Genomic DNA, 60,948 nt, shown 5'->3' with positions numbered 1-60,948 from the left:
TTGTTGTTGTCGTACTGAATATTTCAGTGTTAAACAAGGCTATTATGACTAAGGACCTTAGTACATATAAGTTACTTTCCATTGAACCATAACCAATCTCCATTCCATTCTTGAAAATAAACACTTTATTCTCAGAAAAAGAGACGATATACCCTTGTTCAATGAGACAATAAACCGAGATTAAGTTCCTCTTAATATGAGGAACTACAAAAACATTATCCAGTAACATATAATGTTTCTTGTCAATAAATAACTTAAGCTTGCCTATAGCAATAGCTGAAACAATCTCACCAGTGCCGACTTGAAGAGTCATCTCTCCCTGTGGCAACGTTTGCCAGGAACTGAATCCTTCGTAAGAGGAACTGACATGATTGGTAGCACTCGAATCCAGGCAGAATCATCATTCTCTACCAAACATGTCTCTAAGACCAATAAATCAGATTTACTGTCTTGTCTCCTCTTTTGGAGAGTAGTGGGATCAGTGTAAGAACAACTGACACTACTAATTTTGTCATCCATCCCTTTATGCTCAAAAAGTAAGAACTGACATTCAAACAAATCTTGGAGTGATTCCATGATCTCGCATGCAATGATCATGTTCTTAATCCTTTTGGCCAAAACATCAGGTATGTTAGCCAAAATATGCAGTCGGGCCAATGAATTAGCCTTCATCCACACCTCATATGCATTACAAACACTTTGTGGTGCATCAAGGGTCGGGACTTGAGGACACTCCTCAGCCATGAAAAATACAAGGTCATTTGCCACGAAATATGTTTCACACGATTCTTTCCACTATATGTAGTCGGTCATACTAAAAGCGCTAAACGAAAATACTAACGAGTTGCTGAAAAGAAAAACACATTGACCTACACTAGGATTTTAAGCAAATACTCATTGTAAAACAAAACAACATCCAATAAGGTTTTAGCAAACTAATATGAACCCCGTGTGACATCTAGTTTCGCAATGATGCTTCAAAGGTTTAGGACAAAAGCCGCCGAAGGGAGGTCAATTATCCCTCATCTGAATTGAAAAGTTCTCAACTAGTCATTAATACCATAACAACTTTTGCTACTATAACGACTAGTCATCATTGATTTGGCTAAGAGATCAATAACTTACTTAACAATCTCCCATAAGTGTGACCCGCTATTTTAGGCCCTAGAGATCCGCCCAAAAAGCCAATCCGAAGGGGAAAAATCCGACTGGGGAAAAACCTAAAGCGACCCTATCCATTTCAGGAGTTCACCTTGATTTTGACCAATGATGCGTGTAATTTTGATGTGTTATGGTGTGAGTTTGCGATGATGTGTGTTATGCGGTGATCATGCAATTTTTCCCAATAAGACCCAAAGTATAAGCCTTATTAGGTTTTCTGGTAAGTCCAGGGTCGAACACAGGGACTATTAAGTAAATATGCGACAGTCACTTTGATTCTCTTACGGTAGTAAAAATAAATGAAGTGGATGGTGTTTTGATTAAGGTTTTTCCTATGCAATGGAGTTTGAATGCAGAGTTGATGAACACGTAAAGTTACAATGAGTATGCGATGAAGGGGTTGAGAAGGGGTTTAGCTAACATTTCCTAAGATTGTGCACAAGTTATGCGATCATGCTACACACAAATAACAACACGTCATTTCTCAATGCAGAATGCCATAGTTCCTATTTCTAGGACGCATACAATGTGTATACAAAATAGTCGATAGGACTTATGTCTAAGCCTCTACTCTTGTCTATGCGATGAATGATGCACACATAAAACAAGGTGACCGTATACAACCTTTCATATTTCTAGGGCACATGCGATGTGGAAATAGCAATAGAACTTATGTCTAAGTTTCTATTTCTTACTTATGCGATACTAATCCGACTTTCTCAAGCCTAGATTCTAATATGATCCTCTCAAGTCTAGATTCTATCTTTAGACAACTCTCTCAGGTATATCTAAAGAGTGGATGATGCATGCATAAGACAAGATGATCACATAAAATGTAAATCTTAAGTCATGCTAGCTAAGTACTTCTTAACCCATTCAGAAATTTAGCTACTCATGCGAAGTATGGAAAGATTGAACATAGATTGAAATGATATTTCCATTTTCTGTAAATAAAATACTGAATATAAAATAATAAATGGATTTGAGAGATAAGAAGCCCGATAAATAATGTCTTGCTTCCCGTGGCCTTTTACATTGTTCTTTTTCACACCATCTCTGTTCTAGATGTGTATTCTTGCTCTCGCAAGTGTTGGCCCTCTCTTCTTTTTAATGCTTTCCGGCAGTCTCTCGATCTGTCCGAGAATGATCTCTCGGTTTCCTCGTCTCCTTGTTCTTCTCCGTCCTCTAAATATGTGAACAGACTATCTTTTTAACTCACAAGCTCTGTAACTCGTTAACCCTTTTACACTGGTGGCCTTTAGTATTTATAGAGCTCAAAGTGAAGCAGCCTTTCATGCTAATGATTGCAATGATAAGCGGCATTAATTCCCGTGCTCTGATGCGTCGATCAATGGTCATCAAAAGTTGAGTGTACTTGCTACAGTGTGGCTTTAATGGCTTGTCAACTAAATTTGGATTCAACCGTTATCAGCTTTCCGTCCAATCGTGATTTATTATGTTGTCACCTTGATGCGCAATCTTTATGCGGCCACCTTCTTTTAAGAAACTTCTCACGATCGTATACGGTTACATGATTTGCGATTACAATCTTCAAGCGCGCTGACGCCTTGTTCTTTTGGATCGCAATTTCACTTTGCCATCACATTTTTCCTGCACAAAATAAGTAAATTAACTATTTTTATGCAATGGGCGCTTGCGATCGCACTTCCTTTCAGTTTAACGCTTTTGGACATGATATTTCTTATTTTACCATTGCATTCTCTCACTGCTTTACTTATTTGAGATGTAATAACTTGTATGTCTACTAGTTATCAACCAACTACACAAAACCCATCCGATAGGGGACGCTCCTAAGGTGCCACGAGGGAGTATAGAATGATCTCACGGTGTGAACCAATGACAGAGACCATAGGACGTGTTGACACACACCCTTCACCCATTTACTATAAACACTCTCTCCGTTCACCTTGATATTGACTCATACAAACACCATCGGAAGGGGAATGCTCCTAGGGCACCACGAGGCCAAACATGAATCTCACGGTGTGAACATACAGGGAGAAACGTGAGTGGAATCATAGACATATCAGATGCATCTCTTCCTCCCACTGAGTATTTTATAACCTAGGGTTTAACTTACTTAGGAAAAACACAGCCAAGGATGACAAAGAAACCAGTAGTGTCAGTTCTCAAGATAACCTCCAGTTAGAGAAAGCAAGTGTTTCTGACTTTGATGAAGTTCATCGACGAGAAGTGTTCTCTGAAACAGAACTTGGAGCTTATTTAGGTTCTAATACTGATCCCACTGCTCTCCCGAAGTTAAAGAAGTCTAAAGACAGTAAATATGATTTATTTGTCTTAGAGATGTGTTTGGTAGAGAATGATGATTTTCCTGGATACTTGATTCAGGTACTACTAATCATGTCAGTTTTTTCTATTAAGGATTTAGTTCCTAGCAAATGTTGCTACAAGAAGAGTTGACTATTCGAGTCGGTACTGGTGAGGTTGTTTCAGCTTTGTTGTAGGCAGGCTGAAGTTATTTTTGGACAAGAATCATTATCTATTACTGGATAATGGTTTTGTAGTTCCTCATATCAAGAGGAACTTAATCTCGGTTTCTTATCTCATTGAACAAGATTATACTGTCTCCTTTACTGAGAGTAAAGTGTTTATTTTCAAGAATGGTATGGACGTTGGTTTTGGTTCAATGGAAAATAACTTGTATGTACTAAGGTCGTTAGTCATAAAAGCCTTGCTTAATGCTGAAATGTTCAGTACGGCGACAACTGTAAAAAGACCAAAGGTTTTTCCTAAGTAAAACGCCAATCTTTGGCATCTAAGGTTTGGTCACATTAACCTCAATAGGATTGAGAGTTTGGTGAGATGTGGACTTCTAAAGAGTTTAGAAGAAAACTCCTTGCCGGTATGTGAATCATGACTTGAAGGCAAGATGACCAAACAACCTTTTACTAGAAAAGGTTATAGAGCCAAGGAAGTCTTGGAGCTTATACGTTCAGACCTCTGTGGTCCGATGAGTGTTCGAGCTTGAAGTGGGTATGAATATTTCATCTCTTTCATAGATGATTATTCAAGGTACGGGTAGATATACCTAATGCAATGTAAGTCTGAAGCCTTTGACAAGTTTAAGGAGTATAAAGCTGAAGTTGAAAACTTGTTAGGTAAGAAGATAAAAACACTATCTAATCGTGGTGGAGAGTATATGGGCCGGGCCTCAAATTCAAAAACTATATGATAGAATATGGAATCACGTCCCAACTCTCGACCTTAGGTACACCTGAGTAGAATGACGTATCTGAAAGAAGAAACAGAACCCTGTTAGACATGGTTCGGCCTATGATGAGTTATGCTCATCTTCAAGACTCGTTTTGGGGATTTGCAGTGGAGACTGCATGTTATATTTTGAACAACGTTCCCTCAAAAAGTGTTTCTAAAACACTTTTTGAGCTGTGGAGATGCCATAAAGGTAGTTTACGCCACTTTAGGATATAGAGATGTCTGACCCACGTGCTTATAGCTAACCCAAAGAAGTTGGAACTGCGTTCGAAAGTTTGCCTTTTTGTAGGCTAACCCAAAGAAACGAGGGGTGGATACTTCTATGATTCGAGTGAGAACAAAGTGTTTTTGTCGACAAATGCTATCTTCTTGGAAGAAGATCACATCCGAGATCATAAGCCACGAAGCAAGATTTTTTTACATGAGATTTCTAGTGAGACTATTGAGAGTTCGCAAGAGTTGTTGAACAAACTGATAGATCAACAAGAGTTTTTGATGTCGATTTATATAGTCAACCATCTCAAGAGTTGAGACTGCCTCGATGTATTGGGAGGGTTATGAACCCATCGAATTGCTACATGTGTTTGACTGAGGCTCAAAACATCATGTTTGATGATGGGGTCGAGAATCCATTATCTTTTAAGCAAGCAATGGAGAATGTTGACAAAAATGAGTGGATTAAAGCCATAAACCAGGAAATGGATTCTATGTACTTCAATAATGTATGTGAGATTGTGGATCTTCCTGATGGGGTAAAACCTATAGGGTGTAATTGGATCTACAAGAGAAAATGTGGTGTAGATGGAAAGGTGCAGACCTTTAAGGCTAGACTCGTGGCAAAGGGTTATACCCAGGTCAAGGGAGTGGACTATGAGGAAACTTTCTCACCTGTTGTCATGTTGAAGTCTATTAGGATACCCCTGTCTATAGCCACATTTTATGATTATGAGATATGGCAAATGGACGTCAAAACTGCCTTTCTGAATGGTAATTTTGAGGAGACCATCTACATGGCTAAATTAGAGGGGTTCAATGTTCCAGATCAAGAGCAAAGAGTTTGTAAGCTTGATAGGTCCATTTATGGGCTAAAATAGGCATCTAGATCGTGGAACATTAGATTTGACAGTGCGATCAAATTGTTTGGCTTTGATCAGAACGTTGATGAGCCTTGTGTTTACAAGAAGATCATCAATAACTCGGTAGCTTTCCTGGTATTGTATGTGGATGATATCCTACTAATTGGAAATGATGTATATTATCTGACAGACATTAAAAAGTGGCTAGCCACCTAATTCCAAATGAAAGATTTAGGTGAGGCATAGTATGTTCTAGAGATCCAGATCATTCGGGATCGTAAGAATGAGAGGTTGGCCTTGTCTCAGGCATCGAACATTGATCAAATGTTGATAAGGTAAAAGATGCAGGATTCTAGGAGGGGTTTATTACCCTTCAGGCGTGGAATTGTTAAGAGGTTGAGAAGATGAGATAAATGTATGCAATATTATGTACTAGACCTGATATTTGCTATGCAGTAGGGATTGTCAGTCGTTATCAGTCCAATCCAGGATTAGATCACTGGACGACAGTCAAAATGATCCTCAAGTATCTTAGAAGAATGAGGGACTACATGTTCGTTATAGAGATAAGGATTTGATTCTTATAGGATACACAAACTCTGACTTTCAGACTAATAGAAATTCTTGTAAATCGACATCAGGGTCGGTGTTCACTCTGAATGAAGGGGCAGTAGTTTGGCCAAACATCAAGTAAGGATGCATCGGGGACTCTACTATGGAAGTCGAATACATAGTCGCTTATGAAGGTGCTAAAGAGGCTATTTGGTTGAGGAAATTTCTTACAGATTTCGAAGTTGTTCCAAATATGTATTTGCCGATCACCCTCTATTGTGATAACAATGGGGCTGTGGCAAATTCTAAGAAACCTCGAAGTCATCGTAAAGGCAAGCATATCGAACGAAAATATAATTTGATCAGGGAGATTGTGCATCGCGGTGATGTGATAGTCACGAAGATCGCGTCGGAGCACAATGTTGTTGATCCGTTTACAAAGTCTCTCACGACTAAAGTGCACGAGGGTCATCTGGAGAGTCTGGGTCTATGGAACATGCGGCATCTTGTCTAGGGCAAGTGGGAGATGATATTGGGGTATAGAGTATGTCCTAGTTTATTGTATATTGTACTTGTTTTTTTATGTATTGTATATTAGTCTCCTGAGGTATTAGGACAAGTGGGAGATTGTTGGGACTAGTGTCCTAATTCTCCTGGAGTCTCGTAGATTATAAACTTTGTACACATTGTTATTGATAAAATAAGAGTTATTTTATTTGCATTTAATCATATCCAATAAACAAAGATCCGTGGTTATTGTATATAAACTTAAGCATGTATATAAGATATACAAGTGGATCATGCCTTAAGTAATAACCTAAATGGTCTTTTACTTAGAATTATGAAGGTTGTTAAGCAGAATATGCGGCAATCATGCGATGAATTCACGAGAAAGTGAGCTTGCGACGATTAGCATGTTGAATCTCAACTAACTCGTTATTTTGTGTTATTATGCATTCAATGTTCTATTTTTGTAGCTAATGCAGGAAATGAACACAAATGCGGACACCGGACCACCGCATAGACGACCACATGCGGAGAAACACTCCATCGCAAAGGCAAACACATCGATCAACATATGGATGTTGCGGTAATCAGCCGTATGTGTCCATCGCACGGGAGTTGCGTTCGTCAAGTGATTACGGTCATCATGTAGAGTTGCGGTATTAAGCGAATGCGGCCATTGACTGATCATGGCTACGCGACAACGCATTCTAATCGGATCAATGCAAGGTAGGTGGAATGAATGCATTAATGCATCTACCTCGAGGAAATCCAAAAGATGATTTTGACATTTCACCTACCACGCCGTTGGTGGCAGAGGTTCAGAAAGGACGAACGCACCGAACGTCAAACTCAGAGCAGTCCAATTAATGCTACCGACGACCCAAGCTCTATAAATAGAAGCTGATGAGCAGAAATTCAAGTGATCCGGAGATTATCCCTCCATCCGGGGATTTTCCCCGTAATCCAGACAACTGCGTGAGAGGATGGCTGAGAGTTCTTCACCTCCTTCATCCCTTCCGAGTGATGACCGGAGCCTTCGACCAGAGTTAGATCTTGAGAGAGTTAGCTCCTCCGCCCATCTATGGTACCACCGGCAGCCTTGACGCACATCCGCTGAAAGCAAGTCCTTGCTTCCAGCCGGTCATTCCATTCCCCTTTTCTTTTCTTATATTGTATTGTATGACATTTTGTGATTAAGGAATTAATACAAATTGTTTTCAATACATTTCTTTGTTTCCTTCAACTCCATCTCCATCTTTTTTTCTTAGCATCTTTACTTTCATTGCAACATTTAGTGGGATTGCTTGGGAATTGCATACTTAGTCATGTGGATTAGGGATATGAAGCATGTAGCAAACTACCGAGAGGTGTGCATTGCGTTAGTATGTGAGTAACCTTATTTTCTTAGTGTGAAGCTGCTGCAATGCTTATCTACAGGCTCACGCATTGCTTGTCTATGAGTAAAGTCAACAATAATCAACTGCCCAGTAGGGTAAGTGGTTGGACGCATTAAGCAATGTATGCGTTGTTCACTAGGGATAGTAACAATCTTGCGTCAACCAAGTTCATGCGATTGTCTTGTAGTATGTATGCTTCATTCGTCCATTAGGGATACTCGAGAGGGTAGTCTAAGGATAGAATCTAGGCTTAAGAAGGTCAGGTCAGAATCTAGGCTCGGGAGAGTCAGATCAGAACACATAATACAAGAGATAGGAGTTTAAGAATAAGCATTGTTTGCTATTAACCCATCGCATGCATCCTAGAGATAGGATATGATTGAGTGCGATCACCACAGCGTTGTGTGCATTTTGCATCATATCATAGGAAAAGAATAGAGACTTAGGAATAAGCTCTATGGACATTTTGCATTCAACACATGCGCCCTAGACTTAAGAGCACTGCATATGCATTGGAAAATGATTTGCCGTGCATAAGTGTAACATGATCGTATAGCTTGCGTTGACTAAGGTTGCCCTTGCGGTCACTCTTAAGGGTTGCAATGAAATCATCTTCGCATTTTATCTATTTTCCCATAACATTTATATCATGTCAAGTGTTGTCGTATCTCTACCTTTCATGCATATTCTCATTGCGTTGTTTGTTAGATAGGAGTAGGAGTAGGATTAACTTATCAACATCCCTTCCATTCTTTTATTTAAACTGCCGCATGCACATCACCGCAATCATATAGCTACAAGTCTTTGAGTTCGACCTCGGATCACCTGAGAAACTTGCGTTCGCGTTATACTTGGCGTGAGCGCAAGAAAATTTGTGACAGGACGCATGGTCATCGCATACATTTGTTAACGCATTATCATTCCAATGCATGACCATCAATGCATGACTATCAATGCATATCTCAAGACATGCATCGCATACCGCGTCCACGGGATTTTAGTTGTCGAATATTTTGACTTCTAATTTCCCGTCATCAAGTTTTTGGACTCGCTTTGTAGAGGTTTACAAGTGTTGTGAACTATTATAGATGGTCTGATCCTTACCATTCATGTGGAGACATGCGAGCGAGGTTGTCTTATACAAAGAGTTTGTATAAGACCGGACCACGAGATGATTAGTCTCTTTATATAATGTTGTTGATAATTGAGACTTACATCTCACTAAAACGACCATAGGTGACATGACCTTAATCCTGAGTGTTTTGGGAACTCCTTCCTATAAGGGTGGTCCTTTGATTAGTATGGTTGAGAGTGGCCAGATTGCCAACTCAACGAGCCTATCTTTTTGGGGATTTTTCTGATTGGGGAGCTGGAAACTCAGTTACACAAGACGGAATTCACTCATTCTCCAAAGCAAGGGTATGTTGATAGATTGCTCCCTTAAGAGCTGATTCCGGTTCTTGAACATAGTGACCACATCCTCTCTTTGGAAGAGAGGACCTAGTTATAGTAGGACTATGACACATTAGAGGAATCGGTGGTACTTAAGGAGTTAGATATAACTATAGAAGCAAAATGGTAAATTGGCCCAGCTGTACTTACGGGCGATCTGTGAAGGGTTATCGCACTGTTGATTGGTTAATATGGACACAAAAATGTATCTGTAGCGAGAAGAGTGCAGTTGTCAGTCTTTAGTAGAGTGCCCGACAGTTAACAAATGGTGGATCCTGTGACTAAAGAGTTTAGTTAGTTATTCATGTACCGTTGGAATTTCGAGCTATAGGTCCATAAGGTCCCCTTGGTAGCTCAATGGATTCAAGTTGAGAATCAGTTCTTGGGGTTGATTTGAAGTGTTCAAATTAACAAGAAGAAATTCAATTATATATGATATAATTGGTGTGATGTATGAGATACATCAAGTGGAGGAATTAACGTAAATGTGATTTACATTAAGTGTCATAAAATAGAAAAAGAACTATTGTTTATATATTTCATGAGATGAAATATTAAAACTATAGGTAATAAATATAATATGGTAAGTTGGTTATCATATTTATTTATAATATATTAATTATATGATAATTAATTTCTTCTTCTCTAATAACCGATTGAGTGGGAGGTTATTGGTGGTTTTATGGTAATTGTGAGATAAAAGGAAAATTGTTTTCCAAAATTAGAAAGTCACTTCATTCGGAAAGTTACTCATGAATTAAGCTATCAAGTGAAAAAAATTTCACTAAGAGATAGTTGTGCATAGACTAACCGATCGCTTACTTTTGACTATGCGATAGTCATTCAACTGATCATAGTTAAACGATCGAGTGGCATAGTCTATACGATAGGCTATCGTTTACTAAATGACCGAGCACATCATCTATACGATAGACGATTCTTATCTCCCACTTGCTCGATCGTCTACTCAATCATAGACCTCCAGTCTCTTCCTCAAGCCAAGATCATACAAAGCTCACAACTCCTGGATTTTCACACCGAGAATACCAAGGTAACCATTGTGGTGGTTTCCTGACTCTGTTCATTGAGTTCATAGAGGTTGCGTTCGTTTTTCGTGTTGTTCATTGGTTGCATTGGTTGTTGCGTTCGAGTGTGTTGTTCTTGGATACTTGTAGATTGATCGAGAGATTTGAAAAGAATGATTCTTCAAAGTACACATACTCTATCCCTTGATACTCTTGTAGCATGCTGTAATTTCATGTTGTGCATGACCTATTAGTTTCCTTTTTAAGACTGTGATTGTTTATGTTCAATCTGAATTGAATTTGGAACGATCCCTTCTGCTGCTCATGGAAATCATCATGTTTGATTTCCTTCAATTGGTATCAGAGCTAGGTTATTCTGATATTCCAGATTTCACTTCTGCTTTGAACTTCTTTTACAATCGTGGTGGGTTTAAGGTTTCTGCATTGCGTTTAAGTGTTAAATGCGTTTTTGGATGTGTTGATGAATGTTTATAGGATAGTTGCCTCTATTTAAAGCTTTCTTTATGATTACAAAGTGTTAATTTGTAAGGGCCTCTGCGTTTTTGGGCATAATTTACAAGCAATCGAGTATGTAATTCAAAGTGTTTGATGTTTGTTAAGTCATTCGTGATGAAGTTTCGAAGCATGGAGATACGATTCTCATCGAGGAAGAAGACCAAAGGTTGGTCGTATTGTGTAGCCTAAGGTAAACGATCGTTGAATTTTGGGTAAACGGTCGTGTAGAAAAGTTCTGCGTGATCGTGTAGTATTTATTAAACGATCGTTTGATTAGCTAAACGATTGGGTAAAATGTTTATTCTATCGCGTAGCATTGGTTGCTTGATCGCGTGGACGCTGGAGGTAAACGATTGCATAGAGCATTTGATGCTCATTATTTAATAAAGGGTGCGCTCACTAAACGATCGTGTAGTTAGCATGCTTCATCGCATAGTCATTGACTACACGATCACGTGGTATACGATACCTTACACTTGCTCAGTGATCGGTTAGACGATTTTGCTTCACCGTATCGTTGTCGTTTAGTTGTTCGTTTAAGGGTTGCGTTGCAAGATGCGCACTGCACGATCGCGTGCCTTCATGTTTCATCGTATAGTCAAAGGTACACGATCGTTTATGCTCAGGAAGCGGTGCTAAATGATTGAGTAAAGAGTTTACTCTCTCGTGTAGGCGATCACAAGGATATGGTACACGATCAAAGGAGACGCATTTTTTCGCCAGACGGTTCAATACCCGGTTCGCCTATTTGAACTGAAGACTCATTGTGCTTTATAATAGTTAGCTTTGTTTTTGTTTTGTTTTGTTTGTTTGTTTTTTTTTTGTTTTGTTTTGTTTTGTTTTTTTTTTTTGCAGATTTAAGGCTAATTATCCCGGTTCATCAACTTTTATTTAATGTACATGAGATGTATGTTGGTTTATATGTCATAGTGTATGACATATAGATTTAAAACCCACCTTAGGTTATGCATTTTATTCATGCATCATATATTATAAGTGTTATTATATAGTCATTGGCATGATGAAATTACAAGAAAGCATGTGCATGCATCATGAAATATAAGAGTTATATTTATGCAAGCAGTAAGCATATTCATGCATCATCTTTATATTATAAGCGTTATAGTATAAGGGTATATGAAAACATGTGTGCTTAGTTCATTGCTTGATAAGTATTATATAAAAGTAGCAATGAATGAACAATGCATGGAATTAGGAAGTTGAGAAGTTTGGAACACGGCTACACAAGATGGAATTCACTCATTCCCCGAGGTCGAGATAAGTAAATAAATTGCTCTCTTAAGGGTTGTTTCTGGGGCTTGAACAATGTGGTGCTACACCCTCTCCTGTCCCGATATGGGTTTGATCATAGTTAGACTATGACTTATTGTTCATTTGAGGGATTAGTGGTACTTGAGGAGTTAGATGTAACTATAGGAGCAAAACGGTAATTTTGGCCTAGTTGTACTTACGAGCAATTTGTGAAGGATTATCGCACTATTGACTGGTTATATCCAATGGACATAAAAATATCTTTGTAATGTGAAGAGTGCAACTTCCGGTCTTTAATGAAGTGATCGACAGTTAATGGATGTTGAGTAATTTAATTAAAGAGTTTAATTAATTATCTAAGTACCATTGGAATTTCAATTTACAGGTCCATAAGGTCTTCTATGTCGCTCAACAAGAATTATTGAGAATTAATTTAATTAATTGAGGGAATTAACTATATATAATATAATTAATATAATGTAAAAACTATAGGTTATATGTTATATTTAATATGACATATTGTTTTATATATATGTGTCATATAAAATAAGTTAGTTATTATATATATATATATATTATTTATATTTGTGTTAATTTAAATTTCAAATTAAAAGGAGGGAGTTACAATTCTCTCCCCTTAATTCTCTCAATTAACGTGGAAGTGAGAGGTTTTTTTTTTTACGTAGAATGAGTTTTTTTTTCTTTTTTTTTTTTTCCAGTTTATCGATCTTCCTTTTCACGAACGTCTCCCAACAAAAAGAAAAACACTTTATAGAATTTTCCCAGAATCCTCTCTTCCTCTCTCAAATTATTTCTTTCCTCCCTCTTTCAAAATCCCAGGGCCTACACGCTCTTGAGAGATCCTTATCCCAAAATAAAATATAGAGGTCTCACTTGTGGTGGTGCTCATTGGAATTTTGTTCGTTGGATCGTGACTGTTTGAGGGAGTCTATGAAGAAATTGTTTTGATCTTCAAGGGTATGATTTCTTCTTCACTTTATATCTATTTTATACATGTTGTAAATTTGTCCAATTAATGCATTATTTTCTATTTTGGTTCTGTAAATTTCATTGTTTTGTGAAACATTGAAAATTTGGTCGTTCTTCATGTCTATTTGAGATTCTATATCTGTCTAACTGAGATAGACAATGATTGGTAGACAGTGATATAACTTTATTATTGTCTATCTCAGATAGACAAAGATAGTGCTCTACTCTATCTATCTCAATTCAAAGTTATTAATAATAGATCCACTCAGATAATCAAATATAGAAATATAAAATGCAAACGATATAGGAACTATAGAAACAAATATTAGCTCTTATCATTGAAGTCTGATAGATAGTGATAGAACTCTATCACTGTCTATCTGAGATAGACATAGATATTGCTCAATCTCTGTGAAGGAGTAATATAACATGCAACGGAAGAATTCAGAATCAATAAGCACTTAAACTACACTTAATTTGAGTTTTAAACATGTTATCATTGTCTATCTAAGATAGACATAGATATTGCTCTATCTTTGTGAATAAGTAATATAACATGTAACAAAAGAATTCAGAATCAATAAGCACTTAAACTACACTTGATTTGAGTTTAAAACATGTTACTCATGAGGTTTTCATAAGAGGGTTTATACAAGACAATACCTTTGTAGTTCTCTCCATGAATTCAGCAGAATTTCCACAAATTTGAGCTTGATTCTTCAAATAGACCACCAACAAGATCTTTTCCATTATGCTCAAGAAGGAATGTGTGGTGGAAACACTTTAATTAAGCTGCATTGAGGATGAACTTGAGAAGGTGTAGTAGGGTTTTCAGTTTTGCAACAACTTAGATAAAGTTTTCAGATTTTTAATTTTTTTTTTTTTTTTTTAATTCCATGCATGAAGCTTCATTTTATAGATTGATTCCATGCATTAGAACATGGTTGCATGTAGGGCAGCTCATACTTATAATTTATTGAAGATCTAATGGTGGATTTGGGTGATTAACCACCCAAAAGATGTTAGTGGATTTTTTCAATTTTTGGGAAAAATCCATCAACTCTAATTAATTTCCATGAAATTGATTTTTCTTTTAAATAAAACTATTTTATTTAAAATTTAGTTTTATAAAATTATCTAAAAATAATTAATTTAAATAAAACTAATTTTAATTTTTTAATTAATTTAATATCTTAATATTAAATTAATAAATCATCAATTCCACCAATATGATTCAATTTCTTATAATCAATATTTAAATCATAATTTTAATATTAATTGATTCTCTAATCTCATTGTAATTTCAACTAAATTAAACGTTTTAATTGCATCGTATATAATCAATTGAAAACCCTAAAACCAAATTTGAACATTTCAAATTCATAACCCTAAATTGAAAATTCATCTAATCAATACTCAATTTATTATTCCAATTTATGAGCTAGTGGAGGGACCTATTGGACCTACAGATCACGAGCTCCAACGATTTGTAATCAATTGATTAAACTCTTTAGCCCGATTTAATTACTTTTCGTTAACCATCAAAGAACACCACTATAACTTGGTAGTTGCACTCTACTCACTGTAGATGTATTTTTGTTCATGTTATCTATAATCAGTAAGTCGATCCTTCACATGTCGTTCGTATTTATAGTTGGGTCAAAATTACCGTTTTACCCCTGAAAAGAACAACCTATCTACTAACCCTAAGACGGGTAGGAGTGAATTCCATCTCGCAAGGCTATGTCCTCAGCTATCTATCTGGTCTTATCCCCAAAATAAAAGGTTTATTGAGCAGTGCTGTTGAACTACTCTCACCCATGCAGATCAAAGGACAATCCCAAATAAACAGGAGTTCATAGCTAGCCAAGATTAAGATCGAGTTATCCTATGTTACTTTAGTATAAAATAGTCAGTTTTGACAGTAAACAATCGTTATAAAGAAAAAGTGACTATTTCGAGGTCCAGTTTTTATGTAAACTCCTTGCATGGGATGCCCCTACATGAATGATATGTGGATCACATCATTTGTATTACCTATACAAAATGGGCCACATCCAATAGTGTTAGCAGGATGAGATACCCAATTTCATCCATATACTTATAGATCATTTAGGCTATATACTATTAACTTGATCCTATTTATGTCACCACATCGAGTTAAAGTATTCATACTATAATCATGGATATGTTTATTGGATTTTCATAACAGAATGCAATATCAACAATTTTATCGAATAAGATAATCAATAATATTTTATAGATAAATAGAATGTTTAACATGAAATTTATGAACTGCGAGTTCTAGGATATTTCCAACACTCTATGTGTCTTAATTCAAATTTATCAATAATAGTTGGATTGATGTTAAAGTTTTTGCTAAAGTTCCTAAGATAGATAGTTGACATACAAGTACATTATTAAATGAGCATTATTAAGTAAGCATGATGAACAACTAGTATGTATTGATGTTAAAGTTCTATTAATACATGGAGAATTTGAAGTTATCAACTACTTTAGTTTTACCTTCTTCTTTTTAGATTTGTTTCCTTTTGCTTTGCTTATTAATGATTCAACTTTCAATAATTTGTTTCCTTTTCCTTTGCTTCCTTTGCTGGTTGATTATTCAACTTTGACCATTTTTTGTTTACCATCTAGTTAAACAAAATTAGGTTCAATAATGTTTGATAAGTATGATTAAATAGAAGAATTAATGAAATGGAAAAAAAAGAATGATTATAACCTTGAAGGATTTGATGATAGATTGTAACCTTGAATAATCGAAAGCAGCAACGGGAGAAGAAGATGAAGCAGTAGGACAGAGGAAGAAGAAGAAGAAGAAGAGAGACAAAAAATGAAGCAACAGTGATCGGAGAAGAAAATGAAGTAGTGGGAGAAGATGAAGCAAAGGAAGAAGAGAACCCGACGAGATAGATGGCGATAGATGGTTATTGTGTAGTTATTAAGGATTCATTGCCGTTGGAATAAGAAGACGTGGGAAGACGTAGGTATTGGGCGTGAGCGTGGATTTTGGATAATCCGATTAATCGTTGGGCAGGTTGTGATTTTTGTGTGGACTGAGATATTTTTGATGTTTGACATGTTGGGTTCGACTTTCTTCCATATGTTTTAGTTTGTTTTTTTTTTTTCAATTTTGTGATTGATTGTAAATAATTGAAAGACCCCTTTTGATGTAAAAATCATTTTGTAAAAACAATTTGAGCATAATCCGCGAAAAGTAACGAAAGGGCTAGGCCATTTGAAGATACGTAGCCACATTTCATATCCCCCTCCGGCCTCGGGCTCGGACTGTGAAATCTGTTTCCCACTGATCTTACGGTGTGGCGATGGCAACACAAAAATTAATTTAATCTTCATCATCTCTTCAAAAACTTTGACCGTACAAACTTGAAAATCTGTGAAACTGAAACAGCAACAGACAAAGAAAATCCCAATTCCAAGAGACAACTCCATAGATCCTTTGCTCAAATTTGCAGCAAAATCACCGCAACCTGATTGCTATGTCGAGTCGGCGAATCATTACGTTCTTAGCAGACTGTTGATCACTGTTGGAAAATTATTGTTCGTTTTGATTTTGATTGACGCTATGGTTTAGAAAGAGTTGAATTCAGATTATTAACGTGTTATAGCTCTGCCGGAGAACGATGGCGTCGGAATCGACGTCTTTAGACTCGATTCTTCTGGAGGATTTTGGTCAGAAGGTTGACCTGACTCGGCGGATTCGTGAGGTGCTTCTTAACTATCCTGAGGGGACTACAGTTCTCAAGGAGTTGGTGCAGAACGCCGATGATGCAGGCGCCACTAAGGTTTGCCTCTGTCTTGACCGTAGAGTCCATGGCCGTGAGTCGCTGTTGTCGGAGTCACTGGCACCGTTTCAAGGGCCTGCGCTTTTGGCCTATAACAATGCCGTATTTACAGAAGAGGATTTTGTCAGCATTTCGAGGATTGGTGGGAGCAATAAGCATGGTCAAGCCTGGAAGACTGGTCGGTTTGGGTAAGTTTTCCCGTTCCAATATCTTCGGACATGTGCTTAATCTGACTCGTCTAGTCGTCTTGCTCATAAGATGGAATTGTGGATATTCACGTGTTATTTTGTCAAATGAGTATATATTTACCTCTTGGTTCTGTAATTTCTCAATATCTAGTTTCATTTGCCCCGGTTAGTGACAAGGTCGCATTGTAATGAACCAATCTTATGTTTGCTTCTGTTTGGAGAACCTTTAGCTAGAGATGTTCACGAGACAGAATCTCCACCGCACTAAAGTTTCTAATTTCACGCTTGTATGTAGCTTTTTTGCTTTTTAACTACTTACATTCATGTAAAGTGAAACAAGCTCCGTTCATATAGATATATATGGGCCTTTCCTACCATATAACACTTTGTCTTTGGAAACAGTTTTTTACAGAAGAATATTGGAAACAGTTTTTAAAAGCTCCAGATATGTGCATAATTTATTGTTCAAAACCGACCAACTAAGTTTAACTTTTCCAATATGGAAAGTAATAGAATATTGGTAATGGTTACAAACTTTGGCATTAATAGGCAACACAAATTTGCGTGATCATCTCATAAACAATTCCTGAGGCAAAAATGGTTTTGACAGGACGTATCCAGTGCTTTCACTTTTCAACTGCAGTGGATTACTCGAGTTCATCTTCCTTTGGCTCCTTCACCTAATCTTGTTGCTTCCAATAACATAACTGAAGTAGTCATTGTGAAGTGCAATGCAATTTCATCGGAAAAAGGCAAAATGAATGCAAAATTAGATGTTGACATGCAAAGTTAGCACTCAAGTTGTTCAAATTTCTTATACCTTTTTGCCAAGCACTGTCGGCGATTACTTTCCTTTTGATAGTTGTTACCCTATTCTATATTTGTAAAAATTCTATTATTGATGTTAAACTTTATCGTTGAATGTGCTAAAAGCAGAGTTGGTAGTGAAGATACTTGGTGCCTTTCTACGTTCTTCTATTAGCAATCATTCAATGAATTCTATATTTTCTGCCTTATCAAAGGAAATGGAAATACAATAAGTTTTATGTAATATTTTACTTCCCCTGTTGGCTTCATAATAACTATTTTTTGGTTTTATTTTATAGGGTTGGTTTCAACTCCGTGTACCATTTAACTGAGCTGCCTTCATTTGTTAGTGGAAAATATGTTGTAATGTTTGATCCTCAGGGCATTTACCTTCCTAAGGTTTCTGCATCAAATCCTGGAAAGCGAATCGACTTCATACGTAGCTCTGCCATCTCAAAATATAGAGATCAGTTTCTTCCTTATTGCGCTTTTGATTGTGACATGGAAAGTTCTTTTGCTGGAACTTTATTTCGGTTTCCATTAAGAAATGCAGATCAAGCAGCTAGAAGTAAAATTTCAAGGCAAGCTTATACAGAAGAAGATATTTCTTCCATGTTTGCTGAACTTTATGAAGAAGGAGTCTTGACGTTGCTCTTTTTGAAAAGTGTTTTATGTATTGAAATGTTTGTATGGAATGATGGTGAGACAGAACCACAGAAGCTTTATTCATATTTTGTGCGTTCAGCAAACAGTGATATTATTTGGCATAGGCAGATGTTACTACGGTTATCAAAATCAACAACTTCCACTCAGCATGAGGTAGATCGGTTTTCGCTTGAATTCTCAAGTCAAGCTATGACTGGGACTCAAATAGAGGAAAGGATTGATAGCTTTTTTATAGTTCAAACTATGGCATCAGCTACTAGTAGGATCAGCTCTTTTGCTGCTACTGCATCGAAAGAGTATGACATTCACTTGCTACCTTGGGCATCGCTTGCTGTTTGCACATCTGATGACTCCTCAAATGTAACCTCAGTAATTTCAAGATTTCTTTTATTTTGTGCGATCTCTGTGTCACACCTGCACCCACTCCCGTTCCTAATTCAACTGCATTAACTTTTGCATATGAGTACTTATTCTATCAAACTTGCAAGTTCAAGGTTTAATTCTGTGATATTTCTTTACGCTCTACATGATTATGTTCACGAGTCATAGAACCCTTGTAAATATTTGTTCAATGTGTTACTTTATGTTGCATGTTATTTTTTTTGCCCTGCCAATCTTAGTTATTTTATCTCTCCTCTTTTATGGAAATGGAAGACCTTAGTTACAATTGATATGTAATTTTTGACAGGACAGTGTTCTCAAACTTGGTCGGGCCTTCTGTTTCCTCCCTTTGCCAGTAAAAACTGGTCTAACTGTTCAAGTAAATGGATTTTTTGAGGTCTCATCAAATCGTCGTGGAATTTGGTATGGGGCTGACATGGATAGGACTGGGAAGATTCGTTCAATCTGGAACAGACTCCTTTTAGAGGATATTATTGCTCCTGCATTTATAGAACTGCTGATTGGCGTGCAAGTATTACTAGGTCCAACAGATACTTACTTTTCCTTGTGGCCTAGTGGTTCATTTGAGGAGCCATGGAACATATTGGTTGAGCAAGTATACAAAAGTATCAGCAACGCTTTTGTTTTGCATTCAGACGTTGAAGGTGGAAAATGGGTGTCACCAAATGAAGCTTTTCTTCATGATGACAAATTCGCAAGAAGTATGGAACTTGGTGAGACTCTGGTGCATCTAGGAATGCCTATTGTGCACCTTCCTGAAAATTTGTCTAACATGCTTTTAAAGTTTTGCTGTACTTTTCAACAGAAAGTGGTTACACCCTGTACAGTTCGTCATTTTCTTAGGGAATGTAAACATGTTTTTACTCTGAACAGACCTTACAGACTTGTATTGTTAGAATATTGCATTGAAGATTTGATTGATGCTGATGTTTGTACACATGCATTTGGCTTACCTTTACTTCCCCTGGCAAATGGTGATTTTGGGTCATTTTCAGAAGCCTCCAAAGGGATCTCTTACTTTATCTGTGATGAGTTGGAATATAAGCTACTGCACCAGATTTCTGATAGAGTAATAGATCGGAATACACCTCTCACTATATCAACTAGACTTTCAAATATTGCCAGGTCCTCAAAATCAAATCTGTTTATTTTGAATGTGCATTATTTTCTCCAGCTGTTTCCAAAATTTGTGCCTGCTGATTGGAAGTACAGAAATGAAGTGTTTTGGGACCCTGAGTCCTGTAGCAACCATCCTACTTCGTCATGGTTTTTGCTATTTTGGGAATATCTTCGTGATCATTGTGAAAAATTGTCCTTATTTAGCGACTGGCCCATTTTGCCATCCAAATCGAGATATCTTTATAGGGCCACTAAACAATCAAAAGTGATTAATGTGCAGAAGCTTTCTCACGAGATGCAAAATATACTTGGTAAGCTTGGATGCAAGTTGCTAGATCCATACTATAAGGTTGAACACCGAGACTTAATTCACTATGTAAATGATGGTAACTGCACAGGCGTTTTGGACTCTATCTACGATGCAATTTCTTCAACTGGTGGTTTAATGCTGACTTCACTCTACAATTTAGAGGTGGAAGAGAAGGATGGGCTGCGTAGGTTTCTTCTTGATCCTAAATGGTATCTTGGAGGCTGTATGAATGATAATGATTTAGGCAAGTGCAGGAGACTGCCAATTTTTAAAGTCTATAATGGAGGTTCTTCTCAAGATTTTTGTTTCTCAGATCTCGAAGACCCTCGAAAGTACTTACCGCCTTCAGATGTGGGAGAGTGCTTTCTTGGAGTAGAGTTTATTATCAGTTCCTCAGATAGTGAAGAAGAGATTTTGTTAAAATACTATGGGATCAAAAAGATGGGAAAGGCATCTTTCTACAGGAAGTATGTATTAAACCAAGTCGGGCAGTTGCAGCCTGAACTTCGTGACAGTACCATGCTTTCTCTTTTACTAAACCTTCCACAACTATGTACTGAAGATGTAACTTTCAGGGAATGTTTGTCAAATTTGGATTTTATTCCAACTTCAAGTGGAACTCTTAAGTGCCCTGCTGTATTATATGATCCTCGTTATGAAGAACTGTGTGCTTTACTAGATGACTTCGATAGTTTTCCTTCCACTCCTTTCAACGAATCTTACATTCTGGACATTCTACAAGGTTTGGGCCTTAGAACATGTGTATCCCCTGAGACCATTGTGCAAAGTGCTCTACATGTGGAAAGATTCATGCATAAGGATCAAAATAAGGCTCATTCAAGGGGCAAGGTTCTTTTATCATACTTAGAAGTTAATGCAATTAAATGGCTTCTCAATCCGACAAACGAAGATCAAGGGATGGTGAACCGATTGTTTTCTACAGCTGCAACTGCATTTAAACCACGTAACTTCACTTCCGATCTCGAAAAGTTCTGGAATGATCTTCGTAAAATTTCCTGGTGCCCAGTATTACTTTCTCCTCCTTTTGAAACCTTACCCTGGCCTGTTGTCTCATCCATGGTAGCTCCCCCAAAACTTGTGAGATTGCCTAGAGACTTGTGGCTTGTTTCAGCAAGCATGCGAATACTGGATGGTGAGTGTTCTTCTTCGGCTTTAGCACACAGTCTTGGTTGGTCTTCTCCCCCTACTGGCAGTATTATTGCTGCTCAGCTTCTTGAGCTTGGAAAAAACAACGAGATTGTATATGACCAGATGCTCAGGAAAGAACTAGCTTTGGCAATGCCAAGAATATATGCGTTGCTGACAAGTTTGATTGGTTCAGATGACATGGATGTTGTAAAAGCTGTGCTTGAAGGTTGTCGGTGGATTTGGGTTGGAGATGGGTTTGCAACATCCAAAGAGGTTGTACTTGAGGGTCCTCTTCATTTAGCTCCTTATATTCGTGTTATACCTATTGATTTGGCAGTTTTTAAAGATTTGTTTTTAGAACTTGGAATCCGGGAATTTCTGAATCCCAATGATTATGCTGATATTTTGTCTAGAATGGCAACAAGAAAAGGTTCTTCTCCTCTGAACACACAGGAACTGAGGGCAGCCATTCTCATTGTACAACATTTGGCTGAAGCTCAACTCCCAAAGCAACAAATTAATATATATTTACCTGATATTTCAGGTAGACTTTTGCCAGCCAGCAACTTAGTTTACAATGATGCTCCCTGGTTACTGGGCACAGACAATACTGATGTTTCATATGACGGGGAATCAACTGCTTTCTTGAGTGCAAGGAAGACAGTTCAAAAGTTTGTCCATGGGAACATATCCAATGATGTTGCGGAGAAGCTTGGTGTCTGCTCACTTCGTAGGATTTTATTAGCTGAGAGTGCTGATTCTATGAATTTGAGCTTATCTGGAGCTGCCGAAGCTTTTGGGCAGCATGAAGCCTTGACAAACAGACTTAGACATATACTTGAAATGTATGCTGATGGTTCTGGTATTCTATTTGAGCTGATTCAGAATGCAGAGGATGCAGGTGCCTCTGAAGTGATATTTCTTTTGGACAAAACTCATTATGGAACATCTTCAGTATTGTCTCCTGAAATGGCTGATTGGCAAGGACCAGCTTTGTACTGTTATAATGACTCTGTTTTTAGTTCTCAAGATCTCTATGCAATTTCACGTGTCGGTCAAGAGAGTAAGCTGCAAAAACCATTATCCATTGGAAGATTTGGTTTGGGCTTTAATTGTGTATATCATTTTACAGATATCCCCACATTTGTTTCTGGGGAGAATGTTGTTATGTTTGATCCTCATGCTTGTAATTTGCCTGGGATCTCTCCTTCACACCCGGGTCTCCGGATAAAGTATGCTGGAAGAAAAATTCTGGAACAATTTCCCGATCAATTTTCTCCGTACTTGCATTTTGGTTGTGACATGCAGAAGCCATTTCCTGGCACACTCTTTCGTTTTCCCCTTAGAAGTCCAGCTCTTGCTTCCAGAAGTGAAATCAAGAAAGAAGGTTATGCACCTGAAGATGTTATTTCACTTTTTTATTCTTTTTCTGAAGTTGCTTCTGATGCTTTGGTTTTCCTCACCAATGTCAAAACTATTTCCATATTTATAAAGGATGATATAGGACATGAAATGCAATGCCTATATCGTGTGCATAAAAATACTATCAGTGAACCTACAACAAAATCTAGTGCACAGCAGGATATTATGAGCTTTATTTATGGAAACCGCCGAGGTGAAATGGACAGAGAACAGTTCCTAATGAAATTAAATAAATCTATCAACAGAGATCTCCCACATGTGTGCCAAAAACTTATTATCACGGAGAAAAGTTCTGGCGGTGACATATTGCAGCACTTCTGGATAAGCTCTGGATGTTTAGGTGGTGGGCTCCCGAGAAACAACTCAGGCGGGGGTGACAAGTCCTATAATTTTATTCCATGGGCTAGTGTTGCTGCACTTTTACATTCTGTAAAGGTAAACGTGGAAATGAACCATGACCCAGAGACTGAAAATAATTGGCTAATTGCTTCTGATTTAGTTCAAGTTTCTTCTGCTTCTGAACAAGACAGGAAGCCTTTGGAAGGACGTGCTTTCTGCTTTCTACCATTACCTATTAAAACTGGTCTCCCTGTACATGTCAATGCATATTTTGAGCTTTCATCAAATCGAAGGGACATCTGGTATGGAGATGACATGGCAGGGGGCGGAAGAAAACGTTCAGAATGGAATTCTTACCTTCTTGAAGATGTTGTTGCCCCAGCTTATGGTCGCTTGCTTGAAAAGGTTGCATCCGAGATTGGTCACTTTGGTTTATACTCCTCATTTTGGCCGGCAGCAGCAGGATTAGAACCTTGGGGATTGGTAGTGCGAAAACTCTATAGCTTTATTGGTGATTTTGGTCTACTTGTTCTATATACAAATGCTAGGGGAGGCCAGTGGATTTCCGCTAGACAAGCCATATTTCCTGATTTTTCTTTTGACAAAGTGCATGAGCTTATCGAAGCATTATCTGATTCTGGCCTGCCGGTCATTTCTATTTCGAAGTCAATTGTTGACAGGTTCATGGAGGTACGTCCGTCATTACATTTTCTGACTCCTCACTTGTTAAGAACTCTGTTGATTAAAAGGAAGCGCGCATTTAAAGACAGGAAAGCAACCATCTTGATCCTTGAATATTGTTTAGTTGATTTGAAATTGCCTATACAATCCGACAGTCTGTGCGGATTGCCTCTACTACCTCTTGTTGATGGTTCATTTACCTCATTTCACAAGAATAGGATTGGAGAAAGAATTTATATTGCCAAGGGAGATGAATATGGCCTTCTCAAGGATTCCGTTCCCAGCCAACTTGTGGACCCTGATATACCAGAAGTAGTTCATGCAAAGCTCTGTGAGGTAGCCCAAACTGAGGATTTAAATCTTTGTTTTCTTTCATGCCATTTGCTCGAGAAAATCTTCCTTAGATTTCTTCCCACAGAATGGCAAAATGCTAGACAGGTGAACTGGAATCCTGGTCATCAGGGTCAACCTAGCTTGGAATGGATAAGATTGATGTGGTGCTACCTCAAGTCGCATTGCAATGATCTATCTCAGTTTTCCAAGTGGCCTATACTGCCCGTAGGGGAAAATTCTCTACTGCAACTTGTTGAAAATTCAAATGTTCTTAGAGCTGATGGTTGGAGTGAGAACATGTTTTCGTTGTTGCTGAAAGTGGGGTGTTTGTTTTTGAGGCGTGATATGCCAGTAGAACATCCACAACTGGAAAACTTTGTGCATCCTTCAACAGCAATCGGCATTCTAAATGCTTTTCTGTCTATTGCTGGTGATATTGGAAATGTTGAAAGGCTATTTCATGATGCATCTGAAGGTGAGCTGCATGAGTTCCGGAGTTTTATTCTTCAGTCAAAATGGTTTCTTGAAGAAAAAATGGAAGCAATTCATGTTGATATTATCAAACGCATCCCCATGTTTGAGTCGTACAAGTGTAGAAAATTAGTAAGTTTGAGTAAACCTGTAAGATGGATAAAACCCACTGGTCTATGTGAGGATTTTCTGAATGATGATTTTGTGCGCGTAGAATCAGAAAAAGAGAGAATCATTTTGAAAAGATACTTCGGGATCGGGGAACCATCAAGGGTAGAATTCTACAAAGATTATGTTCTTAACCATATGTCGGAATTCCTTTCTGAAAGGGAAGCTATTTCAACCATTCTGCTCGATGTGAAGCTTTTAATTGAAGAGGATGTCTCTCTCAAATCTTCAGTTTCGACGATACCATTTGTTTTGACTGGCAATGGATCTTGGCGACCACCATCAAGGTTATGTCAATTTTTAGCTCCCTCCTAAAATAGAACTATATAACTCATTGCAATTTCTCTTATGGGAAGAAAAATTAAATTATTGCAGTTACAGGAACAGTGTCATAGTTAAAAGATTTGTAGGATTTAATTAATTAATTATTTTTATAGGGAATGGTAACCATACATTGATATGATGAAATGGACATAAAAGGTCCTAACAGCATAACAATTTACAAAAAGCACCTCCATTGATTAGTGAGGGCAGTAAGGCTATGATTACAAAAAGGAGTAGACAATTTTCTCCATTGGATAGCTTGAAGAGATGTAGCTTCAAGAAAATAGCATATATCACAGTCCTTGTCCAAAAGATGCGAGCATTGCGATCCAACCAAAGGCTAAAAAAAATGGCGCAAACGTGATTAATCCAAAGGACTTTCCATCTTTGCAACTATTTTATTTTTTAAAATTTCTTGTCGTTCATGTTTGCAACTGAACATTCTACTACTATACTATAAAGGAAAAAAGGCGTCCACAATTATTGTGAAATATACAAAGCTAAGGAAACCCAAAGAAAAGATATACAAAATATATGTCGCAGAAAAATTAGGTTGGTGGAAAATTAATCAAGTGCAACAAGGAAATAGTGTCAGACGATTATTGTGAAATATTGGACGAATCCTTTAACATATACTACTGCGGGTTTGCCAAATCTCTTGAAGTGAAATATTTTTACTATCAGAAAAGAAAAAAAAAAAAACGAGGAAATATTTCGCCTGTGAAAAACAAATGTGTCTGTGCTGTGGTCAGAAAATGAGATATAACTAGGCACGAATTATCCCTTCTTTTGTATTTATTATTTATTCTTTAAAAATTAATCAGTTTAGAAATTTTCTGATTCTAGATTGTTGTTAACTTGTAATTATTATTAGTTTTGTATTTTTTAAGAGAACTTTAAGAACGAAATTTCTAGCAGCTAAAAGTTACTGTATTTGATTTTTTTACCAGGCTATATGATCCTCGAGTACACGAGTTAAAAAACATGCTGCATGAAGAAGCCTTTTTTCCATCTGAAAAATTTTCAGATGACGTCATTTTAGATGCTTTAGTCAGCCTTGGACTTAAAAGATCCCTTGGTTTGTCTGGCTTGCTAGATTGTGCTAGATCAATTTCATTGTTGAATGATTCTAAAAATTCTGAATCAAAAAGTTATGGAAGGAGATTTTTTGTGTGTTTAGATGCTCTTGCACACAAGCTCTCAATCAATGTGGAAGGAAATTGTTATGAACTACAGAATTCTATGTTATTTAAGAGTGACCATGTGGATGATGATGCTTCCGTGCAAGTTAGCTCTCTCAATAGAGAGGATACCTCTGGTATGGGCATTGATTCCATAATAGGGAACTTGACTGGTGATGGAACGGAGGAAGAATTTTGGTCTGAAATGAAGACAATAGCTTGGTGCCCTGTTTTTGCCAATTCACCTGTAAAGGTACTTCCATGGTTGAAAACCAGTAATCAGGTAGCTCCACCGAGCATTGTGAGACCTAAATCACAGATGTGGATGGTCTCCTCTTCAATGCATATACTAGATGGTGTGCCTCCTTCAGTATACTTGCAAGATAAACTTGGTTGGACTGATTGCCCGAGCGTTGAAGTTTTATGTGCACAGTTGACTGATATTTCCAAGCTTTATGGTGAGCTCAGGTTGCATTCTTCAACAGGATCTGATGTCAATACTGCGTTGCAAGATGGGATTCCCATTCTTTACTCAAAACTGCAAGAATATAGAGGAACTGATGACTTCATGCTTTTAAAATCTGCATTAAATGGTGTATCCTGGGTTTGGGTAGGGGATGATTTTGTATCCCCAAATGCTCTTGCCTTTGACTCACCAGTAAAATTCTCTCCTTATCTTTATGTTGTTCCGTCCGAATTATCAGAATTTAGAGATCTGCTTTCAGAATTAGGTGTAAGGCTTAGTTTTAATGTCAAGGACTACTTGGATGTTCTACAACGCTTACACAGGGATGTTAGAGGGTCTCCTCTATCCACAGATCAGATGAACTTTGTAATTTGTGTGCTTGAAGCTATTTCAGACTGTTGGGTGGACATGCCAGAGTTCACTGCCACCAGTATCCCTTTGTTAATTCCCAATTCTTCTCAGGTTCTGATGCTAGCAAGTGATCTGGTTTACAATGATGCACCTTGGATGGAAGACAACAATATTCTTGTTGGGAAACACTTTGTACATCCAAGTATCAGCAATGATTTGGCAGGCAGGTTGGGCGTGCAATCCATTCGTTGCCTCTCGTTAGTTGATGAAGAGATGACTAAAGACTTACCATGCATGGATTATGCCAAAATTAGTGATCTTCTGAAGTTGTATGGCAATGACTATTTGTTCTTTGACCTTCTGGAATTGGCAGATTGCTGCAGAGCTAAAAAGTTGCGCTTAATATTTGACAAAAGGGAACATCCTCGCCAATCATTACTGCAACATAATCTAGGTAACTGATACAAAATTGTACTATTATGTCTTAACTGTAATTAGTTAAAACATTTCCTTTGAGATAATGAAGATTTTAGATTTTTAGTTGACTGAGAAAAGAAGTTGAGTACTTATGTTTTAATTTTCTTAGATTTCAATGATAAGGAAACGGTTGAACTTTTGGATCTTTCTCATTATTTTATGAGAAACAAAAAAAAAAAAAAGATATAATAATCATGACAAGAAACATGATACAAATAGAAGAAATTGCAAATCTGGGTAAGGCCATCATTGCAGAATTCGACAGGACACCCAGTCTTGTGGAAAAAAATTCAGAACTTTTAGATTAGGAGTTCGAGTTCCATAAAGAAAATAGAAAGCAAACTCCTGTTCTAAACACATCCTAATCTCCCTTTCTGTCGTCAACGTTTGTCTCTCCCTCCAAGTGCAGCAAAAAATAGCTAGAAATGCTCTCCCAATAATAGCTCTCTTCCTAGAGAAATGCATGTCTATAGAGTACATTCTTTGTCTTCCTTTGATATCAAAGTATTGCGGTATAGCGTTTTATTTGGTACGTTGCTGCAACCTAGGTGAAATGTTCTGATTTTCATTGGTTACATGTTCTTCTGCATTTCTCTTTGGGATGTATTGTGTATTGTAATTGTTTTACCCCATTGTTACATGCATAGGTGAATTTCAAGGTCCTGCACTGGTTGCAATCTTTGAGGGCTCAAGCTTAAGTACCGAGGAAATCAGTAGTTTGCAATTTCGTCCTCCTTGGAAATTAAGAGGCGATACTCTTAACTATGGTTTGGGACTGCTCAGCTGTTATTATGTTTGTGATCTCCTTTCTATTATTTCTGGTGGCTACTTTTATATATTTGATCCCCGTGGAATTGCTCTCTCTGTAGCTCCAAAATCTTCTCCAGGAGCAAAGGTGTTTTCCTTGATAGGTATCTCTTTCGTTCAATCACATGTGAATACTTTTATGATCTCCTCAAATAAATAGTTTATTTGAACCTTATTTAATCTCAAACAATATTTTTGGCACATTTACAGCTTAACATAATGTAGTTTGTCTTCTTTATTTCAACCCTGTACAGACTAACTAATACAGGAAAAAATGCATGTGAAAGAATGACGCGTCCTTTATTATTTTTATTTTTTAAAAACATTATTGTAAAATAAAATGAAGAAAGTAGATGCATGTTTAACAACATATGTTAATGAATTCTCTGAAGTACAAAGCATATGTTAATGAATCATCTCGTTTTTCTTTTTTGACATGGAGAATAAACTTTTTCATTGATGAGAGATTTAGCAATCACTTAGGAATAATGAGCAAAAATTCCTTGATGTTTCATTCATTAATCAATTACTTTTCTCTTCATTTTTAGGTAGTAATTTGATAGAGAGATTTAACGATCAATTTCATCCTCTGTTGGGGGGTCACAATATGTCATGGCCATCAGATTCCACCATAATCCGCATGCCCCTATCCTCAGCATGCTTAAAAGATGGACTTGAGTCTGGAATAATAAGGATAAAGGAGATAAGTAGCAAATTTTTGGATCATGCTTCAAGGTCACTTTTATTTTTAAAATCAGTCGTGCAGGTATGGCAACATTCTTTTTTCTTTTCACCTCCTATAGTGCCGTATATCTTTGAATTCTGTGGTGCTATGTTCTTAATTCAATGATAAATTCTAGGATGGTTCTGATTTTAGGCCAATGTCATTATTCGTGAGCATTCTTCTATCTAATGTCTGTGTGTATATGCATTTACTTATTTTCTTTTAACTAGCCTTTTAACATGTATCATGTGCGTAATTTTTTCCATTTTATTTTATCGTACATTAAAATTGATCTTTTTCAAAAAGTTGAGCATTTGTCAAATACTATGACTGTTTGCAAGAAAACAAATGCTTTGTTAACTAGCATGTGGTTTATTCAAAATAGCTTGATAATTATTATTCTTAAAGTTTAGCAATAGTTATTATAATAAATAACATCCATTTTATTGAAACTATTTAGTAATATAATTTCATACGAATTATGGATTTATCTATTTGAGACAAAGAATTATGTAAAATATTCGATTTAAGATTCTTTTTCTTTATTCTTTTTGTATTTTATAAACATTTGGTACAATTAAATTTAATCAAATATATTTTTTTCTATAACAATATGTAATATTATTTTGAAATTGAGACATCAATTCCTACCAAAAAAAAAAAAAAAAAAAAATTGAGACAATATTTACCTTAAAGGTTGGAGGTTTAAATCTCCCCACTTTTTGTTGAACTAAAAAAAAAACAATACTTCAGAAATCTGTTAAAGTGCAAGATCATTATTTCTTACAAAAAAATATTATTTATTATCCACACTTTTATATAGTATATATTTATAACCATCTTGTGTAATTTATTGTGAGTGAGTTTTTTTCCCTTTCGGGAACAATATAACCTAAGGGCAAAGCAGACAAATAGTTAGTCTAATTTTCTACTTAATTGAGGGATAGCTTAAAAAGCCTTGTAATACTAATAATTGTTTTATTAAAATCAGTAATCTAATTAATTGAGAGCGTTGAAGGGTTTTGCAACATATTAATGCTTTCGTGGTATGAATAATCCAATTTAATTTATTTAGAGCTACAGATCACATTAATGGAAGGAAATATAAGTATTTAAGTTAAAAATGAAGAATTATCTAATTTTTTTTTTTACACATCCATACATATGTGAGTATTATTATAGATTTTTCAATTTTATTTAAGTTTTATGTCTGATTTTTACCAAGTGTTGCTATTGTGATTATTTGAGGCAATATCTCTGTACTTTTATCTTTATTCAGGAACTTTTTTATATACATATTTTTAGTGGAAGGTCATTGGTCATGTTCAAGAGTAACTTTTAACAAATTATCAGGTTTCATTCTCGACCTGGGACCAAGATGGGCTTCACCCACACCAAGATTATTCAGTTTGCGTGAATTTATCATCTGCTATAGCAAGGAACCCATTTTCAGAAAAGAAGTGGAAGAAGTTCCAATTATCAAGGTTGTTTAGCAGCTCAAATGCTGCCACGAAAGTGCATGCAATAGATGTAATTCTACTCCAGGGAGAAACTCAATTTGTGGACCGGTGGCTTGTGGTGCTTAGCTTGGGTTCTGGGCAAACTAGAAATATGGCTCTTGATAGGTAAGTTTGCTAATTTTGCACAAAAAATTTTGATAGGTAAGTTTTCCCGTGCTTGGGAAAAAATTCCTGCTTTCTTGTTTCATGGTAAAGTACATAAAAGGCATTGTATTCTGTAATGCATCCTGCTCAGAGTTAGTGTTGTCTTCAGACTCATCATTGGCCAGAGTTAAAACGTAACTTTTACCCTGCTTCTTCAAGAAATTAGGACATTCTGGTTGAAAATAACCATAGCCTTCACACTCACTGCATTTGAATGGCCTTTCTTTTTGAAGATTTAAAGCACCTACCTTATCAGCTTTCTTTCTAATACTTTGAATTTTGACTTGCTTGAGAGGAAGTGAGCCACCAGACTATTATTTTTAGAATTTAAATTTTCCAGCTTCTTTCCAAATTGTTTAAGAACACTGATTGAATTATTTTAAAAGTAATGAAAGATATTCAACAAAGATACACATATATTTTGATGTAATTAGAGGTTAAATTCCTCTTAGATCTTGGGTGAAAGGTTATTTTATAATTACTCTGTTTTTTCTCTGTTTTTTTAGATGTTCTGTTTTTTACCGCAGATAACTTTTTAAGTTTTTTAGTTACTTAAATTGTTTTAGTTAATTAGATTAAATCTTTCAAAGGCTGGTTTGTAGCCTTTTAAATAGGAGTCCTTAGGTTGTAAGAGGCGTTAGTTCTAGAAATAATACAAGAGTTCTTCAAAATTTCTCCAAGGTTGTATTCAAGAAATTAGTTTTACACTATATGTACTTTGCTCAAACAACTATATTTCATTTCTTATCAAAATTGATCTTTTTGGTAATGTTAACACCATCCTTTTCTTCCTTCTAATATGTCTCAGCTCTCATGTTTCAAACTCTTAGAAAGTGCTTGCAATCTAAACTACAAAGTGGGTGCTTGTGAGAGTGAGAGATAGGCCATTAGATGCTAGGGTTTGATTTTTTTTTTTTTTTTTTTTTTTAAATAATTGGTAGGTTTGAATTATTTTAATATTTTAATGAAAACATTAAAATTAATTTTTGAAGTTTAAACTAAGTAGCTTGTGTAAGAAGGAAGGTACGATGGAAATTGAATCTTTTTGAAAAGCTTAAAACGCAACATCTGATAATCTCTATTCTTCACAAATTGATACAATGTTTTGTCACCAAACTTTGTTTCTCTCTCGGACTACATCTTCTTTCGCTTCTATTTTCTCAAAAATGACTTTGTAATCTTTTATAGAATTAGAAGTGAGGATAATAGCATCTTATGAAGTTTCCTATTTGCAGGCGATATCTTGCGTACAATTTAACACCTGTCGCTGGAGTTGCAGCTCATATTTCTCGCAATGGCCTTCCTGCTGATATATATCGAAAGAGCCCTTTGATGGCTCCCTTTCCTTTATCTGGTGATATAATGTTACCTGTTACTGTTCTTGGATGTTTTCTTGTATGTCACAGTGGTGGTCGTTATCTTTTCAAGAATCAAGTTCTCGAAGCCTTAGTTGAACCCCTTGATGCTGGAAATAAGTTAGTTGAAGCCTGGAACAGGGAATTGATGTCCTGCGTGTGTGATTCTTACATTTTCATGGTCTTGGAAATTCACAAACAACGAAAAGAATCTTCAAGCTCTGCATTGGAGTCAAATGTTAGTCATTCCATAACTTCGTCTTTGAAGGCATATGGAAATCAAGTTTATTCATTTTGGCCAAGGTCTGAACCTGCAAATGATAGTGATTCTGATGTGGACAGAGGATTGAAAGCAGATTGGGAATGTCTGGTTGAACAAGTAATCAGACCATTTTATACTCGTGCTATCGATCTTCCTGTGTGGCAGCTTTACTCCGGAAATTTAGTTAAGGCTGAAGAGGGTATGTTTCTTGCTCAACCTGGCAGTCCCGTGGGGGGTAACTTGCTGCCAGCCACAGTTTGTAGTTTTGTCAAGGAGCATCATCCCGTGTTTTCGGTGCCATGGGAGTTAATTAAGGAGATCCAAGCTGTGGGAATTACAGTACGCCAAATTAGACCTAAAATGGTTCGGGACCTCCTCAGGGCTCCTTCAGCATCTATAGTTCTTCAATCAATTGATACATATTTGGATGTTCTTGAATACTGCTTGTCTGATATTGTGTTGGCCGCATCATCTAGCCATGCTGTGGATAATATGGGAGGTGACTCTGTTAACACTAATCCTGGTGGTAGGTCGACAAATACTACAGAAGGCAGTTCAACTTCCGTTCCAGTTTCTAGCATGCACAGTTTTGGGAGGTCATCTAACCAGAATGCAGCCAGTTCAGGTGATGCTCTTGAAATGATGACAAGTTTGGGTAGGGCTTTACTAGATTTTGGTCGAGGAGTCGTCGAGGATATTGGTAGAAATGGAGAATCCTTGTCTCATGGTAATACCTTTACTGGTAGAAATAACAGCAGCTACAATGTAGACAAGCATTTTCTACAAATGGTTTCTGAGCTCAAAGGTTTACCATTTCCAACTGCATCCAACAATGTAGTAAGATTGGGCAGCATGGAACTTTGGCTTGGTAGTAAGGATCAACAGGAACTGATGATCCCTTTGGCAGCAAAGTTTGTCCACCCTAAAATATTTGATAGACCAATTTTGGGCAATATCTTGACCAATGATGCCCTGCATAAATTTTTGAAACTTCGAGAGTTCTCTCTTAGCTTACTGGCAACTCATATGAGGTCAGTGTTCCATGCGAACTGGGTGAATCATGTAATGAACTCAAATATGGCTCCGTGGTTTTCATGGGATAATAAATCAAACGCTGGGGTTGAGGAGGGACCATCCTCTGAATGGATAAGACTCTTTTGGAAAATTTCTAGTGGTTCGTCACAGAACCTTTTGCTCTTTTCTGATTGGCCACTTGTTCCTGCTTTTCTTGGCAGACCCATCTTATGCCGTGTAAAAGAACGTCATCTTGTCTTTCTTCCTCCTGTCACACACCCACCTTCACCAAATGCCATCTCGGAGATTGTTGCAGGGGGCAGTGATGTGGCTGAGACATCTTCGAGTGAGATTTCTAAACCTGAATCCATTCAACCTTACACTTCAGCTTTTCAAAGATTCCAGGACACATATCCTTGGCTATTCCCTCTTTTAAACCACTGCAACATTCCAATATTTGACGTAGCTTTCATGGACTGTGCTGCTCTATGCAACTGTCTTCCTAATTCCAGCCAATCATTAGGACAAGCAATTGCTTTTAAGTTTGTGGCTGCTAAAAATGCAGGTTATTTTCCTGAACTTGCATCACTTTCAGATTCAAATAGTGATGAACTTCTCAACCTTTTTGCTAAGGACTTTGTTTCAAACGGAACCAACTATAGGAGAGAAGAGCTTGAAATATTACGAACTTTACCTATATACAGAACTGTCATCGGATCATATACACAACTGCGTGAGTATGAGCAGTGCATGATCTCTTCAAATTCATTCCTTAAACCATATAATAAAAGCTGTCTATCTTATTCATCAAATTCAATGGAATATTCATTGCTTAGAGCCCTCGGAGTCCCTGAATTGAATGATCAACAAATTTTGGTCAGGTTTGGATTGCCTGGATTTGATTTCAAGCCTCAATCGGAACAGGAAGATGTCTTAATATATCTATATACAAATTGGAAAGATCTTCAATCCGATGCTCAATTAGTTGAATGCTTGAGTGAGACTAAGTTTGTGAGGAGTGCTGATGAATTTTGCACAGATTTGTTTAAATCAAAGGAATTGTATGATCCAAGTGATGCTTTGTTAACATCCGTCTTCTCTGGTGAAAGAAGAAAATTTCCTGGGGAAAGGTTTGGTGCTGATGGGTGGCTTCAAATTCTAAGGAAAATTGGCCTTAGAACTGCAGCAGAAGCCAATGTCATTCTTGAATGTGCCAAAAAGGTAGAGACCCTAGGAAGTGAATGGAGGAAGTCGGAGGAGGATAGTCTTGAATTTGACTTGACAAATGCTCAAAATGAAGTGCCTATGGAAATATGGACTTTAGCTGGATCTGTTGTTGAATCTGTTTTTTCAAATTTTGCTGTCTTTTATAGCAACAGTTTCTGTAATGCTCTTGGCAATATTGTTTTTGTTCCGGCTGAATTAGGCTTTCCAAATCTTGGTGGCAATAAAGGTGGAAAAAGAGTCCTCACTTCCTACAGTGATGCAATTGTATCAAAAGATTGGCCTCTGGCTTGGAGTTGTGCTCCAATTCTTTCCAAGCACAGCGTTATACCTCCTGAATACTCTTGGGGAGCACTTAATCTGAGAAGCCCTCCAGCTTTCCCCACAGTACTAAAACATTTACAGGTAGCCATATTACATCCTTCTTAACTCTTATTATTTTAATGATAGCGACCAATGCAAAGTATAGCTACCGTACTTTTGATACAGGTTATCGGGAGGAATGGTGGTGAAGACACTCTTTCTCATTGGCCAATATCCATGGGCATAATGTCAATCAATGAAGCTTCTTGTGAGATTTTAAAGTATCTCGAAAGGATTTGGAGTAATTTAGCTTCTTTAGGTAAATATTTGCTCCCCTCCCTTGTGGCACTTTAAATGCGTGTCAAGTAGTTCACATATTTGTTCTATTAGATAAATTGAAAGCACGTGAAATAATTTTATTGATTTTATAAATTGTGAAATGGTTTAAGTTATAATGTGATTGGCTGCAAGTACATGTATGTGTCCTAGTCATATATTATTGGAAGTCATATGATTTATGCTTCTGCAAACAAAATTTAATTGTATAATACACTAATTGTTGGGGGAGATATCATTTGTGACTTTTTTGAAATACCTTTTTTGCAATGCATGTGAGAAGGCTACCAGTAGGTACATGGTTCGAGCGTTTACTAGAGAATATTTTTTTTTCTTTTCCCAGCCCTAATCTGTACAAGTCTAAAATCTTTGAAAGATTTTTAATTAAAGTAGGGAAAAGACTCTGGAGAAGAAAAATTTTCAGCCACTAACTTTTATGTATATGCCGTCTGTGCTTATTTTTATTTGGGGACTTACAGAGCTAGTTTCTACAAGACTTGTCATTTGAGTGTAGTAAATGCTCTGTTCATCCTTGCAGATATTTTGGAATTGCAGAGAGTTGCATTCATTCCTGTAGCTAATGCAACACGCTTGGTCAAAGCTAATGCTCTCTTTGCAAGATTGACTATTAATTTATCTCCTTTTGCATTTGAACTTCCCAGTGGATATCTTCCTTTTGTGAAAATTCTTAAAGATTTGGGGCTTCAGGACGTATTATCAGTTGCTTCTGCAAAATATCTTCTATCAAGTCTTCAAGTAGCTTGTGGATATCAACGCCTAAATCCTAATGAGCTTCGGTCTGTGATGGAAATCTTACATTTTATCTGTGATGAAGCTTCTGAAGCAAAGATGTATGATGGTCGGGAACCTGAAATCATTGTCCCAGATGATGGCTGTAGACTTGTTCATGCAACATCTAGTGTGTATATTGACACTTACGGTTCACGATACATAAAATGCATCGACACTTCAAGGCTAAGATTTGTTCACCCAGATCTTCCTGAGAGGATATGTAGAATGTTGGGCATCAAGAAACTTTCTGATTTAGTCATTGAGGTAAGCATGCATCGTTGATGTATCAATTCTTGTGATTCCTGTCTTTTCCCCCTTCTTTTGGTTTCCTTTCTGTCAGTTGACAAATACTATTTTTAATTTGAAACCAACTTGTGCGGCAGGAGTTGGATCATGAGGATAGTATAGATCGCTTGGAGTATATTGGAGCAGTGTCTCTTGGATTCATCAAAGTGAAGCTTTTGAGCAAATCGTTTCAGAATGCTGTGTGGAATGTTGTCAATAGCATGGTTAATTACATTCATCCAAATAAGAATCTAGATCTCGAAGCTGTAGAAGAATTACTGAAATCAGTTGCAGAGAGGCTTCAGTTTGTTAAATGTCTCCATACACGGTTTTTACTTCTTCCAAATTCTATAAACATCACACGTCCTGCTAAAGATTCCATTATTCCAGAATGGGAGGATGGAAGCCATCATAGAGCTCTTTACTTTATTAAGCAATCAAAAACTTGTATTTTGGTTGCTGAGCCCCCTGCTTATATATCAGTCTTTGATGTCATTGCCATTGTTGTGAGCCAGATTTTAGGATCACCTATTCCCTTGCCAATTGGATCTTTGCTTTTCTGCCCTGAAGGCACTGAAACTGCCATTATTGATATATTAAATCTTTGTTCTGAGCAGATGGAGAATGAAAAATATACTGGAAGTACTAGTTTGGTTGGTAAGGAAATACTGCCTCAAGATGCTCTTCAAGTACAGCTTCACCCTTTAAGACCGTTTTATGCTGGAGAAGTAGTGGCTTGGCGGTCCAAAAGTGGAGAAAAGCTGAAATATGGTAGGGTCCTAGAGGATGTTAGACCATCAGCTGGCCAAGCACTCTACAGATTCAGGGTAGAAACAGCAGCGGGCATCACTCAGTCTCTTCTTTCTTCGCAAGTTTTATCATTTAGAAGCATTTCCATTGATGGTGGCCCTTCCTCTACAAACTTGCAAGATAAGAGTCACATTGTAATTGATAGTGGTGCTTCTGCTGAAATACGAGAGAACTCTGGAGGAGGCAAAATACGATCCCAGGTTTGGTTCTTGTTCTAGTTTGTATTTCAAAATTTTATGCCATATATCCCTTCACTTTTATTCCTGGATTTGGGAACTCGGACAATGGATTCATTTTAGTTCTTTGTTGAAGGACTCTGGAAATATAAGAGTGATATTATGCACCACTTGCTTTCTGCATCTGCTATATAAACTCTTAGATTGTATAACAAAGGTAGATCTTGTCATCATGTGTATGAATATTTGGGTGGAATATATAGGAAGTTTATTTAGTATTATAATTGTTCCACTGGAAGTAGGCATTAAGTGGACCAGATTCCAGGCTAAATAAACAACATAAACGTGAGAATCTAAATAGCTCATTTGTTTTATTTATTTATTGATAAAAAACTGTTATTCCATTGAGAGAAATAAAAAACTATGCAAGGAAACACGAAAAATAAGTTCCAACAAAAAACAAAAAAAGTCCAACCCTAACTACATAAAGAACTCCCAAAAAAAAAAAAAAAAAGACCGAGCTCATAGTTACAAAAATAATTTCACTTATTAAAAATACTCGATTGAACTCTTAAAGTTTAAATAGTTATTCATATCTCTGTCAAAGACTATTTATAAATACTTAAAATCATCTCAAGGCTTCTTTAATGCTTCTTGAAAAATCGTTATTTCTCCATAAATTTTCAATTGTAGACTGAAAATACTTTATTCATTGGTTGGCGCAGCCTGTTGCAGAGCTCCAATATGGCAAAGTATCTGCTGAAGAACTGGTGCAGGCAGTTCATGAAATGCTTACTACTGCTGGAATCAATGTGGATATTGAGCGACAGTCCCTCTTGCAAAAGACCATAATCTTGCAAGAACAATTGAAGGATTCTCAAGCAGCTCTTTTGTTGGAACAGGTGTGCATTTGCTAAACTGTTTGTGTTTGGATTTGTGTGCTCTATGTATTTTGTAGAACTATCTCATTCTACAAAATACCAAAATGATATGACCTAGCATCTAAGAGATAGAACTCCTAGAATACTCCACAAGAGCCTTGATTATTCAAAACTGGCAGTAGTGTGAATGCAAAAGACTATCCCTCAGTTATAGAAGGTGCTAACCACCAAGTAGAAACCAATTACTCACAAAATAACCAACCCACAAACTATTTCACAAACAAACTAAAACCAGAAGTTACAAGATTGAATACTACTATATAAAGAAAACTGCAAATCCACTTGAAGGCTTAGTCTCACCCATCTTCAAGGCTTAGCAGGTCGATGCACAACAGTGAGAGTTTCTCTGGTGTCTCATTAGATGTGTGGTTGCAACGGCAGGGGGTAAAATTGGTATAATGCATTTAATAGGAAGGTCATAACATGGTGGCCACCCAAAATTAAATTTATCCACCTCCTTTTTGTCCATCCATGGTCTGTTTACTTTTTCCCAAAGGGCTCCAGGAAAGTAGACACAAGATTTGGGATTCTTGTGGCAAAGCGGGTTTCCTTCGGTCATATCAATGTTATAATAAGAAAATGGACTTTTCAGCTTACTCTGCTTTGCAGCCCAGCCGGCGGCTGTTCTGACCAAATCCCATGGTCCCTGTTTCTTCTTTGCAGAATTCAATTTTTTACTTCTTCCTTCCTTGGCGAGAATTTATTACTCGAGAGCCATTTTCATTTTTCATTTTTGTTGGTATCAGTTAATAAAACCCAAATATATTGAAATGTAAATGACGACGGAATTACAAAATAAACCAAGTGATCGTGGTACTTAAACCCTCCCTTTCTTGAGATCTCTCCTAAGCCCTAAATCATGGATCAAAATACTGCTTATTTTCCTCATTCCTTTACCCTCTATTAATAACCAAATTCGATAACAGACTATCTAATTACTAAGATACCTTTAATACCTACTATGTCTCCATTTCTATCCTAATAGCATTCCCCCCATAGTTTACTTTGCATTCTTTCGCCAGTAAGCTCTCAAGTTAACTTGAACCATCATCGTGGGAAATGGTCAACCTTTTGAGTGCTAACCAACACCTTCTGAGTCTTGGACTCATTTTACAAGCATCTAATAGAGGTTGCTCGAGTTTCGGGATTTTCAAATTGTTTCCATCAAACTTTTTCAAAGTCCAAACCAACTCACCATTTTATAATCTCCGGCCTAGACCCCAGGTGGTATGGGAAGAATCCTCCCCCGACCCTGCCCCATCCTATCCGGGTGGGCCCTTGGGGAAAATTGACCCCATTAATCCCAAGGGCAAATTACTTCATTTCAGCTTTTGTAATTCCCAAAAGTTTCTTCTTCATTTCAGCTTGTAATTCCCAAAAGTTTCTTTGTGCGCTCATTTGCATAGGAGCCTCACATATTCCTCAAGCAGATGTTTCTTCTGCTTCGATTTTCTTCCATTCTCTTCAGTTGCTTTTCTTTCAGGAGTATGTGAATAAGACGTCATCATCGTTTTTTTTTTTGGAAAAAAAGAAAGTCTGATTATTTTAACTATTCTCTTTAGCATTTTTGAACTCATTTTGTTGCCTCTGAAACCACCAAATTCATTAATTCATAGTACCCTTTCGGTTCCAGCAGCAATCTTTACTACCCCATCGGTAATTTTCCATTAAGATCCATGGTCAAAATCAGACACCCTATGCTAATTTGATGGGAAACAAAATGATATCGATATCTATAAATATTTTTAAAATTTCATTGCAATTATGCGATTGGGAGTAATTGTAATAGGAGTTTTGAACCTTCATTCATCCCTTAGGAAAGATACCAAAGTATTTGAAATCCTCACTTAATAACTCCCTTTCTCTAATTCCTCAACTCCCTCTACTTGTAACCCAAATTACCTTCACTCTAGCTCTAACTCACTAGTTATGCACAGTATGACTAATAAAAAACCTAGCAATAGTCTTGTTTAATTTTTGCTATTTAAGTTCTTTCTTTCTTTTAAAAAAAAAAAAAAAACTCATTGACCTTCAAGTCAACAAGATGCATAACTTTCTAAATATCTCAAGATTTATTCATGATTTCTCGATCGATTTTGCAGGAAAAGTCTGACGCTGCAGCCAAAGAAGCCGATACAGCGAAAGCAGCATGGCTTTGTCGGGTTTGTTTGACTTCCGAGGTAGAAATAACCATAGTTCCTTGTGGTCATGTTCTGTGCCGTAAGTGTTCTTCTGCTGTCTCAAAGTGTCCATTTTGTCGACTTAAAGTTTCGAAAATCATGAGAATATTTCGACCTTGATCTCTGCTAATTCAAGGATGTAAATTTTCCATGAGAACAACATGCAAAAATGGCCATTTTGACCTCGGAATTAGTTGGCTAAACCTGTTGGTTTTCCCCAAAATTATTTGTTATATTTATACATTAGAGTCGAAAATGTAAATGAAATCTTTAGTTTCCTTTTTCTGTAAACTTTGTCATTCATTGATGTACAGAAAGTATATTGGCTAATGTAATTAACATTGATATGGCCAATAAGATTTATTCTTTATTCGTGGAAAAACAAAGGTTTGATTGTTAAAACATGATTGCCATATATTCCGATCTAAGTTAGAGAGTGAAAAATGTGAAAAGCTCAAGTTATCTCGTAAGGAACTATAATATATTTCTTAGGATTAAGATATGAGTTTTTCCTAATCCTAAACTGCTTGAGATTCAATCTTAATTAACTGAATGACTAATTGCCTTTGAATTTATTGGAGTTTAAGTTTATTTTATCTTGGGGACTTATTTTTCTCTCTTTTTTGGTCTTTCTCTAACTTTTGGCTATGTTTTCATATCCAAAATTACCTGTAATAAGTGGTTAAAGATCATTAGAAAAATCTTGAAACTTACTTTGAATTAAACAAAAAATTCTCACTCCAAGAACACATGTATTTATGAATTTATGAAATTTTGAAAGATTTCGAAAATCAACACTACTTTTCCTCCAAATTTAGAAGTTTATTTGGAGACACTTATATTCTAAAACTTAAAAATGAATTTGAGTTAAGCTTTTTAAACAAAATGTTTTTATTTCATAAATTCATTTTATATGGTAAGCAACTTGTTTTATTTCAAAGTTTACGTAATTTGTTTTATTTTAAACTTTATTATCCAAAAGCATATTTATGTTATGTTCACTTTGACACAACATAAATAGTTAGTTGCATAGAGTTATTTTTTTTGTTAAATGAATGTATTGATTAACTTTAATTATAAAATGAAAATAAACAAGGATGATACATGCACAACATAAATATACTCTCAACATGACATATGTCCTTAAATAGGGGCTATGGGGAGAATATTTTTATCTCTTCATTTTGCGCTTTATTTATAAATAAATCGCCACTATACCATTAATTTTAATTCTTTGTACATTTTCTTCTCACCTTTTTAACACATTTCGAATGGCATATGATGAGAGGGGAGAAAGAGGAACGAATAAGTACAATCACATACTAATTAAAAACAATTGTATTAGTACCTTTTGGTTTTATCTCTTGTTGTTGGTTTTCTTTCAATTTTAGACCTTTTCCACCAAACATTTAAATGCTAATATGATTTTACATTTTTATTTACAAACACATCGTTGGTTGCAAGATTGCTTTTGCTGCAACAAAAGAGATATCTCTGATTCTAATATATAAATAATATTAATATGTTAAAATTTATAAATAAATAAAAATAAAGTTAATAATAATATGTTAAAATTTATAAATAAATACAAATAAAGTATTTCTTCTATTTATGTCATCGAATGAAGTTTTTTGTTGATATTTTATTTAGTCTTGGGTTTAAAAAATGACATTTTAGTTTAGAATACTAGTTCTAAATGATCCATGTATTAAATTTGACAATTAATTGATTAATGGAAAATGAATAATTAGTTTACATTAGTTAAAGAAACACATTATGTCGACACTAATCTTGCTCACCGAGTCACAACTCATGAAAAAAAAATCACATCTCACAAAAATACCGATATTTTTCGAATAATTATGTTAATTCTATTATAAATATTATGACAATAGATGTAGATTAGATGTTCATACATAGTGTCCACCGACCATGTGTCATGCCCTCGTTTCTCAAAGTGTTGTCCATGTGTCTCAACATTACCATTATTAATGTCTATGTAGTCCATCCCCTACTTGCTAAATTGCATGTAAATAGTGGCATTTGGTGGGTTCTAGAAGACACAAATTAGATAAAATCCAAAAAGATTGAAGAAAGTGAAGAAATCCATCCTTTTTTTTTATTTTATTTACTTTTGTTATTTATTTATTTCATATATTTATATATTATGTTTAATTTATTTTATTATTATACTATATTTATTTTAATATTATATTTATTGATATCCGTGTTCTTGTTGTGTTACTCAAGTTCACAACACGTTATCAACACGAACTCTTGTGTTTTCCTCACTAAAAGTAGGTCCTAAGGGTATGTCAGTTTTTTTCTCTTTGTTATAATTGAGAAATTAAATGTTGTTTTATATATTGATATATATTAAATTTCTAATATAAATATAATATTTTGTAATAGTGTTACTATGAAAATATTATAAAATTAGAATTTGTAGCATTTGATATTAATGGTAATAACTATTTGTCATCAGTGTTTGATGCCAAAATATACTTGGATGCCATAAAAATGTGATCATTAGAAAAAAAAATTTTCTTCCTAAAGCTCGTTGTAAATGGATGTAATTGAAGCTCCAAAATTTTAAATCAATATGTTAGAGAAGACATTTTTCTACATTTCAGATATGCTCCTACAGTAGCAATATCGACTGAAAAGTTTTAAACAGTATTATGAGCTAATTTCATGCTTTCTCGTGGCTGAACAAAATAACGAGTTATTGATGAAAAATCATGAATCTCGACCAACTGGAACAACACTATTTCCTTAAGTTAATGTTGTGAATGTTAATAATTGTGGTCGAGGTCGTGGTTGCAATCAAAGTTGTGACCGTGGCAGAGGAATAAATAATTATTATTTTCATGGTGATCATTCTAATCATTCAAATTTCAAAAGAACCACAGAAAATGATGATCACAAAGAAAAAACTCCACAAGATAAGAGTTCAAAAAGTGTTGAAAATAAATGCTTCTGATGTGAAATGACTGGTGATGCGTTTTTATTATGTGATGAAATGAATGCTATGTTGATTTATAACACACTGTTTTATCTAGTCGAACCCAAGTGTAAGTTCAACTAGAGTCCTGGAAGGGTCGAACTCAGGGATTGTTTTGTAAGTATGCATTGAAAATTACTGTTTTGATCTTGACGTGTTTAAATTACTAAATGAGAGATGAGTTGGTTTTATGCTATTCTAACACTAAGGTTGGTTAAATGACAAATGCGATGGACAATAAATTTATGTGAGACAGCCTGTGTGATGAGTGTTAAATTCGAATGGATAGAAGTAGGGTTGAGAAGAATATTCAAGAATATTCCTAAGTAAATGCATAAATCATGTGTTCAAGTAGATGACTTGAAATTATAACCTACACCTTTCAGTGCACAGAGCCACAATATCCTATCTCTAAGATGCATGCAATGAGTGTTTATTGCAAGAGATATTTCTTTATTTCTAAAGGAGCTTTCTTCTTGTTTTATGAAATCTAAACCCTTAGTTCTTCCAAACCTAGGTTTAATCTACTCGGAATAATATTTTGATTTGTTCAAGTATTCAATAAGCATGCATAAAATAAGTTGAATGAACAACTTTATGTTTTTACTTAGTTCATGTTAGTTAAATGTTTCTCAACCCATAAGTGATTTAGTTGCTCATGATGACAATAACAAAGATAGATAAATGATGAGCTAAATATGCATTCATATTGGTAAAATATGCTTCTCAACGTTACACAATACAAATACAACTAAGATAAATGAAAAATAGAGAAAGAAGGTCAAGCTGCGGTATGCAATCTCTTACTTCCTCCGACTTTTCAATGACTACTTTGCTGAGATTGTCTTGAAGACAATGCTCCTCTTCTGCTTCCAAGGAAAACCTAATCTCTCACTTAAGGTTCATGAATGGTTAGAAAGAGAAGTAAGGATTTTCACAGAGTTTCTTCCAACTTCTTGGTTTTCTCTCTCTCTCTCTCTCTCTTTTTTTTTTGCATGACATTATTGTGGAGTATTTATAGGCGTCGAGGGGTAGCTTTTTTTCTCTCATTAATGATTATGTTGATAAGGCACATTAAATGTCATACCCTAGTGTTAGAAGTTCATTGGTTCTGCCGTGAAGCTTTCTTATCAGCTACCAATTTGTTTTTTTTTTTAATTTGACTTCCGCCGCCTGTGTCGCGTCACTCTCCATCACAAGAATCCACTAAATTGGTTAACTATGCAATCTCCATTTTGGCGTTAAAGACTTTTCCCATGATCGCATAAATAGACTTTCTACACCAAATAAAGCATAATTTATAACTCTTTGTAAGCAAATAGGCTTTGTGTGTGTGATCACATGATGTTATTATCTATATGAATTTTTCATTAAGTTATCTCATTTTCAGCGCTTCTTCCTAATTGTTTTAGATAAAAGAGACATAATAACTTGTATTTCTACAAGTTATCACACTCCAAGTTTAAAACAATGCTTGTCCTCATGCATGTATTTAAAGTCTTAATGAATCTCGATCGTTTTGACACATCATCTAGACCTCTCAAAGTGTTTTCAACTCAAAACTTTGTTGGACCAGAGCTTTCTTTAGCTTTATTCCTCTACCTATGAAAATATTTCCAGCATTTAGATGCGACAAGCTTATTCTTCAAAAATTCTTTATTTATTTCCAAAACTATCTTATATTTCATTTTCAGGAATGGGCTTTTGGTTCAAGAGATTCAAAAAATTCAAATATTTTCAGCCTTTAGATGCGGCAAGTACTCCTTGATGTATTAATCAGGTTTGATCATGCGCTGATTCGAGCATCTCACCTTCATTTTAGCTTGTCCCCACGGGTGTTATGCGGACATCGAACTATGAGCAAGGTGCTCTTTTCAGACTTAACTCATGCCTTTTGATATTGGCAGTGGAGTTGTAATAATTTATTTATTGCATAATCCCCACCTTCGTTTTGGCTTGCCCCCCACGCGTGTCATGCGGGTATCCAACTACAAGCAAGGTCCGATTTCAACGTGTTTTCTTTTTTTGGATAAATGAAATATATCAAGGAGATTTTAGGTGATTAAAAACTTGATTTGAACGTTTTAGGCTCAAACCTTCCACCCACAAATTTAGAGAGCAGCAAAGTTCACATTGCTGAAAATCGAATTATATGATGGCCTCAGAAAGATGTCTCAAAAGAGGTTTGAGGTAAAGCTTGCACGCATACTAAATTCAAGAAACGTTTCCCAAGGAAAAACCTTAATGTAGCATTAGTCAAACTAAACTTTGTGTTGGCACACAGTATCATCATTGAGGTCTTTATTGGAATGCAACAAAACAAGATTATTAAATGATCAGAAATATAAACAAGATATGAACAGAAAGAAAAGGCAAGGAAAAGTTGGCAAAAAAAATAAAAAATTCATAGATTTAATTTCATAATGCGATGATAATGAATACAAGAAGAAATTGAAAGCAAACACCCCCAAATTTTAATTTCCTCCTGCATTGTTATTGTTTTGCTCTTGTGGTGGTGCATTTTCTCCAAGGAATTGTAGAGGAGCTTGGAGATGCAGAGGGACAGGTCGTGCGTCCTTTCACAACCCTCACGGTCGACTGATGTTCGTGGTTCTCTCACCTACAATGAGTTCGGTAGGGATGCATTAGGTTATAATCCCCATGCACCCTCAATCTCATCACATCTAAATTCTAAGTTTATCCAATCTTACTAAGAAATCCAATGTTCCAAAAAAAAAAAAAAATCAGAAAGTAGTAAATTAAGTGAAATGAAAGAAAAGCATAAAAAGGATACGATGCGTTCCTGAAAAAGACGTCATCGCTTCTCAACGCAGGGGCTCCCTAAACTTCGTTACTCAGGTTTTCCCAAATCTATGGAGGCCTTTTCATGATCAAAACTGCCTCCAAAATATGGTTTGATTCTTTGGCCATTGACCTTAAATGCTTTGGTTTCATCTTCATGCATCAGTTCTACTGCTCCATGAGGGTAGATTTCTTTTATAATAAAAGGTCCTAACCATTGTGATTTCAACTTTCCTGAAAATAAACCCAAACATGAGTTGAATAGTAAAACTTTTTGGCCAATTTCAAAAGTTCTCTTACTGATGCATTGGTGGTGCCAACGCTTCATGTGCTCCATGTAGATTTTGGAATTCTCATAGGTTTGTAATCTTCATTCATCCAATTCTAGTAATTGCAATTTTCTCGCTTCACCTAAGGCTTCTATGTCAAAGTTGAGCTTCTTTGTTACCCATAATGCTTTATACTCAAGCTCCAGAGGCAAATGACATGCTTTTCCAAAGACAATCGTATATAGGGACATCTCGATGAGTGTTTTATATGCGGTGCGATATACCAATAACGCCTTATCTAGCTTTTGCGTCCAATCCTTGCACGTTAAGTTAACAACCTTCTTGAGTATTGACCTGATTTCTCTATTGGACACCTCAGTTTGACCATTCGTTTGAAGATGGTAAGTTGTAGCTATCTTGTGATGAACGTTATACTTGACCAGGAGCTTACTAATCATGCGGTTGATGAAGTGATTTCCTTCATCATTTATGATAGCACGCGGGGTGCCAAAAGGGTAAAGATATTCTTCTGCAGGAACTTCGAAACTGTGGCTGCATCATTTGAGACACAGGAAATTGCTTCAACCCATTTCGATACATAATCGACAACTACCAGAATGTAGCTGTGGCCATTGGAGGGCGGAATGGGCCCATGAAATCAATTCTCTCGACTTATAGAATGACGTTCAGTGGCATCTCATTCTTTTCATAAACGTTCCTTGTGCATTGGCACTTTTCGCATTACATGACGTATTCTCGGGCGTCCATGAACAATGTGGACCAGTAGTACTCACTTTGCAGTACTTTCTCCACTGTTCGTTGTCTTCCAAAGTGGCCACTGTATGACGACTCATGACATTGATATAGAATGCGAACAAAAGATGTCTCAGGAACGCATTGTTTTAAAATATGATCTGTAAATCCCGAACCCTACATTCCTACTTAAATATGTTAATTAATATGTTGACTAGGTTTAAATATGAGTTAATGATATATTGTAGGGAAAGAAGAGTGAAGGAAGAAAATTCTAAGTGTTGATGTGAATGGCCTCGGGTAGCTTTGAGTTTGGCCCTAGCAAGTGAAAATTTGGCTAAGTATGGAACTAGGTGTGGATGCCATGAAGCGTTAGTGTGAGGACTTGGTAGGCGATGACCTTGTCATTTGGAGGTTAGGCAAGCGCCTAGAAGAGCTAATTTTTTTGGCTAATTGTAGAAGTCAAGTGTAGCCTTGCGATGAATCTTGTGAAGCATGGGCGCATGAAGTGTGGGGTGTGTGGCAGCCAAGGTTGTGGAAGTTAAGTGAGGCTATGTTGAACATGAGGGTAGGTCACAAGGCTAAGTGTTGGTCGAGGGCTTGCCATGCGCTAGCAAGGAACATGCGATGATCAAGGCCTTGAGAGGTTAGTGAGCTAGTAGTTCATGTAGCAAGACAAGGCTTTTGGCGATGAGCATGATGAGGCTATGGCATGATGATAGGCGAGTGTGGAAATCAAAGGGTAGCCATGCGTTGATCATAGGCATGCATCAACCAAGCTCATCTTGAGGTTAGTAGGCGTTGAGGTGCACGGCGTGCTACAAGGATGCGTGCGTAAGGACCTTGAAGGCCTTAGGCGTTGGGAGGCTATGAGTGCGCTTAGGTATGCGTTGATGGTGTTGGTGCAAGACACATGAAGCATGCGCTGCATGGTGAGGTATGCACTGAGGCTGGCATGCGTCTAGTTGGTGGTGCGATGAGGTTGAGCCATATGTTGGTTGAGGCTATGTGATGCTCAAAGCAAAGCCAGGACAAAGGAAATCAAGCGTTGGACAAGAGGGCATGCAACCAAAGGGGTAGCATGCAATGGTGAAGATTGTGGGCCTTGCATTGATGGGTGCCATTGACAAGAGCCTTGTGTTGGTAATTCAAGGAAGGCAATCAACTTAATTAATTAGCTGTTGCAATCAGATAAACTAATCCCACTTAAGGGATGAGGTGGCAGCTTAATAGTTAGAGTAAAACATGCAGACTTGAGTATAAAAAGAGAGGCTGACTTTAAAAGCATGGTTTGAACAATCTACTTATGCGATTAAGGTGCTTTCAAAGCCATCTGAAAGTTTGATGAGTCTGGTTAATGAAGTAGGGGTGCCGGAAGGATACTCCAAAGGAATCGAGCTAGAAATTGAAGAATTTGTAAGAAGTTCGAGCTCTCGGGTGAATTTGGGCCAGTGAAGATTTGAAGTTTCTGGCCAAAACATGAGAAATTATGAGCTCAATTTTTTTGTGGTGGTGTAATTCCCTTGAGCATTGTTAAGGGTTTTGCTTGCATAAGCATTAGGATGTAGAATCTTGTCCATGCGCTGGACTAAGTCTGCGTCGTATAGTCGTTTGCATCGCACATTAATTCAAATGGTCTTGACCAATCGGGTGCGATCAAAATTGGTGCTGTGACTAACTCTTCTTTTAATTTTTCAAATGTGCTCAAACATGTGGAGTCAAATTCAAAGGGTCTATTGACTCCCAATAACAAATTCAAAGGTCTAGCGATCTTGGAGAAAATTTTCACAAATCTTCGGTAAAATCTTGCATGTCCGAGGAAGCTTCTCAATGTTTTTACATTGGAAGGCGGTGGTAATTTCTCTATGGCATCAATCTTTGCCTTGTCAACTTCTAATTCTGACTTGGATACTTTATGTCCAAGCACGATCCCTTCAATTACCATAAAATAGCATTTTCCCAATTAAGGACTAGGTTGGCGTCTTTGCACCTTTTCAAAATATTCTCGGGGTTTGCTAGACATATTTCATACGTCTTGCCATCAACTGAGAAGTCATCCATAAATATGTCCACTGAATCTTTAAGATACTCAGAAAAGATGGTCATCATGCACCTTTGAAAGGTGATAGGGTGTTACATAGCCCGAAGGGCATACGCCGGAAGGCGAATGTCCCATAGGGGCATATGAAAGTCATCTTTTCTTGATCTTTTGGTGCCATCATGATTTGATTATATCCAGCGTAGCCATCTAGGAAGCAAAATAAATCATTCCTTACTAATCTGTCCAACATTTGATCAATGAATGACAAGGGAAAATGGTCCTTTTTGGTTGTTGTTTGAGCTTCCTATAGTCCATACATATTCTCCAACTTGTGACTATACACATCAAGATTAGCTTGTTGCTTTGGTTGGGGAGGAATGACTGTAGTCCCCAACCAGAACAACGAGCTAATCACGATGTGTATAGTCACAGGTTGGAGACTACAGTCATTCCTCCCTTTTTTGGAATGCATTGCACGGGACTGACCTACGTGTTGTCTGAAATTGGAGAAATGATTACTGCGTCCAACCACTTGATGATATCCCTTTAACAACTTCCTTCATTGTAGTGTTCAGTTTGCACTGATGCTCGACAGATCCTTCTTCTCCCTCCTTAAGTCTTATTTTGTGCATGTAATAGGATGGACCGATACCCTTGATGTTAGTGAGGGTCCATCCTATTGCCTTGTTATATTTCTTTAGAACTTTTGACAAAGCAACTTCTTTCTCCTCTGGAAGTGTAGCTGAGATAATGACTGGTAAGGTGTCATTCTGACTAAGGAGTGCGTATTTTAAGTGGGTAGACAAAGCTTTTAATTCCAAAACTGGTGACTGTTCAAGTGAAGGCTTGATCTTACCTTCCCGATCTTTCAAACTTAGTGGTTCAAAGTTCTTCTGTATCTCTCTCACTTCATAGCAAGATTCAATTGTAGCGTTCGCCTCATCTTCCAATTCAATCTCTTTATCAATTTCAAGTTCAAACTTGTAAGACCATTCTTCTTCCAACTCAACTACCCCACATGCATCGAATTCATCGGGGAATCTCATCGCTTTCAGGATGTTAAATTTCAACTTTTGGTCATTGACTTGCATCGAAATTTCTCATTTATGCACGTAAATTTGGGTTCTTCCCATAGATAGGAAGGGTCTTCCCAAAATGATGGGCATGTCTTTGTCTGCTTCGTAATCTAATATGATAAAGTCTACAGGCAGAATTAATTTGTCTACTTTGACAAGCACATCTTTGAGCTTCCCTTCTGGATGCACCAAAGAGCGATTCGCTAGTTGTAGAGTAACCGTGGTAGGTGCGAGCTCTCTAATTTCCAGTTGTTTGAAAATTGACAAGGACATGAGATTAATACTTTTTCCTAGATTGCATAAGGCATGCCCTATGTAAATTCCACAAATGGAGTAGGGAATTGTGAAACTCCCTGGATCCCGCGTCTTCGGGGGAATAATGGCGTTGCAGTCTTACATCAATGCCACTGTCTCGTAATTTCCTATTTTCCTCTTTTTGGATATAATATCCTTCAAGAATTTGGCATATGTTGGCATTTACTCTAATGCCTCTATAAGTGGAATGTTAATGTGTAGTTGCTTTAACACTCCTAGAAAACGTTCAAATTGGTATTCATCGTTTTTCTTTCTCAATCTCTATGGGAAAGAAGGCAATTGCACCTCATTTGATGCCTTTGATGTAGAAGTTATTGTAGATGCATCTCTATGTTCCTTTTGAACTTTCTACAATGGCTGAATATCGATGTTTTCACTAGAAGAATATGTTTGTGCCTCTTCAATAGTTTTGCTTAGTTTTTCCTTCAAATCTTTTGTCGTGATGCGTCCACTTCTTAATGTCACTGATTGACATTGTTCTTCTTCCTGAACTCCCCGCATTGCGAGGAACCTCGATGGTGCTTGGAAGTGAACCTTGTGGTCTTTTCTTCAACTCTTCTGTGATTTGTCCCATTTGGATCTTAAGACTGCGAATCAACGCTTGGTTTTGGAGAATTGCTTCATTCTTTTGTATATATTCCTTCAACAAATTTTTCGAAGGAGAGGTGGTTAGTGATCGAGATGAGCTTGCTGCTTTTTGATGCCCATTTTGTCTTTGATGGAACCCAAGTGGTCCATCTCTAGGAGCGTTGTGAGGGTTGTCTTTGAAGGGATGAAAACCCTAAGGCACAGCGGAAGCCAAAACCCAGAACCCAAACGTATTTAAAATTGGCATTTAAAACAGATCAATTTTGCATTGGAATAAAATAGAAATATAGATTAAGCATGCAATTCAAAAACATAATTATGTAGGGAAAGAAATCTTACCTTGCAAACCTTTTGACAGAAGAATTTCTGTATTGGGAATTGGGATTGGGCAACACCACTTGGAGTCCTCCCTATTTTTGCAGGGAAATTGAGGACATGAGAATTGTAGGATTTTTTATTTATTTTTTTTTGAAATTGGGAGGAAAAGGGAAGACAAAAAACATAGAGAATTTTGATTATCGATCAATTGATCTTCTCTGTTTTTTTTTTTTTCCTTTTGTTTTGATACAGAGAGAGTGAAAGTGAGGAGATGTGGGGCGTTACATTTTATTTAATTTAATTAAATAAAACTATTAATTTAATTTAATTAAATAAATAAAAAACAATAACTATTTAAATCATATTTAAATGGTTCCCTCTCACATAACTTATAGTTTTGATGCGCATCTAAGGTGCATTAATTTTAACCTATAGTTTTGATTTAATCAATTTAATTAAATTCAAAATTCAATTAAATTAACTAATTAATTAATTCTCTAATTAATTAATCATCCAATTAAATATCACATATTTATTTAAATTTCTCATTTGAGTCATATTCAAATATATTTCTCTCATTTAGCCTATAGTTTTAATGTGCATCCAATGCACGTTATTTTTAACATATAATTTTCAATATGAATCTTATTCATATTAAATTAATATTTGATCTCCTTTCAAATATTTCATTCTCTCATTTATTAATTTTGAATCATATCCAAAATTAATAATAAAGTCTAAAATTAAAATTTATATTAAAATGTATCAACATACATTAAAAAATTCCCAATTCTAAATTTGAACATTTCAAATTCAATTTAATGACAAATTACCTCAATACCCTTTACAAGCTAGGAAGAAGACGTAATGGACCTGCAGATCAGAAGCTCCAACGATGTGAGATTAATTGGCTAAACTCATTAACCAAATTAATCAATATTCGTTAACTGTGGGTACACTTCACTAAAGACCCAAAGTTACCCTTTTCTCACTACAGATATGTTTCTGTGTCCACGGATATAGATCAATAACAGCAAGTTAGTCCTTCATGAGTGTTTGTAACACCAACTGGGTCAAATTACTATTTTACCCCTAGGTTACCTCTACATCCTTGAGTACCAGTGCTCCTCTAATGAACAACCTGTTTATGGTCCAACCATTAAACAGAAACCCAGAGCTGGTAAGCTATCTCGCTAAACGAAAGGTCAAGCCAGTGAGAGAGTAGGGCCCTTTGTTCAAATTCCAGAGACACCACTTAAGGGAATACTCATCTACTTACCCTGAAGTCGGAAGGAGTGAAATCCTTCTTGTATGATTGTGTTTCCAACTACCCACTCGGTCTTATCCCCAAAATTGTAGACATATTGAGTCGAAGAACTGGCTACTCTCACCTATACAAATCAAAGGACAAGCCCTCGTGAACATGAGCTCATAATATACTCAGGAGTAAGGCTAAATTGCCTAGGTCATTCTATTGAAATAAAAACCTAACTAGTCAACAGAGTTACATTTAGTGGTTGCTATTTCATGGTCCGGTCTTATGCAAAATCATTGCCCAGGATACCCCAACTCACGCGTCTCCTACACGAACGCATTGGATCAATGCGTTTGTATCAAATACAAAGTGGGTCGTATCCACAGTGTTACTATCGACCCATTAGGTTGTATCTTGAACATCGATCCCTATATGTCTCTACATACAGTTCAAGACTCATCAGACAGTCTAGGATGTTAGTTTATTAGATTTTAGAGATAATAAGACTAAATTAAATAAAATATCAATAACACTTATTAAGAAAAACATTAATAACGATTTATTAATGACAGTTATTTAATTACATTCACTACCTACGAGTTTTAGGGCATAAAACCCAACAAACTCCCATTTGAACTAAAACTCCAGTTAGTGGGATGTACATTACATGGAACAACGGGGATATTACAAGTACAAAGTAAAAAAAAATAAACTAAGGCATCTCATACCCATTACACATCTCCCACTTTCCCTAGATTACAAAATGTACATATCTCGTAGACCTAGATTCTCTAGATGACTCTTGAACACTTTACCCGAGAGAGCCTTCGTAAATGGATTAGCAATGTTGTGCTTCGAAGCGATCTTTGTGACAATCGCATATCCTCGTTGCACAATCTCCCGTATTAGTGATACTTCTTTTCAATGTGCTTTCATTGTTTGTGGCAACGAGGTTCTTTCGAGTTGGCCACAACCCCACTATTGTCACATTATAAGGTGATTGGCAAGTTCATGTTTGGAACAACTTCCAAATCACTTAGGAACTTCCTTAGCCAAACTGCCTCCATTGGTGCTTCACAAGTAGCTACGTACTCAGCCTCCATGGTTGAGTCTGCAATGCATCCTTGCTTGATGCTACGCCATACTACAACTCTTCATTTAGGATGAACACTGATCTTGATGTGGACTTCCTAGAATCCTTGTCAGTTTGGAAACCAGAGTCTGTGTATCCTGTAAGGATCAAATCCTTAGCTCCATACACTAGCATATAGTCCCTTGTTCTCCTAAGATACTTGAGGATATTCTTAACTACAGTCCAGTGGTCTAATACTGGATTGGACTGGTACTTACTGATTATTCCCACAGCATAACAAATGCCAGGCTTAATGCAAAGCATAGCATATATTAAGCTGCCCACAACTGAGGCATAGGGAATACGTCTCATGTCCTCAACTTCTTGAGGTGTCTTAGGACATTGTTCCTTTGACAAATGAACTCTATGCCTAAAAGGCAATAAACCCTTCTTAGAGTTCTACATCAAATATTGAATCAACATTTTTGTCGATATAAGTTGCTTGAGACATAGCTAGCGTTATGTTCTTATGATCCCTAATTATTTGGATCTCAAGAAAATATTATGCCTCTCCCAAATCTTTCATTTGGAATTGGGCTGCTAGCCACTTTTTAACATCAGTAAGATATCTTAAATCATTCCCAATGAGTAGGATATTGTCCACATAAAGTACTAAGAAAGCTACTTTATCGTTGACGATCTTCTTGTAAACACAAGGCTCATCAACATTTTGGTAAAAGCCAAAAGATTTGATCGCAGTATCAAACCTAATATTCCAAGACTTGATGTCTATTTTAACCCATAAATGGATCGGTTCAGTCTGTAAACTTTTTGCTCCTGACATTGGGCTATGAACCCCTCGGGCCAAGACATAAAGATATCCTCTTCAAGATTGTTATTCAGAAAGGTTGTCTTGACATCCATTTGTCATATTTCATAGTCATAATATGTGGCTATGGATAAGAAATTTTTTATAAACTTAAGCATAGCAATAGGGAAAAAGGTTTCCTCATAGTCAACCCTTCCTTTTAGGTATAACCATTCATTACGAGTCTAGCTATGAAGGTTTGTACCTTCCCAGCTACATCTCTCTTTATTTTGTAGATCCATTTACATCATATGGGTTTAACCCCTTCAAGTGGATTTACAAGATCCTATACTAAATTGAAGAACATCGACTCCATTTCAAGGTCCATGGTTTTGACCCATTGGTCCTTGTCTACGTCATTCATTGCCTGTCTATAAGAAAATGGATCCTCAATGCCATCATCTGATATGAGACCTGAGTTTCAGTTAAACCTAAGTAATGGTCAGGTTGTGCTACAACTCTCCCACTACATCAAGGCACTCTCAACGATTGAGAAGGAAGAGACTGACTAGTCCCTTCATTAACTTTTGATGAAGGACCAGCATCATCATCAACAACTCTTGTTGATTCTTTAGTAGCTTCATTTAATACTAATTTTCTTCATAGTGTATGATCTCTCATGTGATCTTCTTCCAAGAATGTAACATTTTTTGATACAAACACTTTGTTTTCTTGTGGATCGAAGAATAGACCACCTCTCGTTTCCTTAGGGTATCCAATAGATTGGCATAATCTTGAACAAGGTTCCAATTTCTTAGAATTTGTCACTAGCACATATGTTGAACAACCTTAGAATCTGAGGTAGCGCAAACTAGGTTTACGCCCCCTCCATAACTCGAAAGGTGTTTCAGAAACATTCTTCGAGGGAATGTTGTTCAATATATAAACTGTAGTCTCTACTGCATACGCCCAAAACGAGCTAGGCAATTGAGCATAGCTCATCCTAGAACGAATCATGTCTAACAAGGTTCTATTCTCCTTTTCGATACATCGTTTTGCTGAAGTGTACCATGTGCTGAGAGTTGAGATTGGATTCCATGTTCTATCCTATAGTCTTAGAATCTTAAGTCCATGTACTCTCCACCTCGATCAGATCAAAGTGTTTTAATAGTCTTACTTAATAGATTTTCAACTTATGCTATATACTCCTTGAACTTTTCAAGGGCTTCAGACTTATGTTCCATTAGGTATAAGCAACCATACCTCGAATAATCATCTATAAAAGAGATGAAGTATTCGTATCCTCCTCGAGTTTTTATATTCATTGAACCACAAAGATCCGAATGTATGAGCTCTAAGGGTTCTTTGGCTTTATAACCTTTTCCACTAAAAGGTATTTTAGTCATCTTACCCTCAAGACAAGATTCACATAGAGGTTATGAATCATCTTCTAACTCACTTAGAAGTCCATTCTTTACCAATTTCCCAATCCTATCAAGATTAATGTGACCTAATCTTAAGTGGCAAAGATAAGTATTATTGTTACTTGGAGAAATTCTTTGCCTTTTAGTTTGAGTATTAGTAATTTTAAACATCTCATGATTTAAAAGTGCTTTTTGTTTCAGTTGGTCTTAACACATACAAGTTATTTTCTAATTTAGCCGAATAAATATGTACCCCATTTTTTGAAATGAACGCTTCATTACTTGTAAAAAATACTGAATACTGAATACCACATTGTTGTAGAATTGAAGAAAGCTCTTCGAAAGAGATTCTAGAATAAAAGACATCTGACTTTGCTCATCAATGACAGTCCTGTTCATTTCAGCCACGTTGAACTGGACCATTAGGTCGAGAACACGTTCTCTAACTGATTGGCCTTCCTTCATACGTGCATTATCAACGTATTTAAGGGCCTTGTGCCAAATCTGAATGGATGGTTGCCCAAACATACCTTGGAGGGACTCCACGATTTCATGAGTAGTGAGCATGGCCTCATGCTTTTTGTTGAGTACATTAGATAGACTCGCAAGATATAGACTCGGGCCTTTTCATTGGCCTTTGTCCAACGGTCATATGCATCCCTAACATTTAGGGGTACATTTTAAGCGGGGACCTAATGATGCTCTCTAGTTAAGACAAATCACAGATCATCGATAACGAGAATCATATTCAAGTTCGATTTCCACGTCGCATAATTTTCGCGGTTAATTTATCATTTTTAAGTAGAGCGATGATTGAGGAAGACATATTGAAAAACAAACAAACAAATGACTGTTTTAGTTATCTTTGGCTTAACCTATTGCACAAAACATCTAATCAGTTTAGAAAAATCAAACAATTATAGAACCCTAAATAAACTATTGATTTGATTTTTGCAACGATACTTCAGAGGTTTAGAACAACAACCACTGAAGGGTGATCAGTTATCCCTCCCCTAAATTAAGACTATCTCAGCTAATTATTAATTCCAGAATAACTCTTATCTACCGTTAGTTTGGTCAAGAATTCATTAACTCATTTAATTCATCCTGTAAGTGTGACCTTTTCATTTTCAAATTTCAGAGTTGCACTTCAATAGGCTATCCTTAGGAAAGACAACTGTTGAAAATTAACTTAAGAAATCCTATCCATTTCTAGAGTTTGCGTTGTTCCAAACCCTATGATCAGACTCTCCGAAGGGGCAGACACTCTAAGACGACACGTAAGCGGATCAGAAAAATCTCAAGGTGCAACCTAATGAAGGAGACTATAGGATACGTTGACATGTGTCCTTCTCCCACTTACTATGAACACTTCACCTATTCACCTTGATATTAACCCATGCAAACATTTTTCGAAAGCAGGCCACGCCTAGGATGACACGAAGCTGAGCATGGATCTCACGGTGTGAACTCTTAGGGATATGAGAGCCTAAAAATGATATATCATATATACCATTTTTCTCCCACTAAAATATTCTAATTGTCTTAGAATTTTGTTACACTTAGTTAAATTCCGGCTAATGAATTTATCTAAGTCTATGCCTATTATAACTCTTATAATAAGGTCTTTATACTAAAGTTCTAGGTTTATTAAACAATTTAATTTACCTAGTGAAATTACATGCTAATGGGACTTCAGTTAATTCAACTTAGGTTCCGATCCAGTTCCCAGTTAGGAGGTGTTATGTAAACCGTCAACTTAAATACCTCTAGTCTAGACAGAACTGTATCGGTTGAGTTCCTTATAACCTTAATCCTATTTGTCCTACTTAGTCAATTTTAAAACTATTTAAAAGAAACTAAGTAATTATTCTAATCTAATTAGAAATGTGATCTTAGGTAATTAATTTTAAACAATTTAAAATAAAAAAAATACTTTTCTTAAGATCCTATATTTGTATGCAACTCTTTGTTATAGGTTAATGGTCACTAATCATTAATTTTTATAACTATTACAAATTTTAACGATTTGTCCTATTATATGCTCACTGTGGTTTTAATTAATTAACAATCATATTCTAATTGAAAAATTAAACCATATTACATGCATTTCATGACTTTAATATAACCATTATATTAAGCTATAGATGTGTCATGCTCAATGTATATTTATTTTCAATTAAATAAACACTTATATAAAATTATTAAAATCAACCAAGCATATTAATATATATTAATAAATATAACTAATTATATTTTCTAATTAATGTCAAGCAACATACTTTTGCATTTTCATATATTTAAATATCATATACACTAAATAAATCTTGAAATTATAAATCATGCATTTCAGACCATACATTATAACACTTATAATATACAAAAATGCATGAACATGCTTAACCTAAGGTGAGATTTATTTAAATGACATCCACAACGTATTTAAATAGCAAATGAACCTGCAATTTTTTTTAAAATAAAGTATAAATTACACTAATTTAGCTAATTTTATCCTAAAATTTCTTCTACCGCTCTAGAATCGGATTAGACCAACTTGAACTGACCTGAATTGGATCACCAACTTGTGAACCAATCCAAGCCAACCAAACCGGGACCACCAATTGAATGGAAGTTGAGCCGAACCCGCTTTGAATTCTTTGCAGAATTGTGCAGGGAAGTAGAATGTTGGCATAAACCCTAATTCTAGACCCGAACTTACAGAAGAACGATTTACAACAATAATGCCCAAAAAACACATAGGCCTTTACATTGATCGTATCAAATTGTAAATTTAAGGTCAAATATTGCACAAAACATTCAATTACAAACCATAACATTCATAATATAGTAAATCCCATCAAACCAATGCAATAACAATTTAAAGGGCCAAATTGATAATACAATAGTTTTGCATTAGAATAAAATAGAAAAATAGATTAAGCATGCAATTCAAAAACATAATTATACAAGGGAAGAAATCTTACCTTGCAAACCTTCCGATAGTAGAATTTCTCTATTGGGAATTGGGATTGGGCACCACCACTTAGAGTCCTCCCTATTCTTGCAGGGAAATTGAGGAGATAAAAGTTGTGGATTCTCCTTTTTTTCTCTTTTGGAATTGAGAGGAAGAGGGAAAACAAAAAACACAGAGAATTTTGATTATTGATCAATTGATCTTCTCTATTTTTTTTTTCTTTTGTTTTGATATAGAGAGAATGAGAGAGAGGATGAAAGTGAGGAGACATGGGAAATCCCACGTCTCTAGAAACTCCCCTATGTGGGGAGCTACATTTTATTTAAGTAAGATTAAATAAAATTATTAATTTAATTTAATTAAATAAAATTATTAATTTAATTTAATTAAATAAAAATATTAATTTAATTTAATTTAATAAAACTATTTATTAATTAAATTAAATAAATAAAAACAATAACTGTTCACACGAGGTTTCTGGAGAAACGTGTTTCGTGGAGTTGAACTTGAGTTAGTGTTGATGTTGAAGTTGATTTGATGTGATGTGGTTTGATTTCTAATACTTGATCCTCTGATTTCTTGAAGTAGAAGTCTAGTCTTGGGAGAGTCTTTAAGTCTTGGGAGAGTCTTTGTGTCTTCAAGGGTCTTCTGTCTTTTAGGAGTGCAGCTTCTGCAGCTTCAGGAGTCTTGGGAGTCTTCTGCTGGTTGATCAATTCTCTCTAGGCTCTCTGAACATAGAAAATGCTGACCCTAGGAGCTTTTCTATTTATAGAGCTCCCTGATGGGCTTCATGGGATTGGGTCTGGCCTTGATTGGCCTTTAAGCCTAATTTAATTGGACTTGGGTCTAGCCCTTTAGGCCTAATCAATTGGATTTGAGCCTAGTCTTTAGGCCCAATTACCTGGGCTTAGGCTTATTTTGGCGTTTTATGCCCACCTTAAGCCTATATTTGAGCGTAACTGGGCCAGCGCCCCAAATTATAGCATCAAATTGGTCGTGGTTAATTTTACTCAATCGACGTATGCGACGAAAACACGAAATTTTCCGTCATTTTAAATTTGAGACACATGTCAACTTTTAATTGGTCACAAATTTGACGATTTTGGAATTCCGTCATTAATTTAGCAAATGACGTGGCGGTCTGTGATTGGTCGAAAATTTCTCCTCCAAAAAATGTCCCTTTTCAAGATTTGTGCCCAGATGTGGGTGGATGAATCTCGAAAAAGATAAAGCCGACATCGAGATGCAAGTAATTCAGTCTTGAATTCGATGCCCCCAATTTAATTAAACTGTGAGTTTAGTGACGAGTTTAACTAAAATTTGTAATAGGGGATGGCCAAAATTTTAATTTTTTTTTTAAAAAAATCTCAACCTTTATCTCAGGCTTGATTTGATTTGGAGAGATAAAACGTAGGAATTTTGAATTTAAAATGAAAGTTAAGTTTCATCCCTAATTTAATTTTATTCGGAGATGAAAGCCTTAAGATTTTGG

The 60,948-nt window shown here is 36.3% G+C and overlaps 1 protein-coding gene across 3 annotated transcripts; it reads left to right on the top strand.

The window, feature by feature from the left end:
* The first annotated feature begins 16,447 nt into the window (after nucleotides 1–16,447).
* LOC120085740 (Zinc finger, C3HC4 type (RING finger) family protein) lies at nucleotides 16,448–41,143 on the top strand. 3 transcript variants are annotated; one of them, XR_016532302.1, is made up of 14 exons: nucleotides 16,448–17,218; nucleotides 18,325–19,051; nucleotides 19,380–25,372; nucleotides 26,360–27,861; nucleotides 28,532–28,795; nucleotides 29,240–29,457; nucleotides 30,769–31,040; nucleotides 32,315–35,339; nucleotides 35,424–35,556; nucleotides 36,112–36,629; nucleotides 36,749–36,978; nucleotides 37,268–37,660; nucleotides 38,362–38,538; nucleotides 40,680–41,143. XR_016532302.1 is itself a non-coding variant. In XM_039041911.2 (13 exons), the coding sequence occupies exons 1-13, from the start codon at nucleotides 16,869–16,871 to the stop codon at nucleotides 40,875–40,877; spliced, it is 14,289 nt and encodes a 4,762-aa protein (XP_038897839.2). In that variant the 5' UTR covers nucleotides 16,448–16,868; the 3' UTR covers nucleotides 40,878–41,143. The 3 variants fall into 3 exon arrangements, 2 of the variants coding, with proteins under 2 accessions (XP_038897839.2, XP_038897842.2); XM_039041911.2 differs by having other exon boundaries at nucleotides 36,749–37,660; XM_039041914.2 differs by having other exon boundaries at nucleotides 16,600–17,218; nucleotides 19,385–25,372; nucleotides 36,749–37,660.
* The last annotated feature ends 19,805 nt before the right edge of the window (nucleotides 41,144–60,948 follow it).

The sequence above is a fragment of the Benincasa hispida genome, chromosome 9, assembly GCF_027475165.1.
Source record: "Benincasa hispida cultivar pf3 chromosome 9, pf3_genome.v1.1, whole genome shotgun sequence".
Taxonomy (NCBI): Eukaryota; Viridiplantae; Streptophyta; class Magnoliopsida; order Cucurbitales; family Cucurbitaceae; genus Benincasa; species Benincasa hispida.
Note: the sequence above shows the minus strand (reverse complement) of the source record. Positions and strands in the feature narration are given on the sequence as shown.

What these genes read in the sequence shown, in the direction of transcription:
- LOC120085740 (XM_039041911.2), top strand. Translation starts at nt 16,869, where the DNA reads ATGGCGTCGGAATCGACGTCTTTAGACTCGATTCTTCTGGAGGATTTT. An exon ending in TTTTAAAATCAGTCGTGCAG is followed by an intron (nt 29,458 to 30,768) that starts GTATGGCAACAT and finishes ACAAATTATCAG; the next exon opens with GTTTCATTCTCGACCTGGGA. An exon ending in AGAAATATGGCTCTTGATAG is followed by an intron (nt 31,041 to 32,314) that starts GTAAGTTTGCTA and finishes TCCTATTTGCAG; the next exon opens with GCGATATCTTGCGTACAATT.